This window comes from Bufo gargarizans, chromosome 2, assembly GCF_014858855.1.
Source record: "Bufo gargarizans isolate SCDJY-AF-19 chromosome 2, ASM1485885v1, whole genome shotgun sequence".
Taxonomy (NCBI): domain Eukaryota; kingdom Metazoa; phylum Chordata; class Amphibia; order Anura; family Bufonidae; genus Bufo; species Bufo gargarizans.
The window spans coordinates 109,599,197-109,671,285 of NC_058081.1; the positions used below are offsets into that span (position 1 = coordinate 109,599,197).

General features: G+C 44.3%; 1 protein-coding gene across 3 annotated transcripts; it reads right to left on the reverse strand.

Annotated features, from left to right (window-relative positions):
* Positions 1–3,393: 3,393 nt before the first annotated feature.
* RASL12 (RAS like family 12) lies at positions 3,394–48,003 on the reverse strand. 3 transcript variants are annotated; one of them, XM_044279395.1, is made up of 6 exons: positions 47,352–47,998; positions 45,697–45,823; positions 39,093–39,149; positions 30,066–30,148; positions 17,515–17,705; positions 3,394–4,338 (listed from the first exon to the last, which is right to left on the reverse strand). In XM_044279395.1, exons 2-6 carry the CDS (start codon positions 45,818–45,820, stop codon positions 3,951–3,953), a joined length of 843 nt encoding a protein of 280 aa, XP_044135330.1. In that variant the 5' UTR covers positions 45,821–45,823; positions 47,352–47,998; the 3' UTR covers positions 3,394–3,950. The 3 variants fall into 3 exon arrangements, with proteins under 3 accessions (XP_044135330.1, XP_044135331.1, XP_044135332.1); XM_044279396.1 differs by having other exon boundaries at positions 30,075–30,148; positions 47,352–47,994; XM_044279397.1 differs by lacking the exon at positions 45,697–45,823 and having other exon boundaries at positions 47,352–48,003.
* Positions 48,004–72,089: the final 24,086 nt, after the last annotated feature.

Below are 72,089 nucleotides of genomic sequence, written 5' to 3' on the forward strand. Positions count from 1 at the left end.
AGGGGAATATTTCCCCAATGAAAGAAAACCTGTAGATAAGGGTTAATTGTCAGTGGAAAATATTTCCAGCTTCTGATCCCATGAGTGGTAAGGAAGCCATGCATCGTTGCAGGGTTATAGGGCGAAGAGGGCATCAAATGGTGGTACCAATGCAGAAGCCTCTCTCAGAAGGATAACATGGAGGGAATGGATTGTGGCTGTTGTTTGGAGGCTTATATGGTGGAAGGGGAAGGTTGTTGGGTAGGAAAGAGTAAGAAACAGTAAGCAAGGCGTACAAACATCTGAAGTTCTGCCAGGTTGTATCTAGTATTGCTTGACAGCTATTGTATGGCATTATTATTAATTGTTTGAGCATTGTATGGCACTATTTTTGGGACCAACAAAATCTCTGAAAATAGAATGTTAAGGCCTTTGGTTCTTATCACCTTAGAAATTCTTGGAAAGGTGGTGTTGCATGCAGTTGACTAAAGGATTGAGGACACACAGAGAAATGCATGTACAATGCATTCGTAAAGTCTTCAGATCCTTTCACTTTTTTTTCATATTTTCACATTATATTGTGTTTTTGTGCTAAAAAAAATAATCAAGTTTTTCCCATCTTTCTGCACTCAATATCCCTTAAAGAGAACCTTTCACCGGTTCTGAGGTTACAATATTAATACCTGGCACCTGCTAATCAATAGCATCAATACAGGGAGGAGAAGATAGCCACATTTCTCAGGGGCGTCTCCTTCTTCCTAGCTGTGAGCTGTCCAATCACAGCAGTGACCACGTCACTCTAAGAAACGCAGCTGTCTCTTCCTCCCTGTATCGATGCTATTGATTAGCATACAGAGCAGGAAAGGAGAACGGAGAACAGGGGGCACAGCGCCACAATGGAGCAGCATATCTGAAAAAAATAGCAATATCACATCTCTAAACAGGCCCTACAGTGCCAGGTATTAATATTGTAATCTCAGAACCAGTTAAAGTCTTCTTTAATGACAAACTGAAAACAGAATTTCTGAAATGTTTGCTAATTTATTGAAAAGGAAAAACTAAAATATTGCATTGACATAAGTATTCAGACCCATTACTCTGAACTTAAGTACCTTTACAGCGATTACAGCCTTCAGTCTTCTTGGGTATGATGACACTTGGATTTGGCGATTTTCTGCCATTCTCCACAGATCCTCTGAAGCTCTGTCAGGTTGAAAAGGGACCTTTGGTGGACAGTTATTGTCAAGTCTCTCCAGATTTGTTCGATTGGTTTCAAGTCAGGGCTCTGGCTAAGCCACTCTAGGACATTCACAGACTTGTCCTCAAACCACTCTTGTGTTGTCTTGGCTGTGTGCTTAGGGTCATTGTCTTGTTGGAAGATGAACCTTAAACCCAATCTGAGGTCCAGGGTTCACTAAATGAGGTTTCCATTTTTTAATATATCTGTACTTTTCTCCATTCACCTTTTCCTCAACCCTGACCGGTCTCCCTGTCCCAGCCACTGAAAAACATACTCACAGCATGATGCTGCCACCACAATGCTTAACTGTGAGGGTTGTTTTGGGCAGTTTATGAGCAGTGCCTGGTTTCCCTCAGAAATGATGATGGTGGTGTGCTTCAGTGATGGTTGACCTTCTAGAAGTTTCCCCCATCTGCACACAGCATCTTCGGAGCTCAGCCAGAGTGACCATTGAGTTCTTGGTCACCAAGGTGCTTCTCCCACAATTACTTAGTTTGGTGAGGTGGCCATCTGTAGGAAGAGTCCTGATTGTTCCAAACTTCTTCTATTTAGAAATATAGAGGCCACTGTGATATTGGCAAATTTCAGTGCAGCAGACATTTTTGTACACTTCCCCAGGGTGCCTCCATGCATTCCTGTCTTTGAGCTGCTACGGGCAGTTATTTTCTTCCCACCACATGGCTTTGTTATTGCTCTGATATGCATTGTCAGCTGTGAGACCTTATCTACAACTTATGTCAAGGCATTTACCATGGGTGGACTCTAATTAAGAAGTAGAAACATCTCACAGATCATCAAGAGAAATGTTCAAGTGTCATGGCAAAGGGTCTATTTATGACTATGACTATGCAAAATTTTAGTTTTTCCATTTTAATAAATTGTTTACATTTCTGTTTTCACTTTCTCATTATGTGCTACTGAATGCAGATTGGGGCAACAACTTGAATATTTTTTATTTAACCACAGAGCTGCAACATAAAATGTGAAAAATGTGAAAGGGTCTTACTGTAAAGACTTTCCAGATGCATTGTAAATGGTCTTTCCTCAAACACTGATAATAAAAAGTATTAACAGATGGAGGATGCTCCACATTGGAAGTCTTCCCTTGATGGATGTTGCGTATAACAGAAGTTGGCAGCTGAGCAAGCCTCAGTTGTCAACAGCAGGCAGCAAGTGCATTCCATCTGCTCATCACAATTCAGAACCAAACACCACTCTCTGATAGCATAGTGTGAGATGAATGGTTGGCAAAAAGAGTCATCTGAACATCTGGACTTGAGTATTCGGTGTAGACTTACAAAGGCTTTGACATATAATTCCATTGGGTTTACACTATGTTCTTCCCAGATCTGGGAATATATAACACATATGAGCACATAGCATTCATGCTTCAGGATGACCTTCCTTCTCATCCTTCCGTGTTTCAAGTAAACATCTAAATTTCTGCCGATAAATAAAAGAAACTGTCCCTGGAGTATAAAGCTGCAGTGTAAAGCTGGTGTATCAAATGAAGATCTTCCAACTAAATTTCATTTTTCTAAAATTGGTTTTATGTAGCAGTAAGAGATACTCTCTGTTCACACTAGAGTCATGGCTTTTATTCATGAAAAAGCAAAGACATCTATGAAAGATCCATTAGCAAACAGATCCCAATAAATCTTGACTGATGCCATTGACTTATATTTGGGCCCATCAGGTTTCTGTCTGGTTTCCAGCAATTTTTTTTACAGCAGACTTTGTTGTTTCTGCTGTCAAAAATGTTGGAACTCCTGAAAATACACAATGCAGATGTGAACACAGCAATGGAGTAAGAGTATTTTCTACTTTCACATTGGCGTTTTGGCATTCCGTTTGTGAGATCCGTTCAGGGCTCTCACAAGCGGTCCAAAACGGATCAGTTTTTCCCTAATGCATTCTGAATGGAAAAGAATCTGCTCAGAATGCATCAGTTTGCCTCCGTTCCGTCTCCATTCCGCTTTGGAGGCGGACACCAAAATTCTGCTTGCAGTGTTTTGGTGTCCTGTCTGACGAAACTGAGCCAAGTGGATCCGTTCTGACACACAATGTAAGTCAATGGGGACGGATCTGTTTTCTATGACACAATCTGGCACAATAGAAAACGGATCCGTCCTCCACTGACTTTCAATGGTGTTCAAGATGGATCCATCTTGGCTATGTTACAGATAATACAAACGGATCCATTCTGAACGGATGCAGACGTTTGTATTATCTGAACGGATCCGTCTGTGCAGATCCATGACGGATCTGCACCAAACACGAGTGTGAAAGTAGTCTAGTACCCCAAGCTTCTCTCTTCACTGCCCTCCTCTCAGCGTTACCGTGGCCTTGAGCTGAAGACTTGGAGAGTACTGGTTGAAAGTGACACGTTAACCGGTTTAGACAGACAACCAGTCTGTCATAAATGAAGACTCAAGCCTAGACTGGCACTGTGACAGCTGAGAAGAGGTGAAGACCACAGGAAAGCCAGGCTATTTCCCATCACTGTCTCTGTAATTAGTCAGATTTTTACCAAATAAATTTTGGAGAAAAACAATTTTAGGCTTGACACCATATTTTTGCTCTTGACTGCATTGTCTAAATTTTAACTTAAAAGACTAATTGTTTGGGCCAATAGGCCATCTTATCATCATCCAAAGTAGTCTATAATCCATATTATAAATAGAGGACAAGTACGTATTTTGATCGATTCTTATATTTGATCTTTTTTGCATTAAAATATCTTGAAACCCTTAAGGAGGGTCAGCGTGGGTGCCTTGCGTTTGCTCATTGCTCTAGACGACTTCACGGTGACAAGTTTGGCTTGAGCCACAGAGGGAATCTCCTTGTAGCCCAGAGGGGACAAAGTGCTGAGTGTAGGCATTCCATGGCGACTGGAGGGAGAAGAAGAGGATATGGGAGGCAACCCAAGCAGTGCCCTCTCCTCAGTGATGTATAGTGGTGGTCTTAAAGATGCGCATCTTTCTGCTTCCCTCCTCACCTCCTGTATGGCATCATAAAACACCTGCTGCACCAACCGGAAATCCAAACAAGCAGACACCTCACGAAAGAGGCAGCCATGACGGGACGCCAGAGCAGAACCATCTGCTATACTGACCTGTCTGAGAAAGGACACAGAAATACCTCTTAGTTATCTATAATATGACAGTGAGTATTACATTAAAGAATGTGACCAGTAAATTCACCTTTCCCTATCTGCCAACACATATAATCCACCACTTCTCTTATGTTCTTCATTCTAGGGATATTTTAATGTTATTTTTGTTTGAAATCCAGGTACCTGACAGACTGTGGATATTATATGAATCATTATAAATATAGGGAAACATATTTCCTTCCTCCCACCATCAAAACTCCTTACTCTTACAATTAAAGAGCTCTGAGATCCATTGACAATTTTTCTTTTTTTGACATTGGTATTTGGAGTTGTGCAAAAAAAAAAATAATATAGTTCTACACCAGTCCACATGTTGCTGTGTGATATCACAGCTCAACCTCATTCACTTTAATAAAGCTTAGCTTCAATACCGGACAAAACTGATGGGACGGGTGTGGTGGTGTTTGTGAAAGAAAGCTATGTGTTCCTGATGTTGTACATCCCCTTTAAGGATGACATGACACTATCTTGGAAGTATAAATTAAATTTAGCATTTGTGCAGTGTCAAGATACTACTGATCTATTCCCAGGACAACAGCAGTCCTGGTCATTAAACCCCTATATGAGGCGGTCTGTGCTGATTGCAGCATCTATGTGGAGAGACACAGGGAGCGGGCTCCCGCTGCCACCTCTTCCTTCACAATAGTGAGATGCCAATGGCCTGTTATAGCAGCTGGGGTCTAACAATAGCATCCGTGTCTGCCATGTGCTGAAGCCTAAGAGGCATAACTGGAGATCAAAAAAAGAACAAACAAAAAAAAGTAGTATTCCACTAGTAAGAAGAAGAGCAATGGAGCGGGGTGTAGCCGTAGCGTAGTGCGGCTTGACTTTGGGGGAAGACAGAAGGCTAGGAAGGGTTGATGGTTTTAAATGTAGTGAGGAAGCTGATTGGCAGTAAAGGGGGTGGTGTTCAGTCAGGGTTTGGCGGGCTGTATATAAACTGGTGAGGGGGGTGTTTTGTCAGGGGCTGAGAGCTAACTGTGAGAGTTGTGTGAGTGGAATAAGGCTTCTTTGGACGAGATAATGGTGGCGGTTAGGGCTGAGCAGCATGGTACAGAGTGGTTGCAAAGGAATATTCAGATAGTGCTAGGCGGACCTGCAGTGCCCCTATTAACCCCCATAGGAAAGATGAAGGCAAGGTGGTCAGTGCCTCCTGAACGTTTGAGCCCGGAGGCCACCCCCCGGGTTCAGTGACTGCTTGAGGAGCCCCACCAGGAACCCTCCGCTGCGGTCGGCTGTGTCTGTTGCTCCTTTGGCATTCTGTCGCAGCGGGAGGAATCCAGCACCGCATTGCAAACCGGTGGGAGAAGGTAGGGCTAGTTCCCATCCTGTTTCCCATACTAGTCGGGGGGGAGTCACGCAGGGGAGTGGCGTTCTCCTCGCGGGATATTCGGCGCAAGGAGAGAGCCATCAGTGACTTACCAGTGGCAGCAGTTGGAGGAGGTCGGGATGGGGGTTCGTCTTCTGACGCAGCCCTGCTGACTGGCAGTGGGGGCCTTCCTGCAGGTGAGGCGGCGGAGAGTGAGCGGGTGGCACCTCACCCTGTATCGGAAGGCCGGCGGCTTTCTCTGCAGGCGCAGGATGGGAGACTTACAGCTGGGAATGCCGGGTCTGCGTCGCGGCCTATAGTAGGGGGCCGGCATCTGTCTGGCTGTGTGCCGGCTGTGGGAGCGGTCGATGCCCCGCCCACCGTGTGGCTTCATGTGTGGGACACCGAGTTCAGCAGGGATGCAGCTCATGGCTGTGGAGCAGGAGCGTGAGGTTAGAAGGTTGGGTATAGGAGATAGGAGACAGGGATGCATGTGGACGGCGGCCATCTTGTGGTGGTCATACCCCGGGCACGTCTTCAGGAATCCCCCCCCCCCAGGAGCTTGGGGGAGGGTCGCTGGCAGTACAGTCTCTGGAGGAAGGAGAATTGAGTAACGATTCGTGGTGCACGGTGGACAGGTTATGATGTTATGATTAAGAGCTCTTCCATGAGGCTTAAAACGTGTCAATAACCTGGGATGAACTTTACTTGATTTTAATTTATGAAAGTGTTTCCAATTACCAAGAGTGTCCGGTTCATGGTTGTGGACTTCCAGATGGTGTTTAAAGGTGTGGTACTCCCTCTCCTCATGCACAGCTCTAGGATCTACTATGATTGAGCTGCTTCTATGTGTGGGTGAGCTGGAAAAAAGTATTTTCTTGTGCTAATCCTTAATGGGTTAATGGATAATGTAACTCTACCCAGTCCTACACCCAGAGCCCTTCAATGAACAACTGACCAACTATGAAGGAAAGGTCACAGTAGTGGGGCCATGTTACCAGGCTAAAACATGCAATGCAAATTTACCGACAAGAATCAATGAACATGGGTCATCTTTGGAAAAGTTAAAGTGTAACTGTCATGTTTTCATTTAAATAAATCAATTCTATTGCTGGTGCAGAATTTTGCATAAAGCAGTCTTTAGTTTCTTCACATACCCCTGTTTCCTTGAGCTTTTCCCTCACTTATGGCGTTTTTAAACCCTACAATATGAGGATCTTCTCAAGATGACTCCTTTGTCAGTTCTGAGGCCAAATCTGCCTTCCCTCACTTCCCATACATGCTTGCTTTAGCCAGTAGCTTCCTGACAACCAATCAGATTGGAGTACCGAGAGACACGCCTCCTCACTCTGAAGCCTAATGCAGGCATGCGGTGTGGAGGACCGCCCCTTTGTCTTCTCTTTACACTAAAGGGAGAACATAAAAGCCATAGCAACAGTCTTTTAAGGGACTAGTGGAAAGAGACAGGCAACATTAATGAAAACTCTTATTAGGTGATTACAGATCTTTTGACAATTATTGACAGACTAACTCAGGTATACGTGCCTAGCTCTAATAAACTAGCAAATAAAATTAAAAAAATGACAGTTACACTTTAAATCTTTCTAAAACAGTAGTGAAAGAAGGTGTAAAACACATTTTGATACCTGCACTTGTTGAATATAAGCAATGATTCTCAATGGAGAGAGTAGAATAGCAAAGGACCTACTGTACATGGACAGGAAGAAGCAGAAGATAGAGAAAAAACATCATACAATCAGGTAATAAGAACCAAGCAGCAGAAGATCAGACAAGCAACTTACAGCAATGCAGGGGAAGATGTCGGAAAATGTCAGCAGGCATGTTGGTTTGTTGGTTATTGATATATACAGTGTTCAGTGCAGTACAATTATATGCAGTAAAGCATAACTCCACTGTGGTAACTGCATAGATACAGTATAATTACTACTGCTACCACTACTAGTCATTACTATTAGTTTAGCTTGTAGTTCAGCTTGTCTAGCAACCAACCACTCTAGTTTCTGTCTAGGTAGCCACTATTTGAAATCATGTAGCTTACAGAAGTTTTGAAGGGATGAAAAAACTTCTAAATGAGTCCTGCATGGTAAAATAAAAGGCTTGTAGATACAGAGTCATATAAAAATCTCATAGGGTCCTTAACAAAACTTAGTACTGGGCCTCCCACCACCCAGTTTCCCACGACCAACATGTTTCTGACACTCCTTGGCAAAGCAGAATATAAAGTGCAAATCCCCAGATTTCTAACAAATTTACACTTTTTTGTCAAAGTCAAAGAAATTTTTAATAAAAATAAACTGTAGTAAAAAAAATGTTGCCCTCCACCTCACCCACTTTTTCTGACTTATGTTTAGCTGCCATTGTTTGGAATTATATTTTTTTTTATTTTGCAAAAAGTTAAATAAAAGAATTTCTAAAAAAAAAAATATATATATATATATATATATATATATATATCTGCCTGCCGCCACTACTAGGGGTAGCTCAGTGCATAGAAATGTAAACAATTACCATTATGCATGCTGTAAACATCTCTCTGCTCTACACTCCCTCTACTGGAGGCTTCTAGAAAATGCAGTGCTTCCTCCTCTTGCCCTGGGACCACAACAGTCAGGTGGTCTGCATCCATGGAAAGTACACCACTAATCCTAAATGTTATGTTGTTGTTGTTGTTTTTTTAAAGGAAACTTTATAATGAACAATGTTTAAAACCAGTGAATTCATCTTTGTATTTCACTTAGAAGTAAAACTCAGCAAAAGGGCATTTTTTAATCCCTAAACGTTCTCAAAAGGCTAAGAAATTAAAGCTTTATTTTCAGTTATTTTACCATCTGTGCTGGTACCTACTACCTACAGTCCTGGCCAAAAGTTTTGAGAATGACACAAATATTAGTTTTCACAAAGTTTGCTGCTAAACTGCTTTTAGATCTTTATTTCAGTTGTTTCTGTGATGTAGTGAAATATAATTACACGCACTTCATACGTTTCAAAGGCTTTTATCGACAATTACATGACATTTATGCAAAGAGTCAGTATTTGCAGTGTTGGCCCTTCTTTTTCAGGACCTCTGCAATTCGACTGGGCATGCTCTCAATCAACTTCTGGGCCAATTCCTGACTGATAGCAACCCATTCTTTCATAATCACTTCTTGGAGTTTGTCAAAATGAGTGGGTTTTTGTTTGTCCACCCACCTCTTGAGGATTGACCACAAGTTCTCAATGGGATTAAGATCTGGGGAGTTTCCAGGCCATGGACCCAAAATGTCAACGTTTTGGTCCCCGAGCCACTTAGTTGTCACTTTTGCCTTATGGCACGGTGCTCCATCGTGCTGGAAAATGCATTGTTCTTCACCAAACTGTTGTTGGATTGTTGGAAAATGTTGCTGTTGGAGGGTGTTTTGGTTACATTCTTTATTCATGGCTGTGTTTTGGGGCAAAATTGTGAGTGAGCCCACTCCCCTGGATGAGAAGCAACCCCACACATGAATGGTCTCAGGATGCTTTACTGTTGGCATGACACAGGACTGATGGTAGCGCTCACCTTTTCTTCTCCGGACAAGCCTTTTTCCTGATGCCCCAAACAATCGGAAAGAGGCTTCATCGGAGAATATGACTTTGCCCCAGTCCTCAGCAGTCCATTCACCATATTTTCTGCAGAAGATCAATCTGTCCCTGGTTTTTTTTGGAGAGAAGTGGCCTCTTTGCTGCCCTTCTTGACACCGGGCCATCTTCCAAAAGTCTTCACCTCACTGTGCATGCAGATGCGCTCACACCTGCCTGCTGCCATTCCTGAGCAAGCTCTGCACTGGTGGCACTCCGATCCCGCAGCTGAATCCTCTTTAGGAGACTGATCCTGGCGCTTGCTGGACTTTCTTGGACGCCCTGAAGCCTTCTTAACAAGAATTGAACCTCTTTCCTTGAAGTTCTTGATGATCCTATAAATTGTTGATTGAGGTGCAATCTTAGTAGCCACAATATCCTTGCCTGTGAAGCCATTTTTATGCAGGTCATTTTTATGCGCGTTTCTTTGCAGGTCACCATGGTTAACAATGGAAGAACAATGATTTCAAGCATCACCCTCCTTTTAACAGGTCAAGTCTGCCATTTTAACCCAATCAGCCTGACATAATTATCTCCAGCCTTGTGCTCGTCAACATTCTCACCTGAGTTAACAAGACGATTACTGAAATGATCTCAGCAGGTCCTTTAATGACAGCAGTGGAAAGTTTTTTTGGGGATTAAGTTAATTTTCATGGCAAAGAAGGACTATGCAATTCATCTGATCACTCTTCATAACATTCTGGAGTATGAGCAAATTGCTATTATAAAAACTTAAGCAGCAACTTTTCCAATTTCCAATATTTATGTAATTCTCAAAACTGTTGGCCACGACTGTAGAGTATTATTTGAGTAATGTGTGTTTAAAACCTTTGAAGAGTACCCATCAGCAGGATCAACCTGGTTAAATGAGGCCTGGTAGGATAGATCCTGCTGTTTAATATGATACTTGTTTTGTGAAAATCGGTGGTGTCTTTCCAGAGGAAATAAGGCTTCTATTATTTATGCAAATTAGGGCTTTAGAGCCCCAGTGGGTGGGCTCTAGCCCCTTAGTGCACCTGACCTCCTACGTTTTCTAGTGGCTGCACCTCTCGGTGCACTGAAAGCCTTATTTGCATAAAGAATAAAAGTCTTTTTTCCCAACACAACCGATTTTTGCTTAACAGGTATCATTTTAATCATCAGGATAAATCCTACCAAACAGTATATGTGGTTTAAGGAGGGTTGCTCCTAAAGACAGATGCTCTTTAAAGGGGTTCTCCAGGAATAAAAAAAAAATGAAAATACTTAAATATTATTTTATAATAAATATATTCAAAAAAACCTTTTATTACTTAGAATGGCTTGTTTTGTCTAGGGAACAATAAAATGCCCGTCGTCTTATCAGTACACACAAAACCTGTCCTAATCACACAGGAGGACAAGTTACTTCACCACAATGAGCCATAGAGCTGCCTCATCCTCCTCTCTGCTCTGCTTGTCAGGAATCATGATCCTGAATACAGGTGAATCTCTGTGGGAATGGGGATGATGAGGAGACATGAGAGGAGGGTGAGGTGTGGCTAAAGAGCAGCAGCACTTGTTTACAGTCTCCGTTAAGTAAACCAACCCATACCTCGCGAAAATGATATAAACAATTACATCTGGGCCTAGTACTGAACTGAACCAATAGCCCAAAAATGAAGTACGACTAATAAATATAATATATCCAAAGTTTATTAATACAGAATATCAAAAATATTAATAAAAGTAATGGTGACGACATTAGTTGGAAGTCCCAACAAAAGAGAGACACGAACAGAGAAACCCCTGTGTATCAGAGAACAATCTAGTAAGTCACCGGATGACATGCCTAGCATGGAGTTACATAACCATGAATAACATATAAAGTGTCTATCCTCAGAACGCTGCCTCGACGCGCGTTGGCGAAATGCGCATCGAGGCAGCGTTCTGTGCCGGTAGCACCAGGTTACCAGCCTACCATGGGTAATTACTATTAGTCATCTTTCATCATTGCTTTTGTTGTTTTCCTGTATGGGCTTCTTTATCTGTGCTTTGGGCATTTTATTAGGCTTTGAACTTATGCCTTTCTATTAATAATGTGACCTGCACAGTTGATAGTATACTGCCATGAGGATAGACACTTATATATATATATTTATATGTTATTCATGGTTATGTAACTCCATGCTAGGCATGTCATCCGGTGACTTACTAGGTTGGTACTAGGTTGGTCTCTGATACACAGGGGTTTCTCTGTTGGTGTCTCTCTTTTGTTATGACTTCCAACTAATGTCTTCACCATTACTTTTATTATTACGTATGTTGGCTTGATAAAGCCTGTAACATCCTGTTCTTCTGTAACATCCTGTTCTTCTGTAACATCCTGTTCTTCTGTAACATACTGTTCTTCTGTAACATCCTGTTCTTCTGTAATATACTGTTCTTCTGTAACATACTGTTCTTCTGTAACATCCTGTTCTTCTGTAACATCCTGTTCTTCTGTAACATCCTGTTCTTCTGTAACATACTGTTCTTCTGTAACATCCTGTTCTTCTGTAATATACTGTTCTTCTGTAACATACTGTTTTTCGATTGTTTCAGCTTATTACTCCGTTTTATTATTCTTCTGCGCCCCCCCTTTTTCTATACGCTACTCCTCCGACAGTTTTGGGGTTGCTTCTTCGACCTATAGTGAAGTAAGTTGCTTGGGCTTTAATAAGCGATCCCACACTCCGGGCCCCTGCGACGGACCAACGAAGACCCCTTTTTAGCCATTGACTTTGACAGGGAAAATTTTCAAATCGCTCCCAGTCGCACAGTTTTGAAGCTACACTCCCCAAACTCGGACCACATATTGTTGGTGTCAACCCGAATAAAAGGGTAAATTTTGAGGGGACACCCTAAAGTGGGTGGAGCTAGCAATGGCCAATGAAAATGTATCTATTTTCAATACGCTACTTCTCCCATAGTTTTAGGAGTACAATTACCAAACTTTGCACACTTGTTCAGCACATACCCAAATAGGTTGCTTGTGCTTTGTTAATCGACCCCACCCTCCAGGCCCCTGGGTGGCCCCCCGAAGACCCCACTTTTTGTCAGAGACTTTCATTGGAAAATTGCAAACTTTTGCCACTCATGCAGCTTTGAAGTTAAACTCACCAAACTTGGGTCACTTAGTCATGGGGTCAACCTTAAAATTTCTGTCAAATTTTGGAAACTCTGAAAAGTGGGCGGAGCCACAAACAACCAATGAGATTTTCCCTATTGACTTCAATGAGAAAATTTTAATTGCTGTTATTGTCATAGTATTTAAGCCAGAATACCCAAACTTGGCACTGTGGGTCACTGGGTGACTCAGGTTAAAATTTATATAAAGTGGGTGGAGTCTACAACGGCCAATCAAATTTCAGCCATTTGTTTAAATGGGAAAATTTTAAACTGCCACTGCTCTTAGACTGTTAATGGCAGGGTCCTCAAACTTGGCACAGTTGATCACTAAAGGATTAGGATTAAAATTCTGAAAAGTGGGTGGGGCCAAAAACAACATATCAGATTTATTTGATTGATTTAAATGGGAAAAACTAAAAATGCTACCATTCTCACATTATTGATGTAATGGACCTCAAGTATCACAAATGTGGTCATTGGGTGTTTCCACTTCAAATTTAGAAAAAGTGGGAGGAGCCACTAACAACCAATCAAATTTCACTAATTGATTTTCAATAGGAAATAAAACTCAGATTTCAGCCTTTGCCCTTAATGAAAAGCAGATAAACTGCTGCTATTATCACAGTTTAAATGGCAAGTGTCCCAAACAGCACAATTACTTACTGAGTGACTGTGGTCAAAATTTAGGAAAAGTGGGTGGAGCCTAAAACAGCCGATCAGATTTCTACCTATTGACTTCAATGTAAAACTTTAAAATACTGCCATTCTCACAGTTTTAAAGCCAGAGTTCCCAATCTTGGCACAGACCATAACTGGGTGACTGGGCTTAAAATTTGGAAAACTGGGCGGAGCTTAAAACAGCCAATCAAATATTACCTAGTGCTATTCAATGTGAATATTTAAATTGCTGCCATTCTTACACTTTTGATGGCAGGGTCTTCAAACTTGGTACATTCGGTTACTGGATGATGGAAATTCAAATGTAAAAAGTGGGTGGAGCCTTAGTTTCTTCAGAAACAACACCATCTAGTTATTTTTGATATTCTGTATTAATAAACTTTGGATATTTTATTTTTATTAGTCATAGAAACATAGAATTTGTCGGCGGATAAGAACCATTTGGCCCATCTAGTCTGCCCAATATACTGAATACTATGAATAGCCCTTGGCCCTATCTTATATGAAGGATGACCTTATGCCTATCCCATGCATGCTTAAACTCCTTCACTGTATTTGCAGCTACCACTTCTGCAGGAAGGCTATTCCATGCATCCACTACTCTCTCAGTAAAGTAATACTTCCTGATATTACTTTTAAACCTTTGCCCCTCTAATTTAAAACTATGTCCTCTTGTAGCAGTTTTAAAAAAAATATATATATTCTCTCCTCTTTTACCTTGTTGATTCCCTTTATGTAATTAAAAGTTTCTATCATATCCCCTCTGTCTCGTCTTTCTTCCAAGCTATACATGTTAAGGTCCTTTAATCTTTCCTGGTAAGTTTTATCCTGCAATCCATGTACTAGTTTAGTAGCTCTTCTCTGAACTCTCTCCAAAGTATCAATATCCTTCTGGAGATATGGTCTCCAGTACTGCGCACAATACTCCAAATTAGGTCTCACTAGTGCTCTGTAGAGCGGCATGAGCACCTCCCTCTTTCTACTGGTAATGCCTCTCCCTATACACCCAAGCATTCTGCTAGCATTTCCTGCTGCTTTATGACATTGTCTGCCTACCTTTAAGTCTTCTGAAATAATAACCCCTAAATCCCTTTCCTCAGATACTGAGGTTAGGACTGTATCACTGATTTTATATTCTGCTCTTGAGTTTTTATGCCCCAGGTGCATTATCTTGCACTTATCAACATAAAATTTTAGTTGCCAGATTTTTTACCATTCCTCTAGTTTTCCTAAATCCTTTTCCATTTGGTGTATCCCTCCAGGAACATCAACCCTATTACAAATCTTTGTGTCATCAGCAAAAAGACACACCTTACCACTGAGGCCTTCTGCAATTTCGCTGATAAAGATATTAAACAATATGGGTCCCAGAACAGATCCCTAAGGTACCCCACTGGTAACAAGACCATTGTCTGAATATACTCCATTGACTACAACCCTCTGTTGTCTGTCCCTCAGCCACTGCCTAATCCCTTCAAAAATATGGAAGTCCACGCACAAAGACTGCAATTTATTTTATAAGCCTTCTACGTGGGACAGTATCAAAAGCCTTACTAAAGTCCAGATAAGCGATGTCTACTGAACCTCCGCCATCTATTATTTTAGTCACCCAATCAAAAAAATCTATAAGATTAGTTTGACATGATCTCCCTGAAGTAAATCCATGCTGTTTTTCATCTTTCAATCCATGGGATTTTAGATGTTTCACAATCCTCTCCTTAAGTATGGTTTCCATTAATTTCCCCACTATTGATGTCAGGCTTACTGGCCTATAGTTGCCCGATTCCTCCCTACTACCTTTCTTGTGAAAGGGCACAACATTTCGCAATTTCCAATCTTCTGGGACGACTCCTGTTGCCAGTGATTGGTTAAATAAATCTGTTAATGGTTTTGCTAGTTCGCCTCTGAGCTCTTTTAATACACCCATCAGGCCCCTGTGACTTATTTGTATTAATTTTAGACAGCTGACTTAGAACCTCTTCCTCTGTAAAGACACATGCATCAAAAGATTTATTTGTCTTCTTTCCTAACTGAGGTCCTTTTCCTTCATTTTCCTTTGTAAAAACTGAACAGAAGTATTTATTGAGGCAGTCAGCTAGTTTTTTATCTTCTTCCATATACCTTCCTTCTTTTGTTTTTAATTTGGTAATTCCTTGTTTTAGTATGTTGTTTTATTTATGTATCTGAAGAATGTCTTATCGCCTTTTTTCACTGACTGGGCTAATTTCTCTTCTGCCTGTGCTTTAGAAGTTCTTATAACTTGTTTGGCCTCTCTCTGCCTAATCTTATAAATTTGCCTGCCATTACTAAATGCTATCTTTTTGGACCACAGTGGTCTCTTCCTTTTTTTGTTTTTACTGACAAGCCTAATGCAATTTTCAGTTGCCTTCAATAGTGCCACTTTTAAGTAGTCCCATTTCTCCTGGACTCCATTAAAACTGTTCCAATCTGATAGGGACTCGTATACCACTAATCTAATTTTAGAAAAGTCAGTTTTTCTAAAATCTAAAACTTTAGTTTTTGTGTGGTGTGAGTCATGGTACTTATAGTAAACCACACTGACTGGTGATCACTAGATCCCAAGCTTTCCCCTACAGTAATATCAGATACCAAATTCCCATTTGTGAATACTAAATCTAAAATGGCCTCCTTCCGGGTTGGCTCCTCAACTACTTGCTGTAGAGATAATCCCAGTAGGGAATTTAGAATATCTGTACTCCTGGCAGAACTAGCTATTTTGGTTTTCCAGTTTACATCAGGAAGATTAAAGTCTCCCATAATGATAACTTCCCCCTTCAATGTCATTTTAGCTATTTTCTCAACTAGTAGATCATCTAATTCTTTGACTTGGCTAGGTGGTCTATCTATAACACCTACATGAGTTACCTTAGGATTATCAACCTGCAAGGTAACCCAAACTGACTCTAAATTGGTTTTGCTAACTTGTATCAAATTAGATTTCATGCTATCTTTCACATATAGGGCCACCCCTCCCCCTTCTTGCCTTCTCTGTCTTTCCTGTATAGAGAGAACCCTGGTATTGTTATATCCCAGTCATTACTCCCATTGAACCACGTCTCAGTAACAGCCACTAAATCTATATTCTCAGATGCCATTATAGCCTCAAGTTCATTGATCTTATTCCCTAAACTGTGAGCATTTGTAGACAAGAATCTGAGCTTGTCATTTCTTAACCTTTGTGCATTGTTCCGGGAGGCAGTCGGACTGCTGGATTATCACTCTTTTGCCCCCCTTTCCTAGTTTAAATGCTCCTTAGCAAATATTTGGAACTGTTCACTGAGGACATTCGTTCCCTTGAGAGAAAGATGCAAACCATTTTTCTTGTACAGTTCTTCATTTTTGTTTAGTTCAGTATAGGTGGTACAGTCTCCATTTCCACAGCAACACATTACCACAGTCTGTCCTGTCTGCCCTCTCTGTACTTCATGTCTCCTCATGAACTAAATTCCCCAGAGATTTAGCTAAAGTTCTTGTCATCTGTATTCAGGATCATAATCCCTGACAAGTTGAGAGGAGGAGGAGGAGGTAGTTCTTTACCTCAGTGTTGTAAAGTAAATTGTCCTCCCGTGTGATCAGGACAGGTTTTGTGTGAACTAATGGGACAGCGGACATTTTCTTTCCCCTGATGATTGCTCCCCAAACATAACAAGCAATTATAAATAATGAACGGTATTTGAGAATATATTTATACTAAAGTAATATTTAAGTATTTTCATTTTTTTAGTTCCGGAGAACCCCTTTAGGTAGCACCTGCCACATCTCCTGACATGCCTGTATTAATAAACATTTGAAATTCTTATAAAACATATTCTGGAGAATCTTTTCTTACAATTATACCTTGTGCTGGTACTCTATTATTCCTCCTGGAAATGTTTTATTAAATTGACAACTAAGGGCTCATGCACACAAACGTTGTTTGGCTCCGCACCTGAGTCACATTTTTTGTGGCTCAGAAGCGTACCCATTTACTTCAACGGGGCTGCAGAAGTTGCGGACAGCACTCTGTGTGCTGTCTGCATCCATTGCTCCATTCCCTGGCCCCGCAGAAAAACTGATGCTGCAACTAGCGCTCACACTGTCAGAGTATGTAGAGACACAGCCTATTGACAAGGGTAATGGTGAAACACAATTGTCAATTTAGTCAAACATTTCAAGGTGGAATAACAGAGGAACGGCATAGTAGATGGTTCTAACAACAGATTCTCCAGAATAGTTTTTTTCTTTAAGATTCTCATTAACTATTGGGTGAATGTAGGCCCTATGGTTTGTATTGCATCAGTGTGCACTACAGGTCCACTCAGTAACCCCCATGCAGACCTTGTTAAACATACACATATAGCAGTAGTATGGGAGTAGGGGCGATACCTATATCGTTCCATGTCCAGCTTGTTCCCTAGTAACAGGACTGGGCTCTCATGTACTGCTCCCTTGTTATGCTGAGAGATGATCTCTAAATATTGGCAGCACGCTTCAAAACTCTTCCTGTTATCAATGCTGTATACCACCAGGAAGGCGTTAGCCCAGTGGAGGTAGCGCTCAGGATTCACCGGCCCATCCTACGAAAAAAATTGTATGTTAATAAAAATGTAGCATTTATTAAAACAGATAAAAGGACGCAATCAGGCAACCACATTGCTGAAAAATATGATAGGTTGTATCCCATTGCATCCCATGCATATGTTATATCCCCTGCCGGAGGGCCTGTGTGTGGAGACATCCTGACTGAGAGAGAAACAAGGGTCAGACATTATGGTAATAATTAGGGATGAACGAATCAACTTTGGATGTCGATTTCCATAAAACTTCGTCTAATACTGTACGGAGCAGGAGCTCCGTACAGTATTAGAATGTATTGACTCCTATGAATTGAAGTTATTACTTTGCTAAGTCTAACTTCATAAATCAATTTCTACTAACTTGAAACCGAACTCGAGTTTGGGAAATGTTTTTTGCAATAGAAATAGATTTATGAAGTTTTTTGCAAAGTCTTGCGAGTCTTCACGAAGTAATAACTTCGGCTCATAGGAGCCAATACATTCTAATACTGTACGGAGCTCCGTACAGTATTAGAACAAAGTTTTATGCAAATCGACTTCGGATGTTTCATCCTAAGTCGATTCGCTCATCCCTAGTAATAATCATTTTATCCCTTACATCGTTTTTCCTTCTGAATATATAAATGGCATAGCGCTTGGCAGGGGCGCTACTAGAATAAGGCTACTTTCACATCTTCGTTTTGCTTCCCATCATAGGATCTTAAAACTGGAGGAAAACGTTTTGTCAATTTTGTTCATTGTCAATGGGGACAAAACTGAACTGAACGGAGTGCATTGTGTTCTGTTTGGTTGTGTTCCCATGCCGCATAGAAATGGGACGCGGAGCAAGACGTGAAAACAGATCGAGCACAATTGACTTAGGCTACATTCACAGCAGCGTTTTTGCTGGATCCGGCAGGGTTCAGCAAAAATGCTTCAGTTCAGATAATACAACCATCTGCAACCGTTATGAACGGATCCGGTTGTATTATCTTTAGCATAGCCAAGACGGATCCGTCATGAACACCATTAAAAGTCAATGGGGGACGAATCAGTTTTCTATTTTGTCAGAGAAAACGGATTCGTCCACATTGACTTGCATTGTGGGTCATGATGGATCCATTTTGCTCTGCATCCCATGACGGAAAGAAAATCGCAGCATGCTGCTGTTTGCTCTCCGGTATGAGAACGCAACCAAACGGAAAGGAATGCATTTTGGAGCAGTCCATTCTGTTCAGTTACGCTTTGTCCCCATTGACAATGAATGGGGACAAAACAGAAGCGTTTTTTCTGATATTGAGGCCCTATGATGGATCTCAATACCGGAAAATAGAAACGCTAGTGTGAAAGTAGCCTTACATTGTATTTCCCGCCGGATCCGTTTTTCTCGGACACAAAAGAAAATGGAACCAGCGCCTATTGACTTTCAATGGTTTTAGAGACGGATGTGTCATGGCCATTATAGAGATAATACAACCGGATCCGTTCATAACGGATGCAGGTGGTTGTATTATCATGGCGGAAGCGTTTTTGCTGATCCATGACGGATCCAGCAAAAACGCTAGTGTGAAAGTAGCCTCACATGCTCACTCAGCCAAACCAAACATAGCCACCTGTTTGTATGAGATCATAAAACAGCGCCACTCTCATGCATGGGCTGTGATTGGTATTGTTCTTAGCCCTATTCTCTTTGAACACTAGGTCCTATCTTAGGTGTGCTTTACATATGCGGTTGCACAGGGCACATCAACTGCCCATGCTGAAGGGGCTGACTCAGATCGCCTGGCGCTTAAAGGGGTATTATCAACACGCCGTTTCATACATACCTGCATCCGGGTTTCGGCACTCGGCAGGGGGCGGGCTCCATCTTGATTGAAAGTCTTCTCCCGGCCGGGCCGCGTGCCGGACTGAACGCGCACGCCGAGGCCGCGCATGCGCCCTGGTGACTTCTTCCTGGCAATTATACTATACTGGTCAGGAAGAAATTACCATAGCGCATGCGTGGCTTCGGCGTGCGCTTTCGGGACTGCGCGCGGCCGGCCGGGAGAAGAGAAGAAGTCGTCTTCGCAAGCGCGGCCACCGCGATTCCTGAGAAGAGCGGTGGCCGTAACCAGGGGAGACGGAAGACACCAGTCAGGTAAGTATATGTTTTTTTTTTCTTCTAAGGGGTGGGAATTAGTTAATTAAATATATTTAGAAAAATGATCCCTGTTAAATCATTAACAGATTTAACATTGATCATTAAGATGAGGGCTTCTGCCATCAGGAACATGGTTATTACACTGGCTGACTGTAGACATGTGCTAATGTCAGCTGAAGGTAACATTCTGTGTCCCTTCTTTTTATGTGTCTCTGTTTTTGTGAAAACTGAACTTTTATTTCATGCAAATGAGCTTCTAGGAGCAATGGGGGTGTTGCCCCTGCTCCTAGAGGCTCTGTTCTCCCCCCTCTGGCTACGCTCTCATCATGCTGATTGACAGGATGGTTCAGATAAAATGTCATTCATAGACTGTATGTGATCCCAATCCTAATTAAAAAATTGGGACCCAGAGCTTCAGCAATATGTCATAGGTGTAGGTGCATAATGGCAGATTTTGTCCATCTTCTTTGGTCCTGCCCAAAAGTGAGCCAATTTTGGCAATTAGTGTATAAGAAGATAGAAGATAATCTCAAGATACAAGTCCCCTTTACTATTCAGTGAGCCATTCTTGGAGATTTAAATAGTTTAAAAATCTTAAAGGCTAAAAAGGAGGTCCTCACAAGTGTTGTTCTTAGCGAGACTGGTTATTGCCAGAGGTTGGATGTCGACTGAACCACCATGTATATCAAAGTGGGAAAATGTAACATATACAGTATAGTAAAAGGATATGAGAAATGTATATACGCCAATAAGGGCAGGTTCACATCACCGTTATGGATTCCATTTTGTTTTCTGTTATAACATGGTTATAACGGAAAATAACGGAATCCATGAGACGGACGTCAAAACGGAAGCCTTTAAGAGGCATTAAGGCCTCATGCACACGATAGTATGTAATTTGCCGTCCGCAAATTGTGGATCTACAAAATACAGATACCATCCGTGTTGCATCCAATGACGATCAATGGGTCCGTGGTCCTCATTTTGCGGAAAGCACACAGATGATCCGTGTTTTGCAGATCCGCGATTTTCGAACCGCAAATCAGATACGTTTGTGTGTATGAGACCTGATACAGTAAATGCTGTCCTGTTCCAAAGTGAAACTCTGCTAGACGTGTACATCAGTGCATGTACCACTGTAATAGTCCTGGCAACACACACTGTGTCAAAGTTTTAATGCAAATTTAGGCAGACCGCCAGGACCAGAGCACTTGGCTTAGTTCTTTCCATCAGTGTATGAAAGCTAAGAACCACATCAGCTCAGCGTGGCATCTGCCCATTTTTACAGACCATAGACCAAAAGATTTATGCCTTGGATGCATGGGGGAAGCAGAAAGGGTTTAAAGCGGATATTTCATGAGACTACGCTATTCCGTGTAAGGAACCACACCCATAGACTTCTATTATGATGGAAAGAAAAACGGAATGCCTCTTAAAGGCTTCCCAGACCAGCATTTTCTTCCCTGCTGTCTCTCCCAGGAGTCAAAGCAGTACAGTGTCGGAGCGACAGAACCGTTCCTAACTTTGGGGGGGCAGCTCCCACTTCAAGGTTGATTCATTTCCCCCACCTTACATAACACCTGGTCGTTATTCTTCTTTGCTTTGGTTTGAATCTCTGAGTCATGCTCTGCCCCTCAGGCCCTGCACAGTGAATACGCTTTGTCCAGAGTGTTCCCTTTAAAGGGAACCTGTCACCGGGATTTTGTGTATAGAGCTGAGGACATGGGTTGCTAGATGGCCGTTAGCAGGGCCGTCTTTATCAAGGGGCAAAAGGGGCAACTGCCCCGGGCCCAGTTGCTCCTGGGGGGCCCAAGGCAGCTGCCTCTTGAGCCCTGCTCGCCACTGCCCCGGTGTCAGGCTGTCAGCTACACAGGGGGTGCTGCCATGCTATGCCTGCACTGAGTCCAGGCATCGTACTGTGTTAGAGCTGTGAATGTGATCTAGGACCTTAATGAGATCATCACCATGTGACCAGTAACCTAGCAATATTACTGGTCACATGGCTATGAGGTCATCACAGGTCCTAGCAGGAGTGTTGCAGAAGTTAACTGTGGAGCTTTTATGTGTGAAGATTGCATCAGAAAAAGGTGACAGGGGCTGTTATGTTAATATACTGTAAACTACTGTATAGTGGGGTGCTGTATACTGTGTGGGGGTCTGTATACTGTGTGGGACTGTATACTGTGGGGGGGCTGTATACTGTGTGGTAGGCTGTATACTGTGTGGTGGGCTGTATACTGTATGGGGGGCTGTATACTGTGTGGGGGGATGTATACTGTGTGGGGGCCTGTATACTGTGGGGGCCTGTATACTGTGGGGGGCCTGTATACTGTGGGGGGGGCTGTATACTGTGGGGGGCTGTATACTTTGGGGGGGCTGTATAGTGTGGGGGGCCTGTATACTGTGGGGGCTGTATACTGTGGGGGGGCTGTATACTGTGGGGGGGCTGTATACTGTGTGGGGGCTGTATACTGTGTGGGGGTCTGTATACTGTGGGGGCCTGTATAGTGTAGGGGGGCCTGTATAGTGTAGGGGGGCCTGTATAGTGTGGGGGGCCTGTATAGTGTGGGGGGCTATACTGCTGTACTGTATACTGTGGGGGTCTGTATACTGTGGGTGCTGTATAGTGTGGAGTGCTATACTGTTGTACTGTATAGTGTGGGGGGCTGTATCGTGTATAGTTTGGGGTGCTGTATACAGTGAGGTGTTGTATACTGTGAGGTGCTGTATACTGTGGGGTGCTGTATACTGTGGGCTGCTATACTGCTCTACTATATACTGTGGGGTACTGTATAGTGTGGGGTGCTATACTGCATACTGTGTGGTGCTGTATACTATAGGGTGCTTTACTGCATACTGTGGGGTGCTGGGGTGCACTGTAACACTAGGGTGAGCCGAGCCCTGGTCTCCTTCCTGCAGAGCGGTGCCCACTTCCAGCCCAGAGCACTGATCCTGAGCGGCTAGAGTCTTCAGAACTGGAAGTACTTACAGTTATTCACTGGACTCTACCAGATGTGTGGATTTTTTGTGTGTGTGTGGTGGTGGAGGGCGTGATTGCCTGCTAAGGTGTGGGAAGGCGCGATCCAGGGGGCCCAAGTAAATTTTTGTCCAGGGTCCAATCAATATTAAAGACGGCCCTGGCCGTTAGCACATCCGCAATACCCAGTCCCCATAGCTCTGTGTGCTTTTATTGTGTAAAAAAAAACGATTTGATACATATGCAAATTACCCTGAGATGAGTCCTGTACGTGAGATGAGTCGGGGACAGGACTCATCTCAGGTTAATTTGCATATGTATCAAATCAGTATTTTTACACAATGAAAGCACACAGAGCAATGGAGACTGGTTATTGGGGATGTGCTAGCGGCCATCTAGCAACCCATGTCTTCAGCTCTATACCCAAAATCCCGGTGACAGGTTCCCTTTATTGAAAATTGTGCGTTTTTTTTTTAACACAGAGGCTGTGTTCACATGTAGCAGATGTTAAACTGTAGTAAATCTGATTTTATCAAATTAGCCTATAGCTAATTTATTTCTCTTTGCGTTTTCTAACAATTATTAAAAGTCACAGTGAAGCAGAATGTCAGTGAACTCCAATCCCTTGACCTCATGGTGGATTTCTGTTCTCTGGGATTACATTGTATTCTGGTCAGCGAGTCCTCAGCCAAGGTCAGCAGGTTTGGATACAGATAATACAGTTCATAGCTTGCACATTTTCAGCTAATACCAAGAGATCTTCATCATTTCTGACTCACTTCAAAGGCCCCTTTGAATTTGCCCGAGACTCAGATCAAAAGATTCATTGTCCAATACAGGAGCACTCTGTCTGTCTAACAACCTGAGTCCGCAAGATCCCAAGCTATTTGTATCCAACAAAAGGCTCACTATCCTATGGGTCCAGCACAAAGCAAGCTTCAGAATTAACCCTTCATCGGTCATTGACAACACAACTTATATATGATCACTTAAATGCAAAAATAATTTATAATTTTTAAAAAAAAACTGTGCTACTACTGGTACTTCTGAATTTGAGGCTACAACCTTAATCGTGGGCTAACTATAGATTAATCATTTGGGAAATCTGTATATCCACAAGCACATTATCCTAGCAGAATACTGACTCAATTTGGGCGCTTCGCTGACATTTTTCAAGGAATTTGCTTTGTTCCAAATTAAATCAGCTATATCACAGCCTGCAGGGAGAGTGTATTTCGGTGTACATCACTGGCTATTGCAGCAACATGCATAGCTTGTCCTTTCTGGTAGTGAAACAGTTACTGTGAATTAGACAGCTTATTCACCCCAATTTGAGAATCAAGGCCTAATAGAATTATCTATTAAACAAGGTGGGCACTGTTGAATTAGATAGCTCTGTGCCCTACACAGGGATTGATGCAAACTGCGCTGTATCTATGGATCACTTCAGCTTCAGATTACTGTCCCTGCAGTCTCCCTATACTCTCCCTACAACAGTGTTTAACCCCTTAAGGACGCAGGGCGTACCGGTACGCCCTATTTCCAGAGTCCTTAAGGACTCAGGGCGTACCAGTACATCCTAACTTTAAATCGTGATTCCGGCGCCGCGGGGGTTAATCTGAACGGGATGCCGGCTGAAATCATTCAGCCGGCATCCTGTCACAACGCCGGGGGGGTCATATGACCCCCCCCCCCCCGTATCGGCGATAGCAGCAAACCGCAGGTCAATTCAGACCTGCGGATTGCTGCGCTTTTTGCTGATTCTGATCCCCCCGGTCCCTGGCCCGGGGATCAAACTTCAAAATGCCTCATATACATTTTTCCACCCCCCTTCCTGCACCCCTGAATGGTTTTATGGCGGTGGGAGGTGCGGGGGGTGTTGCGGGCGGTGTGGGAGGCGGGCGGTGCGGCAGGCGGGATCGCGATCCCCCGCCCGCCTCCCCTTGAATAATCGTTGGTGTACAGTGGTATACCAGGGTATAAACGGCTGATATACCTGGTATATACCTGGTATAAACGGCCGACATCGGTGATGCGATGTCAGCCGTTTAACCCTTTCCATACAGCAGTCCGTGCGGCTCCCTCCCTCTCCCATCGGGGGGCTGCTGTGCCTTTGCAGCCCCCCGACAGGATGGTGTGACAGAGGGAGTGAGCCCCCGTCCTTACCCTTCCCCGTCTGCGAAGTTGTGGCCACAACTGAGCAGACGGGGAAGGTTCCCATGGCAACAGGACGCCTTCTCAGGCATCCTGCTGTCCATGGTGCTGAACAGATCTGTGCTAAAGGCATAGATCTGTTCAGAAAAAGTGTAAGTAAAATACAGTACAGTACAATATATATTGTACTGTACTGTATTATACAGACATCAGACCCACTGGATCTTCAAGAACCAAGTGGGTCTGGGTCAAAAAAAAGTAAAAAAAAAGTGAAAAAAAGTAAAAATCCAAAAACACATTTATCACTGATTAAAAATGAAAAAAATAAAATTACCTACATATGTTTGGTATCACCGCGTCCGTAACAACCTGATATATAAAATGGTCATGTTACTTTACCCGAACGGTGAACTCCATAAAAATAAAAAATAAAAAATTATGATGAAATTGAAATTTTGCCCACCTTACTTCCCAAAAAAGGTAATAAAAGTGATCAAAAAAGTTGCATGTACGCCAAAATTGTAACAATCAAACCGTAATCTCATCCCTCAAAAACTGAAAAAACTATGGCTCTTAGGCTATGGAGACACAAAAACTTTTTTTGGTTTTAAAAATGAAATCATTGTGTAAAACTTACATAAATAAAAAAATGGGTTAAAATGGAAAATTCTCAAATTTCATCCCCATTTGCCAATAACACTTGTGCAACACCTAAAGGGTTAACGAAGTTTGTAAAATCAGTTTTGAATACCTTGAGGGGTGTAGTTTATAGAATTTGGGTGGTTTCTATTATGTAAGCCTCGCAAAGTGACTTCAGAGCTGTAGTGGTCCCTAAAAATTGGGTTTTTGAAAATTTCAGAAAAATTTCAAGATTTGCTTCTAAACTTCTAAGCCTTGTAACATCCCCAAAAAATAAAATACCATTCCCAAAATAATTCAAACATGAAGTAGACATATGGGAAATGTAAAGTCATTACAATTTTAGGGGGTATTACTATGTATTACAGAAGTCGAGAAACTGAAACTTAGAAATTTGCAAATTTTTAAAATCTTTTGGTAAATTAGGTATTTCATTGTGTAAAACTTACATAAATAAAAAAAATTATGCATATTAGGTATCGCCGCGTCCATGACAACCTGCTCTATAAAATTACCACATGATCTAACCTTTCAGATGAATGTTGTAAATAACAAAAAAAAAACGGTGCCAAAAAAGCTATTTCTTGCCGCACAAAAAGTATAATATAGAGCAACCAAAAATCATATGTAAACTAAACTAAACCTAAACTAGTACCAACAAAACTGCCACCCTATCCCGTAGTTTCTAAAATGGGGTCACTTTTTGGAGTTTCTACTCTAGGGGTGCATCAGGGGGCTTCAAATGGGACATGGTGTCAAAAAAAACAGTCCAGCAAAATCTGCCTTCCAAAAACCGTATGGCATTCCATTCCTTCTGCGCCCTGCCGTGTGCCCGTACAGCAGTTTTCAACCACATATGGGGTGTTTCTGTAAACTACAGAATCAGGGCCATAAATAATGAGTTTTGTTTGGCTGTTAACCCTTGCTTTGTAACTGGAAAAAAAATATTAAAATTGAAAATATGCCAAAAAAGTGAAATTTTGAAATTGTATCTCTATTTTCCATTAAATTTTGTGCAACACCTAAAGGGTTAACAAAGTTTGTAAAAATCAGTTTTGAATACCTTGAGGGGTGTAGTTTCTTAGATGGGGTCACTTTTATGGAGTTTCTACTCTAGGGGTGCATCAGGGGGCTTCAAATGGGACATGGTGTAAATAAACCAGTCCAGCAAAATCTGCCTTCTAAAAACCAAACGGCGCACCTTTCACTCTACGCCCCGCTGTGTGGCTGTACAGTAGTTTACGGCCACATATGGGGTGTTTCTGTAAACGGCAGAGTCAGGGCAATAAAGATACAGTCTTGTTTGGCTGTTAACCCTTGCTTTGTTAGTGGAAAAAATGGGTTAAAATGGAAAATTCTCAAATTTCATCCCCATTTGCCAATAACACTTGTGCAACACTTAAAGGGCTAACGAAGTTTGTAAAATCAGTTTTGAATACCTTGAGGGGTGTAGTTTATAGAATTTGGGTGGTTTCTATTATGTAAGCCTCGCAAAGTGACTTCAGAGCTGTAGTGGTCCCTAAAAATTGGGTTTTTGAAAATTTCTGAAAAATTTCAAGATTTGCTTCTAAACTTCTAAGCCTTGTAACATCCCCAAAAAATAAAATACCATTCCCAAAATAATTCAAACATGAAGTAGACATATGGGAAATGTAAAGTCATTACAATTTTAGGGGGTATTACTATGTATTACAGAAGTCGAGAAACTGAAACTTAGAAATTTGCAAATTTTTAAAATCTTTTGGTAAATTAGGTATTTCATTGTGTAAAACTTACATAAATAAAAAAAATTATGCATATTAGGTATCGCCGCGTCCATGACAACCTGCTCTATAAAATTACCACATGATCTAACCTTTCAGATGAATGTTGTAAATAACAAAAAAAAAACGGTGCCAAAAAAGCTATTTCTTGCCGCACAAAAAGTATAATATAGAGCAACCAAAAATCATATGTAAACTAAACTAGTACCAACAAAACTGCCACCCTATCCCGTAGTTTCTAAAATGGGGTCACTTTTTGGAGTTTCTACTCTAGGGGTGCATCAGGGGGCTTCAAATGGGACATGGTGTCAAAAAAAACAGTCCAGCAAAATCTGCCTTCCAAAAACCGTATGGCATTCCATTCCTTCTGCGCCCTGCCGTGTGCCCGTACAGCAGTTTTCAACCACATATGGGGTGTTTCTGTAAACTACAGAATCAGGGCCATAAATAATGAGTTTTGTTTGGCTGTTAACCCTTGCTTTGTAACTGGAAAAAAAATATTAAAATTGAAAATCTGCCAAAAAAGTGAAATTTTGAAATTGTATCTCTATTTTCCATTAAATTTTGTGCAACACCTAAAGGGTTAACAAAGTTTGCAAAAATCAGTTTTGAATACCTTGAGGGGTGTAGTTTCTTAGATGGGGTCACTTTTATGGAGTTTCTACTCTAGGGGTGCATCAGGGGGCTTCAAATGGGACATGGTGTAAATAAACCAGTCCAGCAAAATCTGCCTTCTAAAAACCAAACGGCGCACCTTTCACTCTACGCCCCGCTGTGTGGCTGTACAGTAGTTTACGGCCACATATGGGGTGTTTCTGTAAACGGCAGAGTCAGGGCAATAAAGATACAGTCTTGTTTGGCTGTTAACCCTTGCTTTGTTAGTGGAAAAAATGGGTTAAAATGGAAAATTCTCAAATTTCATCCCCATTTGCCAATAACACTTGTGCAACACCTAAAGGGTTAACGAAGTTTGTAAAATCAGTTTTGAATACCTTGAGGGGTGTAGTTTATAGAATTTGGGTGGTTTCTATTATGTAAGCCTCGCAAAGTGACTTCAGAGCTGTAGTGGTCCCTAAAAATTGGGTTTTTGAAAATTTCTGAAAAATTTCAAGATTTGCTTCTAAACTTCTAAGCCTTGTAACATCCCCAAAAAATAAAATACCATTCCCAAAATAATTCAAACATGAAGTAGACATATGGGAAATGTAAAGTCATTACAATTTTAGGGGGTATTACTATGTATTACAGAAGTCGAGAAACTGAAACTTAGAAATTTGCAAATTTTTAAAATCTTTTGGTAAATTAGGTATTTTTTTATGGAAAAAAAATATTTTTTTTTTACTTCATTTTACCAGTGTCATGAAGTACAATGTGTGACGAAAAAACTATCTCAGAATGGCCTGGGTAAGTCAAAGCGTTTTAAAGTTTTCACCACTTAAAGTGACACTGGTCAGATTTGCAAAAAATGGCCAAGTCCTTAAAGTGAAATAGGGCTGAGTCCTTAAGTGGTTAAAAACTCTCCCTACAATCTCCCTTCACAGTCCCTGTACTTTCCCTGCATTCTCCCTATCCAATATTACACAATTAAAACCTTTTAGCAACACTGTCCCTAGCGCTTGCCACATCTCTTCCTATGCTCAGTTCACAATGGATGGTGGAGACTGAGCAAGATAAGGCTTTTAATGAGCTGTGACATCACAAGGGCTGGTTAGCTGCTGATTGGCTGTCTGCATGGATTATGGGTGATCTTGAGTTCCCGGGCTTTTTACTTTCACTTTGTAACATATGTACAAGCCATTTTAGGGAAAAAAAAGATTCATTGGCATGAAGCGCAAGGAAATTCGGATTCATTGCAAATCAAATTTTTCCCAAACTTCTGATCGAATTCCAGATATTTCGATTCGCTGAAAACTAGTCACTGCACATAAGATCACATCATAAATCACAACTCAAGGTCATTGATTCACCAATATCTGGCCTACACACGCACTAAAGCCTCTTAACATGAGAATGAATCACAGACCCATGCCTTCTCACGGACAGCACTCATACCCATTGATTTTAAGGGGGTTATCCGAGACTTAAAAAGACCTCAAACAGTGGGGTTCATACTTACCTGGTCCCCGCCATTGCCGTGACTGCTGCAGCCAATCACTGGACGCAGCAGTGATCTGTCACTCGTGCAGCACGTGACCCAGTGGATAACCCCTTTTAATGTTCTTATTTACACATCAGTGATTTTCCATGGATCATGGGTCCATGGAAAAACAATGGAGACATGCACTGATTTGGTTTGTGATGTGGACCAAACACGCCTATTGAAGACCACTGACACAACATGGATGGCATCTATGTTCTATCAGTGATTTTTACGGACCATTGGTAGGAGATGGTCTGTCAGTGTTCATGGAATAGGAATGACACACGGAGGGCAAAAAACAAACACACGGACCAAACACAGATGTCATCATAGACGAGGACTTGTGAAAGAGTCCTAACTGACATCTATTTATCACCAAGAAACACCTGCTTTTGTAGAATCACCGACCTAAAGACAAGATCGGTTTTTGGAATATAGAAAAAATTACTTCATAAACATGACAAATAATAAAAAGACTGATAAAGGGTTCCCATTTTCTGTGGAGAACCCCTGGAAAAAGTCAGAAAATCTCCATGACTTGTTAGGACTTGAGAGGTCTTTCACATACCGTACTCACCGGATCGGCTGTGTCCATAACTCTTACAAGAACCGGCTCCTGGTCTACAATTTCTTCTTTAGTATATGTGTCCTCTGCAGACAAAAAGTCATTAACTGCATTAGCATAGGTCAGTAAGAAAATTACTATGGTGCTTTATGTCATACACCGGGCATGGGGCAATCTCTCATGGCGGCCAGAACAGGGTTTTCAGAAGGCCTGCTCGTCAACATTTGGTCCCTGATAACTGACAAATGGACATTTAATTCATTATCACTGCTTATATTACTACACCTTTACCTCTACCGTGTCCCCTCTACCCCAGTGCAGTTCTCAGGGCAGGGCAGGTCCTTTTGTCCCTCTACCAGTATTAAAGTTTCTACTAAACTTAATACATTTAAAGAAGATTCTCATCCTGTCCAAATGTAAATGGTTTTGTCCATGAAAAAATAGAAAAAAAACTTGTTTTTATAATATTTAATTATTGCTTGCATAGTGACCTCTATATACTTGTTTGTCTTTAGTGTTATCTTTTATATGAGGTAAAATATAGACTAAGCAGGAAGACTTTCTTGGAAAAATGTGACTAAGGGCTCGTTCACACGAGCGTGACGGATTGGGTCCAGGTGCGTTCAGTGAAACTCGCACCATTTTGCGAGCAAGTTCAGTCAGCTTTGTCTGCGATTGCATTCAGTTGTTCAGTTTTTTCCACGCAGGTGCAATGCGTTTTGATGCGTTTTTCACACGCCTTATAAGAAACTGAAGGTTTACAAACAACATCTCCTAGCAACCTTTAGTGAAAAACGCATTGCATCCGCACTTGCTTCCGGATGCAATGCGTTTTTCACTGAAGCCCCATTTACTTCAATGGGGCCAGGGCTGCGTGGAAAACGCTAAATATTGACCATGCTGCATTTTTCACACAACGCAGAACTGATGCGTGAAAAAAACGCTCTTATACACAGACCCATTGAAATGAATGGGTCAGGATACAGTGCGGGTGCTATACGTTCACATTATGCATTGCACCCGCGCGGAAAACTCGCTAGTGTGAAAGGGGCCTAAGGCCTCATGCACACGATGGATCCGCGATTTTCGGAAAGCAAATCAGATACGTTTGTGTGTATGAGACCTGATACAGTAAATGCTGTACTGTTCCAAAGTGAAACACTGCTAGACGTGTACATCAGTGCATGTACCACTGTAATAGTCCTGGCAACACACACTGTGTCAAAGTTTTAATGCAAATTTAGGCAGACCGCCAGGACCAGAGCACTTGGCTTAGTTCTTTCCATCAGTGTATGAAAGCTAAGAACCACATCAGCTCAGCGTGGCATCTGCCCATTTTTACAGACCATAGACCAAAAGATTTATGCCTTGGATGCATGGGGGAAGCAGAAAGGGTTTAAAGCGGATATTTCATGAGACTACGCTATTCCGTGTAAGGGCCAGGGAGTCAATTATTTTCCCCTAGGGTCTATTTTGTATGACCTGAACCATAAATAACCTATTAAATCTTATGAATATTACAAAGGTTATAATTAAATTACATGTGGATGTGCGCATGGCGCGGTATTTGCGGGGTACGGAGGAGGCCGAGGATGTCAATCACCTTTAGAAGGGCGTGCCAAACGGTGAGAGGACGGAGGTTCTGCAGCAATGCCCCCCTAGCACCTAGAGGCTCATTTGCATATTACAAAAGTCATTATTTAGCGCAAACAGCGGCAGGCACGGAGATACAGTTGCAAGAAAAAGTATGTGAACCCTTTGGTATGATATGGATTTCTGCACAAATTGGTCATAAAATGTGATCTCATCTTCATCTAAGTCACAACAAAAGACAATCACAGTCTGCTTAAACTAATAATACACAAAGAGTTAAATGTTACCATGTTTTTATTGAACACACCATGTAAACATTCACAGTGTAGGTGGAAAAAGTATGTGAACCCTTGGATTTGGTTGAACCTCCTTTGGCAGCAATAACTTCAACCAAATGTTTCCTGTAGTTGCAGATCAGACGTGCACAACGGTCAGGAGTAATTCTTCACCATTCCTCTTTACAGAACTGTTTCAGTTCAGCAATATTCTTGGGATGTCTGGTGTGAATCGCTTTCTTGAGGTCATGCCACAGCATCTTAATCGGGTTGAGGTCAGGACTCTGACTGGGCCACTCCAGAAGGCGTATTTTCTTCTGTTTAAGCCATTCTGTTGTTGATTTACTTCTATGCTTTGGGCCGTTGTCCTATTGCAACACCCATCTTCTGTTGAGCTTCAGCTGGTGGACAGATGGCCTTAAGTTCTCATGCAAAATGTCTTGATAAACTTGGGAATTATTGTTTCCTTTGATGACAGCAATCCGTCCAGGCCCTGATGCGGCAAAGCAGCCCCAAACCATGATGCCCCCACCACCATACTTCACAGTTGGGATGAGGTTTTGATGTTGATGTGCTGTGCCTCTTTTTCTCCATACATAGTGTTGTGTGTTTCTTCCAAACAACTCAACTTTGGTTTCATCTGTCCACAGAATATTTTGCCAGTACTGCTGTGGAACATCCAGGTGCTCTTGTGCAAACTGTAAACGTGCAACAATGTTTTTTTGGACAGTGGCTTCCTCTGTGGTATCCTCCCATGAAATCTATTCTTGTCTAGTGTTTTACGTATCGTAGATTCTCTAACAGGAATGTTAGCATATGCCAGAGACTTTTGTAAGTCTTTAGCTGACACTCTAGGATTCTTCTTCACCTTATTGAGCAGTCTGCGCTGTGCTCTTGCAGTCATCTTTACAGGACGGCCGCTCCTAGGGAGAGTAGCAGCAGTGCTGAATTTTCTCCATTTATAGACAATTTGTCTTACCGTGGACTGATGAACAGCAAGGCTTTTGGAGATACTTTTATACCCCTTTCCAGCTTTATGCAAGTCAACAATTCTTAATCGTAGGTCTTCTGAGAGCTCTTTTGTGCGAGGCATCATTTACATCAGGCAATGACTCTTGTGAAAAGCAAACCCAAAACTGGTGTGTGTTTTTTATAGGGCAGGGCCGCTGTAACCAACACCTCCAATCTCATCTCATTGATTGGACTCCAGTTGGCTGACACCTCACTCCAATTAGCTCTTGGAGATGTCATTTGTCTAGGGGTTCACATACTTTTTCCACCTGTACTGTGAATGTTTACATGGTGTGTTCAATAAAAACATGGTAACATTTAATTCTTTGTGTGTTATTAGGTTAAGCAGACTGTGATTGTCTATTGTTGTGACTTAGCTGAAGATCAGATCACATTTTATGACCAATTTGTGCAGAAATCCATATCATTCCAAAGGGTTCACATACTTTTTGTTGCAACTGTATAAGTCATACAGTTATGTTCTGGTAACATTAGCACATTGTTAATGTCAGCCAGCTACATAGCGATTTTTCTGATGACAGAAACCCTTTAAATACGGTTTCTAATTCTGTTGAGGTGGCTTTTTTTTTACATATTAGAGTTGTTATTGTGCTCTTTAACCACTAGAGGCCACTGTTCCTTCACACAGTTTTTTGCTAAGCATTTGAATATGCATAAGAGGTAGAGCTGATGGCTCATGTTGCTGCTACTGCTGAGAAGAAGCAGGAAATGGTGAGCTGAGCAGACATGTTTGGACAGAGGCTGGGAGACAGCATTGAGTGACATTCTCGCGTCAGTGGGACTTGCAGTGGCCAGGATCACTGTTGGAAGTGACTGATGACTGTCAGCGAACCAGATGTCGTCCAGGAGAGAGAGGATCGGTTCCCGGAAGGCTGGAAGAGCCGTGTAACATGGCTACAGACTCTGCAGGGCCTCATGGTGGATGGAAGGACTTGTAATTTGGTTTAAGTTGCCATCGGATAAAGACCAAACCCAGGCCGTCGATAAGCCAGATTGTGCACACACCGCAGTAAATTGTGGGAGCCTGGATATACGAGAGACTGTGATCCATGCCTGCATTTAGTCAGATAGATAGGGATTCGTGTGCAGCAGGTTGCAAGGATCGTGTCACAAGGATTGTGCTACAAGGACTGTGTTACAAATCTACTTCAGCATCTAGGCTGGGAGTATTAAGGACACGTGCAACAGTGTCGTTTGGGAACAAGGGAAGGGAAATTATAGTATATACCTATAAGATTGTGAGCTATTGTACTGCACCGCGGGTCGCCTGTATCTTGCATCCGACACAATTCTTACCATTCTCTAGGGTAATAATAGGTAAGCGAGGCAGTGATAGTTGTGCTCGCAATAGGTAAAGCATTGCAAGTGGTATCTCTCGGCCATCTTGGGGTGCCGTGCTATGCAACACAGGGGTCTCGGTGTTCAAGCCGAGCGTATGTAACTTCAGGACATTTTCACTACATTTGAGATTGTTTAATTCTACTGTTCAGTAAAATGTTTGTTTTTGCACAAATACTGGTGTCGGTGTCGCCTTTCTCGTCTGTGACTTCGCTGTATCCTGGGGAGCCCTCCCGGTTCACGGTCTCACATAGCCTTAATGTAGCAGAGCTGTTAGGCTGTGTAATGTTTCAATGTAAAATCAAAGATAATCCAACATAATGTTCCAAGAGGTAGTGTCATATGACAAACAACTTTTTTCAACACATGACATTTGCTACTCAATGGAAACTGATATTAATATCCATAAAACTGACATTTTATTATACACGTGGATAAAAAATGTAATGGTTTCCCCATCAGACGCTTTTTATTGCCGCACCGCATTATTGCAGTATATCAATGTGCCTATACTCTAGATCCTGGGGTGTGCTCCAGTGATGGATAAATGGCAGGACTAACATATGGAAGAAACTGTTCATCCACTTAATTAAATATGAATGCCCTGGACCGGAGTCAATAGATCTGACAGAAAATGAATTACATTCCTTTGGAGAAATGTTCTCAACAAATTGTGATTGAAAACATTTACTTCACAGCCTTTCTGGGCACTTGAGGCTTATTTAAGCATCAGATGAAAGATTCACATCTTTTTAATCTCTGCCATTAATCAGCCCGATTCCTGACCAATTTCTGTATCTTGTCACATTAATGAAGACAATTAATTCTCACAAGACAGAGTCCAGATAACTTTCCTCTTCTGTAAAAACTCTCTGGCATGGTTCTCCTCCCAAATATATCTCATTTTCCAGCTGACAACATCTCAAGATGTTCACATGTTGTAAATGTCAGGTCACCCATCATGCACAAGGTACTTAGTTTAGTTATTAAATGGGTTATCCAAGAATTTGGATATCCTCATCAATATCACCGATCCCGGTAGTCGGATCCCGCCATTCTGATATTAAGCAGTTGCTGGAAAAGGCCATTGTGCCCACCAGAGCTCTGGTGAGCGTTGTGGTATCTTCACAGCATATCATGCCCCTAACACCAGTTGTCCTCCTGACATGACATGTTTTTGTGCCAGGTATTAGGGCTCATCAGGGAAAATTTAGAAGGTCAGGCTTCAGTCCTCACAGGGCCAAAGGTATCACACAGTCTCATGGCTGATCTCACGCAGTCCAAACAGTCCACAGGAAATTTCAAATCTTGCTATGCCATACTGCTCTGGCACTTCTGAATCTCTGGCAGTGATGCCAACAGTCATGAATTTGTAGGGACTGTTCCCTAATTTACAGAGACAGTCCTGGCAAATTCACACAGTGCTGGACTGAAAATGGACATGGCTTAATCTAACCCAACCCATAAATGGGTGGTCACTATTTGGTTAGGTCATTCCTGGCATGGTGATTATATACCTCTAATTTACTAACTGCAATATTGGTAAGAATGCCCTTGGTGCCTGTCAAAACTTCAGACGACCTACCACTCAGCCTCCACATATTGCCACTTTGCTCAACCTCCAGCCTCCAGCTTCTATGGAAGACCAGTTCAGCCTACTCCCTCCCTCGGGACAACAGCAGGTCTCCTAGGCATCTCATGTGGTCACTGCACACAGTCTGCCTGTCTGGCACCAAAAAGGGCTCTTAGCTTCTGTTCTGCCCTCTCCTACCAAAGTTACAGCACAGAGCTCCAGTGCCACAACACATGCCTATGTTGTGATAGATCAATGATATGGAAATGTCCTTTAGTTTTAAAATCCCCCCTAACAAACATCTCATAGTCTTCAGTGCATTTCTGTGTAATTTTGCTGCACACTGCTGTGACCTGCTTCCTGTTTTTGATAGGTTTCTTCCTGTCAGCTTCAACAAGCAGAAGGCAGAGCAGTGTGAGGCTAGGTTCCAAACTGCATTGGCATTCTGCATTCATTTTCCAATAATATAATGGGCACCATGACAAACCCATTATAAGTCAATAAAATCCATCTGGTGCCGTTGGTGTCCATCATACGGCACTTCTATAATTTTCGTTTTTTTGTTCTTATGGCAAAACAAAAAAATGGAAATGCAAGTAGAGATGTGAACCAACATGAAGCTAGATCTCATATCATACACTGGAGAATCTACAAACAACAGATAGTACAGATAAGCAGTTTGAGTCAAGAGGATTGTATCTGCATCTAATCACTTTTGGGACACCTCTACTATATCACCCTTTGATAAGTCACTGGTCCCTTTGATAAGTCAGAAATTATAGCCCAGAATGAGCTGGAATTTAGATGCATATAATGAAGGTTTTTCTGAAACTTTTCCCACAAAACTATATATCAATCTGCTCCTATTGCTCTATAATATGCTCCCTGTATATTGCACTGCATTTTCGCGGTGACAGGTTTCAGTGACGTCACGTCTATGCTATGTGGCCAAGGCACAGCTTAGCCCCATTGAAGTGAATTACATAGTTGTGACATCACTGGCCTGCGGGAAGCTGTGAGAAGGCTGCGGTGCTACTCCGAGTGCCCATGCCTGCTCAAACAGCTGATTGGGGAGGCATCTCAGGTTTTGTACCGCCGCCGATCAGATGCTGATGACCTATCCAAAAGATAGATGATCAGTAAGAAAAAGGTAAAGAAGCCCTTTAAGGGGTAAATGATTAAGATAGAAAAATAAAGTCTACTTTAGGATGACGGTTTATTAATACCAGATAAAGTAAAGGTGTTTTTTTGGTACAACAGTATTAATTATCTATCCTAAGGATAGGTAATCAATATCTGATCGGTGGTGGTCCGACTCCTAACACCCCGCTGATTAGCTGTTTGAAGAGACTGCGGAGCGCTGGTGAGCGCTACAGGTGCAACGGGCTGCAGAGGGCGGTGGAGAGAATGGGAGTAGTCATACTCACAGTGGCAGTTCTGGCGCTCCCTGGGCTATGGAGTAATCGGAAGGGCGAAACCCTTCTTACCCTTGGTGCACCCTCTGGTTTTGGGGTACTCTGCCAGGTGGTAGTAGAGGTGCACTTGGTGTTAGTGAGTTTTGGGGATGTAAGCCAGAGGTTCCTAGATCGTGGGGACTGTACTTTACTGCAGCAATTAAGTAGATGGTTCACACAGATACTGAGTATATTAAGTGCAATCTTCACAGTTGTCATATACAGTTTCCACAGGCTGTGTATGGAGGGCAGTATGCACAATAGAAGTTCCCTTTAGGTCTCTTTCTCTATAGTCTGCACAATATTCCCTAATAAACCAATGTGTGCAACCCATCTCTCTCACTCTGATTAAACAGTTTTTTCCAGGGTATGCTCAGTGAAATACAGTTTCTCAACATATGGCTAGCCGGTTCCTTTAGTGTGAAGGGGAATTGAAGCTGATTACTTCCACCAACATACAGTGAAGTCCAGAAATTTCAGGTATGTGTTACCTTCACTGACTGACAGGTGCTCTGCACTTTCTACTCTATGGCACTCAACCTCATGTAGAATCCAGTAATGCTGTCAATCCGTATATGCTGTCACTTTGGTGCTTTTCAAATCTCAGAGCTGAATCCCCTCTAGGTGTTGCTCTGTTCTGCTCCTTCACTCACAGCTTTCACTAAACTGATCCAACTTCCTCTCCTAGAAGAAGGGGTGGTGCCAGCCCAACCTAGCAACAGTAACTGGGGACTTCTTGCTTTTTCCATACAACACTTATAGAACATACAATGTGCAAAGTACTGTCATGCCCTGCCCTGTGAATGTGCGGAGGTCTGTCAGACTGGCTGCACATGTCTGACTTCTCGGTTTGTTTTGGTTTGGGTTTGAGCTGGATCCACCATCCCTCAGGTGTACTGAGTTTGATTGTTAGTGAGGCTATTTATCCCTCCCTCCCCCAGTGGCCTGTGCGGGTTATAGTTCTTTCCTGTGAGCTCTGGATGTGTGGTGGATCGTCCAGCTCTGCTCAAGATAAGTCCTCTCTGTTATTTCCCATTGTGTCTTTTATCTAGGCCTCTAGGGAGACACTTTCTTCCTCCGGTTTTGAAGAAGCGGGTTGCCTCTTCCCTTTTCCCTACAGCTTAGGGTTTGCCCAGGGTTTATAGATTTAGGCACGAGGGAATGAGCATATCCACCATTAGGGTATGCACATGGGCACAGCAGTTTAGGGAAAACTTTTAGGGATCGCTAGGAGGTGACCCTTTTCTCCCTAGCTTTTTTGTTCTGTTTGTTTTCCTGTGTTTGGTTATTTCCCTGCTTACCTACCTATCCTGACAATTACAGTAAACAAAACCCTGCAGTGGGACACTGCACAGCCTCTACACAGCTTAACAAGCACAGCACCGTACCTTGTATACTGGTTGTGCTTGGTATTGCAGCGCAGGCCCATTCGCTTGAATGGGATTGAGCTGCGCCTAGGCCATGTGACTGATGAATGTGACATCACTGGCCTAGGAAGAGGCCATAACGCCTAACGAAGAGCTGTGGCTTCTTCAAACAGCTGATTGTACATAAGTGGCGGGAGTCAGACCACCACTGATCTGATACTAATGACCTATTGCGAAGATAGATCATCAGTCTTGTATCCACGGAAAACCCCTTTAAGTCTATAAGGCTAATAATTTGAAAACAGAAAAACGAAGAAAGTGATAATTATGTGTAGAAAAATTGTAATCCTTATATGGTCGCCTGTTCCATTTCTACATCCAGGATATAGGATACTCACCAAGGAATGGATCGTATTCACTTATAAACCTCCTGGTCAGGAACTTCACTGTCAGTGCTGGAAAGAAGAAGTAATTATTAACAATTTTATATCACAGGCTTCATATTCTGAACAGTGTTGAATCACCCAAATAGAAACAAATAGATCAGTCATATCATCTCATATCTACTAAAGCTAGCTATACATTAGAGATTAGAGAATCTGGAAATCTGTAATGGCCAAGTTAGAACATTTTCTTTCATCTTTGTGTGCTTTTCCATTGTAGGGATGACACGCAATGACCAAAAGCAGATATCTATCCCAAAGTTCAGTGTCAGACTGGGATTTCTTGGACCCACCAGAGGAAATAATTATTGGGGCCCAAGTCTTATATCATTAAAAGTTCCCCCTAGTGGCAAGTGATTAGCTCCAAATCTTTTCTCTTTTTTTTTGTGGACCTTAGGGTCCCACTATGACCTCAGAGACTGGGCCCTCCGGAGGATCCTCTGCTACTCAGGTAGGCCAGTTCGACCCTGGCAAAGTTGATTTGTCATGTAAGATTTATTTGGTAGTTTTCGAGTGCTATAGCTAAACAGTCTTTCGTGCCAAATGACAGATAAGAATCTCATCAATGGAAGCCTAGACCGGACCACAGATCAGGACAGAGATCAATCAGTGATGCATTGTCTTCCAAATAACCATCTTTACAGACCAACCATTCACAAAGTAGACCTATCAAATCACTAATATATGGTATGTTATCGACTAAAGAAGTCCATTCTGAATGCATATATTAATTAACTTTGAATACATTCTAAGGCCATCGGGGGGCGACATTTTCCATTACATATTGCACTCGTCAGTAATCATTAAGGGAGATTATCTTATCTTATACAACAGCATAGAAGCAGAACACAGCGTTTAGTCCTAAAGCTAAAAAACAAACAAACAACAACACATTTTAGTTATAGCAGTGTGAGGAAACAGTGGGGAACGATGTTTATGGCTTTTATTTATTTTATTCAGGAAAAAATATTTGAGATAATGCAAGAAACAGAGCAGCAAATCCATTTAGTATACTGTACAATGCATTCAGAAAGTCTTCAGACATTGTGTTAGGTTGCAGCCTTGCGCTAAAATTTTTAATATTTTAAATATAATGAAAAAGTGAAAACAGAATGTAAGAAATCTTTGGTAATTTATTCAAAAGGAAAAACTAAAATATTGCATTGAAATAAGTAGTCAGATCCTTTACTCACTTGTCTGCTTAGGATCATTGTCTTGTGTGAAGGTGAAGAATATCTCTGTACTTTGCTCTAGTCAGCTTTCCTTCAACCATGACCAGCAGGGGCGTAACTACCATAATGGCAGACCACGCGACTGGTCTGGAAGAGGGGGCCCAGTTTTAGTTGGGATCATCCCCTCTTTTACTGGGGGTGAAAACTTGGTCAGGACTCTAGCCTCTAAAGGAAAAACTTTTTACATATGAGGCAATGGAAAAAATTGCCCAAGGGTCATTAAAAGGGGTTTAGGCGGAAACCCTTCTGTCCTATGTGGGGGGTCTGGTTTGATCCTTACTTCTCTATGTACGCCAGTCTCCCTGTCCCAGCCACTGAAAAACACTCCCACAGCATGATGCTGTCACCACCGTTCTTCACTGTAGGGTTAGTACTGGACAAGTGATGAGCAGTACCTGGTTTCCTCCAGACATGACATTTAGGATTGAGGCCAAAACGTTCAATCTTAGTTTCATCAGAGCAGAGAATCTTGCTTCTCGCGGTCTGAGAGTCTTTTAGGTGCTTTTTTGTTGTTGTTGTAAACTCTGGGCAGCTTTCAGGTGTCTTTTACTGGGGGTAAAGGCTTATTTCTGGCCACACAGGATGTTTGGAGCTCAATTAGAGTGACCTTTGGGTTCTTAGTCACCTCTCTGAAAAAGGACCTTCTCCCCAGATTATTTACTTTGCTGAGGCAGCAAGCTCCAGGAAGAGTCCTGGTAGTTCCAAGCTCTTGGAAACTTTTGGTGCAGCAGAATTTTTTTGTACCCTTCTCCAGATCTCTGGAGCTCTACAGGCAGGTATTTTATCCTCATGGCTTGGTGTTTGTTCTGATATGGATGGATTGTCAGCTGTGAGACCTTACACTACGTGCAGAATTATTAGGCAAATGAGTATTTTGACCACATCATCCTCTTTATGCATGTTGTCTTACTCCAAGCTGTATAGGCTCGAAAGCCTACTACCAATTAAGCATATTAGGTGATGTGCATCTCTGTAATGAGAAGGGGTGTGGTCTAATGACATCAACACCCTATATCAGGTGTGCATAATTATTAGGCAACTTCCTTTCCTTTGGCAAAATGGGTCAAAAGAAGGACTTGACAGGCTCAGAAAAGTAAAAAATAGTGAGATATCTTGCAGAGGGATGCAGCACTCTTAAAATTGCAAAGCTTCTGAATCGTGATCATCAAACAATCAAGCGTTTCATTTAAAATAGTCAACAGGGTCGCAAGAAGCGTGTGGAAAAACCAAGGCGCAAAATAAATGCCCATGAACTGAGAAAAGTCAAGCGTGCAGCTGCCAAGATGCCACTTGCCACCAGTTTGGCCATATTTCAGAGCTGCAACATCACTGGAGTGCCCAAAAGCACAAGGTGTGCAATACTCAGAGACATGGCCAAGGTAAGAAAGGCTGAAAGACGACCACCACTGAACAAGACACACAAGCTGAAACGTCAAGACTGGGCCAAGAAATATCTCAAGACTGATTTTTCTAAGGTTTTATGGACTGATGAAATGAGAGTTAGTCTTGATGGGCCAGATGGCTGGATTGGTAAAGGGCAGAGAGCTCCAGTCCGACTCAGACGCCAGCAAGGTGGAGGTGGAGTACTGGTTTGGGCTGGTATCATCAAAGATGTGCTTGTGGGGCCTTTTTGGGTTGAGGATGGAGTCAAGCTCAACTCCCAGTCCTACTGCCAGTTTCTGGAAGACACCTTCTTCAAGCAGTGGTACAGGAAGAAGTCTGCAAGTTAAGAAAAACATGATTTTCATGCAGGACAATGCTCCATCACACGCGTCCAAGTACTCCACAACGTGGCTGGCAAGAAAGGGTATAAAAGAAGAAAATCTAATGACATGGCCTCCTTGTTCACCTGATCTGAACCCCATTGAGAACCTGTGGTCCATCATCAAATGTGAGATTTACAAGGAGGGAAAACAGTACACCTCTCTGAACCATGTCTGGGAGGCTGTGGTTGCTGCTGCACGCAATGTTGATGGTGAATAGATCAAAACACTGACAGAATCCATGGATGGCAGGCTTTTGAGTGTCCTTGCAAAGAAAGGTGGCTATATTGGTCACTGATTTGTTTTTGTTTTGTTTTTGAATGTCAGAAATGTATATTTGTGAATGTTGAGATGTTATATTGGTTTCACTGGTAAAAATAAATAATTGAAATAGGTATATATTTGTTTTTTGTTAAGTTGCCTAATAATTATGTACAGTAATAGTCGCCTGCACACACAGATATCCCCCTAAAATAGCTAAAACTAAATACAAACTAAAAACTACTTCCAAAAATATTCAGCTTTGATATTAATGAGTTTTTTGGGTTCATTGAGAACATGGTTGTTGTTCAATATTAAAATTAATCCTCAAAAATACAACTTGCCTAATAATTCTGCACTCCCTGTATATAGACAGGGTGTGTCTTTCCAAATCATGTCCAATCAACTGAATTTACCACAGGTGGACTCCAATCAAGGTGTAGAAACATCTCAAGAATCATCAAGAGAAATGGGAGGTCCTACAGTTAAACTTCAAATGTCATAGCAAAGGGTTTGAATACTTATGTCCATGCAACATTTTTGTTTATCCTTTTTAATAGATTTTCAAACAATTCTAAAAGTCTCTTTTCAGTTTGTCATTATGGGGTATTGAGCGCAGATTGATGGGGGAAAACTTTATTTATTTTAGCAGAAGGCAACAAAATGTGAGAACATGAAAGGGTCTGAAGACTTCATTTACATTGCTTGTAGAGGAGATTAGTGTACAATGGTTTATGGAGGCACCATAAGATATCAGATGCTTATAGCTTCCTATTAGAGAACTGTAGGGACTATAAAGGCTCCATCTACAGGTTAGATTAGAAGATCATGCAAATTAGAATATCGTGCAAAAGTCCATTTATTTCAGTAATGCAGCTTAAAATTAGAATTTTGTGAAAAGGTTCAATATTCTAGGCTCAAAGTGTCACACTCTAGTCAGCTAATTAGTCCATACCCCCTGAGCATAGGGAACCTCAAAATTGTGACTTTGGGGTTTCATAAGCTGTAAACCATAATCATCCAAATTATACCAAATAAAGGCTTAAAATATCTCGCTTTGCATGTAATAAGTCTATCTCATATGTTAGTTTCACCTTTTAAGTTGCATTACTGAAATAAATGAACTTTGCACGATATTCTAATTTTTCGAGTTTGCCTGTATATGCCATCTCCACTGATGTTAGTTCTGTTCAGCACCAGCTATCCAAACGATTGTACTCGCCACTATGTGGGTCTGGATATTACTAATGCCAACATAAATGGGTTATGGCAAACATCTCAATTTGTTCTGTGCAGCATCCATTATATTATAATATGTTATTATATGTGGCTGATGACACTTTCCTATAGCTGTCACCACATACTGTATCATCAAGCATCGTATTGCTGGCAACAGGGAAACAAATCATATTATTGTTGGCACTAGAGCTGGCACAATTTTCTCCAGATGACATGCAGATCAGCCTATTATTGTTGGCATTGTATAGATTACATATATAATTATTGGCACCAGATATGGCTTATGATTTGTACATTATATTTGGCACAGATTTTGCTTGAGGAATTTTATGTTACTGTGAGTCACTTTTGTACGTTAATTGCAGGTTTTCCATTTTTAACATTGTATTCTTCATAGAAAAGTGTGCTTGACCATTGAAGTCCTGTCATGCGTATGTCCATTTTCTAAATACAAGTAGAAACAACAGGCGGCATGAACGGGAGCACTGCTATAGAGTTGGGGCGCACAACCTTTGCTGGTCCTATTGCCAAATTTAATGAATCTGAAGGGCCACAATCAAACATAGAGGGATATTACCTTCTGGCACATTTATTGCAAATGAAAAGTTTAATGGATGCTGGTTCCACTTCCAGGGCCCCACTTATTTGGAGAATGGGGGTACCAGATAGCAAGAATTCATGCATGTACCGACTCTCTAAGTTGTAGTTTGTGTGTGTTTTATCACTCCCATAAAACTACAATGGAGATAGCCAGATGTATGCATAATTAGGAGACCCCTATTGTGCAGATATATGGGGATCCCAACGACAGCGACAGATTTTACCATCAGTACAACCAGTGTCGGACTGGGGTACCTAGGGCCCACCAGTAAAATTTATTTTGGGGGCCCACCGTATGCATACATTCAAATATAATAAATAATGTAACACATTTTTTATATGAACATAGGCTGGTTGAGGTGCTGTACATTGAATATATGTATGTAGCGCAGTAAGTCTACTGTGTTATGTTCCACTTGTCCTGGGGGTGGGAGACTAGGGGCCCACCTTGCTCAGGGGACCACCGGGGGATTCCCCTGTACCCCTGTGGGCCAGTCCAAGCCTGGGTACAACACATTACATGCTACTGCTCTCTGACATAGAAAATACATGGGAACAGCCAGCAGACTACACGTGACCAGATGGTTGCTGGCTAAACAAAATGTCATCTCAGGCTGCATGTGGCCCCCGGGCCCCAGTTTCTGTACCTATTCTATAAGGAGTTAAAAGGTAGCAGTTGCACCCATGTCCTGGGAGTAAACATTCCCATATACTCACTGGATTATAAATGGCAGGGCAATGGGCTCTGTTACTTTAAAGTGGGTATGTGGGGGGTGGGGGTGGGGGGATTAAACAAAGAGGAAAAAGAGCAATGCCCTGAGGTCTCTACTCTTCAGTGGTGGCCATCCTGCTCCCACATTTAGTTCAGCTTCAACATGACACAGAGGTCCAAAAGTGGCCAAGGTGACCGCGAAGCAGAAAGCTTCCCACTCTGCAGCCAATGACTGCCATGCTTGGCACACTTATCATGACAGTATTAATGCCAAACATTGAATAATATGTAAATCCCCAAAAAATTTACTGGATGAGTTCTGCCTCTTATTATTTCTTGAATAAAATGTTTCACGCTTGATGTTTGATATATATTCAGCATTTTGTTCTTTTTCTAAGAGTAAGCAATCATGCACACAGTGGTATTATGGCTCCATGCAACCTGTAATACAGTACTCATAGAAGTCCATGGGGCCTTATCTCCATATGCCTCCAGTTTCATACAAAGGGATTTTATAGATCTATTCTGTGTTAAAAGTGAATATAGAATATATACAAAGTGCAGCCTGGTACGTGGACTGCCTATGGCCCAGTAGTCCAGAACTGCAGTATACCTCTCTGTGGGTGTGGAGCTGGACTGAAGGAGTGATGCAAGCAGAGCACCACATTGCAAGCATTTCAAATCTCTGTTTTGCATATGAAAAGGCCATAGAGAGAATTCCAGTAGATTATCTAAATGTGCATTGGTCTTACCTGACTTGCCAGCTCCCCGGCACCCTAGCAGCACGAGGTTGCATTCTGAGTGCAGGCTGCGGTCATTGGAAGCAGAGAAATGGGAAGCACTGACTGCTCTGGTTTTGCCAAACATCATTGACATTATCTGTAGTTATAAAAGTGAAAAGTGAATGATTTATTGAGATAACAAGCTATTCCGTACATGAGCACAGGTGCCCCACTGTCAACTTTTGTTAAGGTTGTCTGGTGTTGGACCTAATGGGCTTTGGAGGGGCGAAGATCCATGAAAAGTCAGCTCATTCATTAGATACCGGCCTTATGAAGCCTAGGGTCTGTGCACAGATAGAGATAGAGTAAGGATGAAGTCTGAAACGCGTCAGCCAGTGATATCTCTCCTCCTCTGATGTTATGGTCGGTTTCCACACTTTTTAATTCAATTACATTTTAACAGTCCTAATTTGCTCCTGCATATTTTCATCTTTCTAATATGTAACTGGAGGTGACCATAACTGGATTTTTATTTCTGAAATGTATTGGATTATTGGGAGATTCCATATTACAGCAGCTATTAAGATTACATTTATGGAAGCTAAACCTGCTCCACCATCAGGCTAATAGAATTTACCATATGAGGACTCCAAAGGCAGAGGCGAGGTCCATCGGATATGAATAATGTCAGTGAAGCTTTTGTAATGGACCACCTCTTTGAGAAGACCACCCCTTATCCTGGGCAGATTTCCTGTGATAGATTTTCAGTTTTGCCATGCATAGTGGCCATCTTCTCTGAGAAGACCACCTCCCCTAGAAGAGCACTCTTCAATGTAGTTTGAGTGGTTGTCTCAAAGAGGTTTCACTGTATGATGCTTACCTTGTCACTGTAGAAGTAATAGAAAGGACATGGATAGTCTATTACGTAGCAGTACTGCATAGCTTATCACATATTTCCTTACTATGGGCACAGTATTTATGCGTGTAATGTGCCAGACTGCGCCAGTTTTTAGCCTTGTTGTGTTTTCTAAGAGATTTAGACCTAGTGAACTGATGTATAGCATATATACCTAGCTCAAACATTCTCTGTCTAGAGTACATTCTGCTTACTACACGGACATGCCTATGGCTAGAAATTGGCACACTGACCCAAAGATTAATTAATATCACAATGCACGTACAATGCTGCCCCAAAAAACGTTAAATTCCAGATATGAATAGGGGGAAATTACACTATCAAGTATGCATCATATTCATCACATAACTAATCTATATCTTCTAGATCCCCATAATTGCTTGGAGCTGTATGATAGCCCAGATAGGATATTCTATGCTACTTTATCCCCACCAGATCAATAAATGCAGATGTAGCAGTGCTGTATTTGTCATTTAACTCTTAAAGGTCACGTATGAGTTTGGATACTTACATCCTAATAAAAAAACATATATCACGGGTCCGCAACCTTGTGCACTCCAGCTGTTGCAAAACTACAACTCCCAGCTTGCTGCATTCATATCTGTGGAAGTTCCAAGAACATCCAAGAAAGTGTGCATGCTGGGAGTTGTAGTATCACAACAGCTGGACTGACTGCTAAAAGTTGCTGACCCCCGCCGTATATTATTACATCACAGTGAGTTTTACCAAATGTCAGCTCTGTTATCATTTAAAGGCAATGTTTGCTCACCTGGCATTGGGGTCTGAATAGTTAGAAACCCTTAGATTTTCCAAGCCTCAATGAGAGCTTTATAAATCCACATTGTGTATCAGGAGCTTCATACATCAGTCCTGGTCCCTATGGTGGAGATGAAAGGTGCAGTCAGAAGGAATCGCTCCTTAATCCTGTGTAATTCTGGGCTCTTGACTTAGTTCCTGTTGATTTGTGCTACCACAGCTCCAGCTGCCGCTTCCCAACAGCTGGAATACACAGCGCCCCCTCCTCGTGTCCCCCCCTCTCAGCTGATTTTGTGAGGTGTTTGTCAATTTAAGTTCCTAGCTTCCACTGTGGTGTCTCCGCAGATACTCAATGTCTACTACTCAAGTATCTCTAGTGAATCATATGGAGAAGAGGTTAGATTTTCTCCCTGGATTTTCCTTTCCTCCCTTCAAGGTGCAGCGACTCCTGTCTGCAGCTGAGATGTCTCATTGTCCTGCGTTCTCTTGCCAGATGTCTCGGTGCCCAGTTTCCCTCTCGCTGTCTTTAGTCAGTCTCCTGTTCCATCATTCTGCATACGGGGCAGTGCTGCTCTGCTTTTCTGGACAGTCTGGGCCTCTGCCAAACTCCTTGTATGGGAAGTTTTTTTTTTCAATGCCCCAGAGGAGAAGAATGAGAATCCTCTTCTGTGTGTCACAGATCATCCCCAGACCCAGAGAATTGTCCCTAAACCGAATACTGCAATCGTCTGATTGAGGTCGTCTCGGTTTACATGGCTTCACATTCCCAGCTGTTCCTAGCATGTGAGGAACAAACTTTTTTTAAGCGTCCCCCAAAAGACATCAAATTTTGGAAAAATGTTCATAATACAAGTCATAATGGTGCACAGTTTGTAGCGCATGTAGATATTATCTATGATAACACAGCACGGAAAAAAATTACATGGCATATTCAATAGTAACAAAAATCTGAACGAACCAGCAGAAAGACGTCTTCAGATCACTTTGTAGATTCTTATGTTTATTCTGAACATTAAAGGGGTATTTCGCTTACATCAAGTTATCCCCTTTCCACAGATTAAAGGAGAACTATTAGATTGGTGGCGTTCGACCGCTGGTATCCCCACCAGTCATGAGTACAGGGCTCCTGCGAGCGCAGCCTTCTCTTCATTGTTTACCTGTTCGGCATCGCAACCGCAGTGGTGAGCAGGTGTAATTACACTTGAATAGGAAGGAGCTGTCCCATAGAAGTGAATGTAATGGCTTAGGTGTAATTACACCTGTTCACCACTGCGGTTGTGTTGGCGAGCAGGAGCGCACCCTTCTCTTTAAACAGCTGATCGGCGGCGCTGCTGAGTATTGGCCTCCCAACGATCTGATATTGATGACCTATCCTGAGGATAGTAATGTAGAGAATGGAGCACCGCACACTAAAGCAGTTGGTTCCAGCAAGGACTAAGTAGTCGTAATCAGTAGTATGAAGTTGCTGCACTAAGACTATTCTTTTTCAATTCTGGATAAGTACAAAGTTCATGATCCAGTTACAAACTTGCAAATAATCAATAATGGCTAAAAACTCTTTGTATTGACGTTGACCGGACGTGTCGGTCCTCAGCGGATCATGATCCAGTCTCTTCATTTCCCACCACCAATGACAGATAATTAGACCGCTGAGGAAGGTCCGCAAGGACCGAAACATCCCGTCAAGGTCAATACAAAGAGTAGTTATCCATTATTGATTATTTTCAAGTTTGGAACTGGCTCATGAACTTTGTACTTTAATGTATCAATAAATTATTTAAAATTGCAAAAGAATAATCTGAGTGCTGCAACTTCATACTACTATACTGAGGATAGGTCATTAATATAAATAAAGCAGACAACCCCTTTAAGGCTAAGGCTACATCTTGGCCCAGATTTATTAATGCGTCTGCACCTAGAACAGGGGTCTAAAACACATCCCCTAAAATCCACATGCGGACCTTGATACAATTATCTGCACCTGGAAGTTCGAGTTCACTGGGTTCGGCCGAACTTCGGCTCAAAGTTCGGTCTTGGGACCCGAACTAAACCCCGAACCCCAACCCCATTGAAGTCAATGGGGACCCGAACTTTATGGCACTAAAATGCCTGTAAAATAGACACAGTAAGGGCTGCAAAAGGAAGAAAAATAGGGGTAAGAGCAGGACAATTGCCCTGCAAACAAATGTGGATAGGGAAATTACATAAAATAACATAGAATAGAAAAAAATAAAAATAATCTTGAACTAGGAGGTGGAGTAGGAAGTTGAGGAGGCGGTGGCGGTGTAGGTAGAAGCGGTGGTGGAGGAGGAGGAAGTAGCCAACACCTGTTTTTGTTGTATTATTATTGTATTTTTTTCCTTTATTTTTTATTTTATTTTTAAAAATTTTGGGAAGACCCCAAAACATTGGGAATAAGAAAAGAGAATGCAAAGAGAAAGTGCGCTGTAGTATAACAATGACTGGGTGCGGCCGGTATACTTGTCTATTCAGCACAAGGTACGGACAAGTCCTGTGGGATCCATGCCTGGTTCATTTTAATGAATGTGAGCTTGTCCACGTTGGCTGTGGACAGGTGGATGCACTTGTCTGTGATCAACCACCCTGCTGTGCTAAACACACGTTAGGACAATACATTGGCCGCAGGGCAGGCCAGCACCTCCAAGGCGTAAAGGGCAGGCTTAGGCCCAATTTGGAGACCCAGAAGTTGAATGTAGCAGACCCATCAGTCAGTCAGTACGTGTATGCCTGTCGACACATACTGTTCCACCATGTTTCTGAAATGCTGCCTCCTGCTAAGACATTCCGTATCAGCTGGTGGTGCTGGTTGTTGTGGAGTGTTGACAAAGCTTTTCCACATTTCAGCCATGCTAACCCTCCCTTCTGAGGTGCTGGCGGTGCCACAGCTGCATTGGCGACTTCTTTTTCCTCCTCTGCCTTCGCCTTGTGCTTCCACGGAGCAATCAGCACTGGTTAGAATGTGGGCAACTCAGAGTTCGTTGCGCAGGCACTGCAGCATGTAGTCGCTCATGTGTGCCAGGCTGCCCAGAGGCAATGACAAGCTGTCCTCTGTGGGAGGTGTATCGTCTGTGTCCTCTGTATCCCCCCAGCCACGCTCCAGTAATGCCCATGAGCTGCTTTGGGTGCCACCCTGCTGTGAACATGTTTTTTTCTCATCAACCTCCTCCTCATTATCCTCCAGAACTGTGCCCTGGCTGGACAGTTGTATACCTGGTGTCACGGGTGGGATACAAGATACAATAAACACACAGAAAACCTCAAAACAAGCGTCTAGGCCAGAAGCTGGGGATAAAGGTCACCTCCTGACAATTCCCTACCAGCTCTCCCTGGACTTCTGTGCCCACGTTCAGACCCAAAAGGTGGGAATCAATGTGCCTAAGACTGAAGATTCCCTAAAGTCCCTGAGATGGTGGAAAGGGGGAAAGAGGCAGCCTGCTTCCTCAGATCCTGGAGGAGGCAGGTGTCTCTCTAACAGCCTAGACAGAACACAAAAAGGAAACAAAAACCAACTGATCTTGTAGCAGAGCAGAAACAGCAAATCCACCTTTCCACAGAGCAAGATAGAAGCTCTAACCCGCACAGGACACTGTGGGCGTAATTTAAACGCATACAAACGACCCCACCCAGTGCACCTGACGGAAGGTGGATACAGCTCAACTCCAAACCCAAAACAAACAAAAAAGTACACACGTGCTGCTAACCTGGCAGACCTCTGCACATAACCTGAGCAGGGCATGACACCTGGCCTCTGTTGGTGCAGGAACCCACCCTCTGAGCCACTTGTGAATGATAACCATGGAAATTATTCCTCTTCCTCCTCCTTTTCCTCCTGTGCCACATCCTCTTCCATCATTGCCCGAACGCTGAGGACGGCATCATCGGCACTGGCCATGTTGGTGGAGTACACAAAACAGCGCAACACGGCACACACGTCCCGCACGGAGGCCCACTCATTGGTGGTGAAGTGGTGCTGTTCCGCAGAGCGACTCACCCGTGCGTTCTGCAGCTGAAACTCCACTATTGCCTGCTGCTGCTCGCACAGTCTGGCCAGCATGTGCAAGGTGGAGTTCCACCTTGTGGGTGCATCGCATATGAGGTGGTGAGCGGGAAGGCCAAAGTTATGCTGCAGCGCAGACAGGCAAGCAGCAGGGTGAGAGCGCCGATAGAGCGCACAGATGGCCCGCACTTTCTGCAGCAGCTCTGACATATCGGGGTAATTTTTCAGGAACCTCTGCACCACCAAATTCAGCACATGCGCCAGGCAAGGGATATGCGTCAAACTGGCTAGGCCCAGAGCTGCTACGAGATTTCACCTGTTATCACACACCACCAGGCCTGGCTTGAGGCTCAGTGGCACCAACCGCTCATCGGTCTGTTGTTCCATGCCCGTCCACAGCTCCTGCACGGTGTGGTGTTTTTCCCCCAAACAGATGAGTTTCAAAACAGCCTACTGTTGTTTCCCCCTGGCTGTGCTGAAGTTAGTGGTGAAGGTGCTACGCTGACCGGATGAGGAGGTAGTAGAGGAGGAAGCAGAGTAGGAGGAGGAGGCAACAGGAGGCAAAGAGAAACGTCCTGCAATCCTCGGTGGCAGAAGGACATGCACCAAACTGCTATCTGCCTCAGGCCCAGCCGCCACTGCTTTTACCCAGTGTGCAGTTAGGGAGATATAACTTCCCTGTCCGTGCTTACTGGTCCACGTATCGGTGGTTATGTGGACCTTGCCACAGATGGCGTTGCGCAGTGCACACTTAATTTTGTCCGCCACTTGGTTGTGCAGGGCAGGGATGGTTCGCCTGGAAAAGTAGTGGCGGCTGGGAACCACGTACTGTGGGACAGCCACCGCCATAAGACTTTTTAAGGTCTCCTTCTCCACCACACAGAATGAGAGCATTTCAAAAGCCAGGAATTTTAAAATGCTGGCATTCAGGGCCAGGTATCGCGGGTAGGTAGGGGGGTACTTCCTCTTTCTCTCCAGTGTTTGGGAGATGGACAGCTGAACGCTTCCATGGGACAGTGTGGAGATGCTTGTGGTGGCGTTGCTGCCACATCCTCTGTTTGCAGGGTGGCAGGTGCCACTGTTACTCCAGAGGGGGAGGAAGAGGCCGAGACTGCAGCAGAAGAGGGAGTAGGAGGAGACTGAGATCTTTCGTGGTTTTTGAGGTGTTTACTCCACTGCAGCTTCGGCTTTGCATTTAGATGCCTGGTCATGCAGGTGGTGCTCAAGTTTAGAACATTTATGCTACGCTTCAGGCTATGATTGCACAGCGTGCAAAAAAACTTGCGTCTTGTCATCGACACATTATCTGAAGAACTGCCATGCCAGGGAACTCCTTGGAGCTGGCTTTGGTGTGCTCAGTCCCTGGGTGCGGTGGGCGGTAGAAGGCGTACTGGCTAGAGGACGGCCACTCTCCTTTTGCACCCTGCTCCCTCTTTTGCTGTGCAGCTGGCGATGACCTTGATTCCATGTGGGGTCTAGGACCTCTTCATCCTCCACATCATCTTCCACCCACTCTTCACCCCTGCCCTCCTTGCCGGTCTGCACACTGCAGAAAGCCGCAGCAGGTGGCACCTGTGTTTCATCATCATCAGACACGTGTTGCGGTGGTCCTCCCATGTCCACATCCTGAAACATAAGTGGTTGGGCATCGGCGCACTCAAGCTCTTCCATTCTGGGGCAGGGCTATGTGGACTGCCCATGGAAACCCTGCCAGCAGAGTCATCAAAAACCATAAGAGACTGCTGCATGACTTGGGGCTTAGACTGCTTGGCTGATTTACAGGGTGGTGAGGTGAAAAACAGATGCCCATGGGCTGTAGGTGCCAACTTTGCGCTTTCAGCAGGGGACCGGGTGGGAGACAACGTGAAGGAACTGGAGACACTGTCAGCCACCCAATCTACTACCGCCTCTATTTGTTCTGGCCTCACCATTCATACACCAGTATTCGGGCCTACAAAATAACGCTGAACGTTCTGTCGCCTATGTGCACCTGAGGAAGGTGTTTCATTTGGGCGCGTACCTGGCACAGATTGACCACATCCTCTCCCTGCAACAGGAGCTCCACCAGCAGCACCACAACCAGGGCCACATCCCTTATTTGATGCTCTCCTCATTATTTGAGCTCACCCACCGAACTAACATATGGATTAACTATATTTATTTCCCTGTCAGGTATGCAGTGCAGGTGTACCCCACAACAAGAATAGGAATATCAACACCAATAGATACCAGCTCCCAATCAATAGCTGCTGTGTGTGAACAACTCACTTGCCACCCCAAAATAACCTAAAACACACAGCGACACAATATAAAAAAATACATGTTTTATTTAATTACAAAATTCAATAAAAAGCAATTAAAGCAGCATGCATACACTGGAACGATAAATAGTGCAATAAGGTAAACAACACATCACAAACTATTAACAGAGTATAATACCGACTACTGCAGTCCTGACTCCTGAGGAAGCGACGGCGAAACGCGCGTCAGGGTCAGGACTGCAGTGGTCGGTATTATACTATGTTAATAGTTTGTGATGTGTTGTTTACCTTATTGCACTAGGCACTTTAGTTTATTATTTAATGTGGTAACTTCCCTTGATCTGTACTCTTTTTGTAAGGAGGGAGCACTTGGTAGTTTGGGGTTAATGTTATGCCCCCCTTTTTCCTATTGTTTATAGGGTCTCTAGGGGTTATGTAGTTTGACTTATGACAATTCATGTGCAGCCCTATTTATGGTTCCACTGTATGCATGTTGCTAAAATAGTTTTTTATTGAATTTTGGAATTAAATAAAATATTTTTTATATTGTGTCGCTGTGTGTTTTCAGTTAATAATGGGAATATGTCACCCACCAATCTAACAGACGGATTAATTATATATTTTTTTCCCTGTCATGTATGCAGTGCAGGTGTACCTCACACCAAGAATGGGAATATGACACCCACCAATCTAACAGATGGATTAACTATATTTATTTCCCTGTCACGTATGCAATGAAGATGTACCTCACACCAAAATTGGCACTGCAGGATTTGAGTCCCTGGCGGTGTAGTGTGTTACTGATGGTAGCCTTTGTTACTTTGGTCCCAGCTCTCTGCAGGTCATTCACTAGGTCCCCGTGTGGTTCTGGGATTTTTGCTCACCGTTCATGTAACCATTTTGACCCTACGTGGTGAGATCTTGCGTGGAGCCCCAGATCGAGGGAGATTAGCAGTGGTCTTGTATGTCTTCAATTTTCTAATAATTGCTCCCACAGTTGATTTCTTCACACCGAGCTTCTTGCCTATTGCAGATTCAGTCTTCACAGCCTGGTGCAGGTCTCCAATTTTGTTTCTGGTGTCCTTCGACAGCTCTTTGGTCTTGGCCATAGTGGAGTTTGGACTGAGACTGAGGTTGTGGACAGGTGTCTTTTATACTGATAACTTCAAACAGGTGCCATTATTACAGGTAACAAGTGGACAGAGGAGCCTCTTAAAGAAGAAGTTACAGGTCTGTGAGAGATCTTGTTTGTAGGTGATGTTTAACTGCCTGAATACACGCTTAAAGGAAATTTTATTAATTATATATTAAAAATCGTGGCGAATCTGCCACATAATGAATTTGTCAGGCTAAGCCTGGACAGGTGGCTCACTCCACAATTGTATGGGTATAGCCACTCTATCCACGCTCTCAAAACGTGCAAGTCTGGATATATCAGGATTATCTACTTTATATATGTCTCCTGATGAATTCCCAGATGCACTGACAATACTCACTGAATGCGCTGGATATGCTTATAGTTTATCAAGAGCACCAGCTGTAACATTAGTAGCAATTTATAACAATAAGCCGCAACAATGTATGTCAAGTAGTGAGTATAGAACGATAGTGAATGGGTTAGATAAGTTGGGGGTGAGAGCTTTTTGTTTGAGCTCTACTTACAACCCTGCTATTCTTTATCTCTGGTATCCCATCACTAACTTGCAAAAAGACCGTCTCTACCTACTCATGCGTCTGCTTGACGCGTTTCTATGTCACTGTACAACTAGTGACATGTCCTCAGGAGCAGAGTAACAGTGGCATCGGTGCAGTTTATTTAATCTCAGAAGCTTGCACTATGTACATTGATGGAAAGAACGCTGCACGCTTCTGTTTGCGCGCGTGCAGCTCAGAGATATACAGCCTCCGGCACTTGTTTGCGGCCGTCTCGCGGCCGCTTAGCTGCCGATCTCATATCGAAGTTGCCACTCCCACTTGGCGGAGCTTCATCGGCAAGCGGTGACGTCACCAAAGGAGAGGTGAAGCGTCCTGTTGATCCGCTCTGTCTGATCTCCTATGCTAACCGCTGTTGTGGGTATGTTTAACGTGGGCAAAAATTGCCTCCCATCGTAAGGGACACTGAAGATTGGTACCATTTTATAGGTGATGGTTGGGCCTGTACTAGCCTTCCAGGCTTATTATTAGTATATCCCAGTTCAGGCCAGTAGGTGGCAGCACTGAACTGGGAGATAGCAATTTCTGTACAGAATAAGGCTACTTTCACACTTGCGTTCAGAGCAGATCTGTCTGAGACGGATCCGCTCATATAATGCAGACGGTGGCTCCGTTCAGAACGGATCCGTCTGCATTATATTGTAAAAAAAATTCTAAGTGTCAAAGTAGCCTCAGACGGATCCGTCCAGACTTTACATTGAAAGTCAATGGGGGATGGATCAGTTTGAAAATTGCACCATATTGTGTCATATTCAAACGGATCCGTCCCCATTGACTTACATTGTAAGTCTGGACGGATCCGTTTGCCTCCGCACGGCCAGGCGGACACCCGAACACTGCAAGCAGCGTTCAGGTGTCTGCCTGCTGAGCGGAGCGGAGGCCAAACGCTGCCAGACTGATGCATTCTGAGCGGATCCGCATCCACTCAGAATGCATTAGGGCTGGACGGATCCGTTCGGGGCCGCTTGTGAGAGCCTTTGAACGGAACTCACAAGTGGAGCCCTGAATGCTAGCGTGAAAGTAGCCTAATGATGCAGATTCCATTATTCTGTACAAGTTGCAGTCTAATGATTACAAGTTGTGGTCCACTTGGGGACCTAACAAAAAGTAAAAATAAATAAATAAATAAACAATATAAAAAAAACATCATGGGCATCGCCGAGTGTGAAAACGCCTGTACTATTAAAATATACAAAGCTTATCCTATACAGTAAATGCCATAACGGGAAAAAATTGGCCGATACACCGTTTTTTCATCACTTTATCTGCCAAGAAAATTGAATAAAAATTTATCAAAAAGTCATACACACCCCAAAATGGTATTATCAAAAACTACAGATCATCTTGCAAAAAATGAGCCTCCACACATCTCCATAGACATAACTACAAAAAAGTTATGGAGGTCAGAATATGGCAATGAAAAGAACCAAATAATAAAAATATTAAAACACAAGAAAAACTGTACATATGTGGTATCGTCAGATTCGTACTGACCTGGAGAATGATGAGCTTTACTGCATAGTCAACGCCATAAAAAAAAAGAAAAAAGAGAAACTGTGGTTGAATTGCATTTGTTTCCTATTCCACCCCATTTGGATTTATTTTTCCTGCTTCCCACTACATCCTATGCCATATTAAATGGTGGCATTAGAAAGTACAACTTGTTCTGAAAAAAATAAAGCTCTCATAATGCTATGTGAACGGAAAAATAAAAAAAATATCGCTCTGGGAAGGCAGGGAGCGAAAAATGAAATCGCAAAAAATGGAAAATTGCTGCGTCAGGAATTTTGTATTGTATCGGAATTTGAAATGAACAAGGTCCGTCAATGAGTTTGAGACCCCTGACCTAGAATCTGACTAAAAAGTGGCACAAATTGGCACAACTAGGGTTTGTACAACTTTTTACGACTTTCCTAAAAGCGGTATGGATTAGGCTACTTTCACACTAGCGTTCGGGGCTCCGCTTGTGAGCTCCGTTTGAAGGGGCTCACGAGCGGACCCGAACGCTTCCGTCCAGCCCTAATGCATTCTGAGTGGACGCGGATCCGCTCAGAATGCATCAGTCTGGCGGCGTTCAGCCTCCGCTCCGCTCAGCAGGCGGACACCTGAATGCTGCTTGCAGCGTTCGGGTGTCCGCCTGGCCGCGCGGAGGCAAGCGGATCCGTCCAGACTTACAATGTAAGTCAACGGGGATGGATCTGTTTGAAGATGACACAATATGGCTCAATCTTCAAACGGATCCGTCCCCCATTGACTTTCAATGTAAAAGTCTGGACGGATCCGCTCAGGCTACTTTCACACTTAGAAAATTTTATACAATATAATGCAGACGGATCCGTTCTGAACGCTAGTGTGAAAGTAGCCTTAGCGGTTGGGGGTTGGCTTCCTGCAAAAGATGTGTCGCTTAAGATGAAGGGCTTCATTTATTAGTTTCAAATACTCCTATATTAGGCGTATTTCAGGTGCAGAAAGCGGGGCAACAGCTAGTGCGATGTGCGACCTCTTCCCGCTCACGCCAGGTCTAAAAAAAGTGGGTCATAGGCGGGGAAGAGGAGGGGCAGGCAGCCTGTCTCATTTACCATTTTCAGGTGTAGAAAAAGGTCTAAATGTAAGACAGCTCAACAGCTTTCTTACATTTAGAACTGGCGCTGGATGCGCCGGAGTTATAAAGAGGCCGGCGATGTCACCCATGACAGTTTTTAGTTGAAATATGCAGCATGGACACATCTTAGAAGTATCGTGAATGGGCACCATTGTTTCAGCAAACTTTGCATAAATCAGTAGTACAAAGATAACATTACAGATGCAAGAAAAAGTAAGTGAACCCAGAAGGATTTCTGCACTGATTACTAATAAAATGTGATCTAATTGTTATCTAAATCCCAATTTTTGACAAACACATTTTAATTAAACGAATAATTCACAGACAATTGTATCATCTTTTGTTGTGCACACCGAGTGAACAATGTGTTAAGGTCCCTTACATGGACCACAGGCTGACTATTGGGGATGAGTACTTGTAGAAACACTCGTTCTTGATAATTGACCTGTGTAAAAGAGATAGATGATCACCCAACAAAGCCATATCTAAATACTAGCTTTTTATAAAGCATTACATAAAGCAATTTTTCCAATAGTTTATTTTATTAGAAAACATGTCCTTTTATGCACTTATTAAGCTCTTTTCCTTTCCCCTCCCACTTAAATTTACTATTCCTCTGAATTCTCTGCTAAATCTATTCTGAGAGACAAAGACCGGCTGTCAGCTTTGTCTATTTTCACACTGACGTTTATCTTGTTCTGTCAGAGGAACAGCCTGCCGGATCCGTACTGCAGTATACAACTGGGTGCTGATGGAAATGTCTGCAAAGCCGCATTCACTGTAATGGGGAGCAGCTGAGATTTGGCCGCAGCACGGCAAATATGGGGCACCACGTGCTCGGCTATTTTTGAGCACACAGCGTTTTTTGTCCAGCCTCCTCTCTGCATATTTGCCATGCTGCGGCCGGATCCAAGCCGCTCCCCATTGTAGTGAATGGGGCTGGGCGGACTTCTGGCAGCATACGGGTGTACATTGTAGAATGGATCCAGCAGGATCTTCCAGCAAGCAAACACCAGTGTTAAAACTGACCTTAGTGAGGGATCAGATTACAGCTGCTCATAGACATAGAAGTCCATGGAGAGGAGAGGAGTGAGTGAATTTTTAGAAAAGATTCAATTCGATCCGAATTTATTTACGGCAAATCGTGTTAAAAAACTGCTATTTCCTGGCTGCAGAGAGCCTGTATAGTAGGTGTAGATCACTGTGCCTTGCAGTAACACGCATAGGCAGTCTGCTGTGATAGTGAAACAATACTGTGAGTCAGTATGACACGCACATGACAGGCATCGCTCTTAGAATTACTGAACACTTCAGTTATTTGGGCAGTTACGGGGCCAAAACTGACCAAAACGCAAGTGTGAACTCAGCCTTACAGGTCGATGTTAGCGCCAGGTATAAATAACTGTGCAGAGGCCCGAGATCCTACTATAGCGTGAAAGAGCGCACTCCTTTTACACTGTCTACAGAACCTGTTCTATTAAACGCTTATAGAAGTAGAGCCCCCCTGATAGAGTGGAGAGGGTGTCAGCAGTAAGTTTGTGTTGACGTCACTGATTATTTTACCTTTCCTCTGATCCATCAGAACAATAATCCCCCAAAAAACGGATCCTGTCTGTTGAGCATTCACCTTCACTCGGTCAGCATTTGGTCAATTATCTATCAGTATTGCTAAAGCAAAAAAAAACTGAAGTGGATCCAAAACAGAGATGACAAGTGAATGGAATATTTGCATGTCTTCTGTGTTTTGTACCCACTCCTGCTTTTGGCTACCAAATCATAAGCCAATTCTGATGGGACCATACAGGCCTTACAGCTGCTACACAGACATGATCTGTTGTGCATCTCATCTTTCCTTCCTTCTGACAGATGAGAAGAAGTCTCAAATAAATGATGATGTCAACTAGGCCAAAAAGTCATGGAGTGGGGAGGGTGGCAGAACAGCTTGAGAAGTTCACAGAGTGGCACCAATGACGTAGTGTTGGGGTAGCAGCATGAGGAGACCACAAAGTGGCCCAGTGACATAGTGGGGAGATGGCAGCAGCAGCATGAGGAGACCACAGAGTGGCCCATTTACATAGTGTTGAGGTGGCAGCAGCATGAGGAAGCCACAGAGTGGCCCAGTGACATAGTGTTGATTTAGCAGCAGCATGAGGAGGCCAAAGACTGGCAAGGTGACATAGTGTGGAGGTAGCAGCAGCATAAGGAGGCCACAGAGTGGCCCAGTGACATAGTGTTGAGTTAGCATCAGCATGAGGAGGCCACAGAGTGGCAAGGTGGAGGCCAAAGAGTGGCACAATGACAGAGTGTGGAGGTGGAAGCTGCATGAGGAGACCACACAGTGGCCCAGAGACAGAGTTGTGAGTTGACAGCAGCATGAGGAGACCACAGAGTGACAAGGTGACATAGTGTGGAGGTGGCAGCAGCATGAGGAGGCCACAGACTGGCAAGGTGACAGTGTGGAGGTGGCAGCAGCAGCATGAGGAGGCCACAGAGTGGCAAGGTGATATAGTGTGGAGGTGGCAGCAGCAGCATGAGGAGTACACAGACTGGCAAGGTGACATAGTGGGGAGGTGGCAGCAGCAGCAGCATGAGGAGGCCACAGACTGGCAAGGTGACATAGTGTGGAGGGGCAGCAGCAGCATGAGGAGGCCACAGAGTGGCAAGGTGACATAGTGTGGAGGTGGCAGCAGCAGCAGCATGAGGCCACAGAGTGGAAATGTTATCTAGTGTGGAGGTGGCATCAGCAGCATGAGGAGGCCAGAGAGTGGCCAGGTGACATATTGTGGAGGTGGCAGCAGCATCAGCATGAGGAGGCCAAATAGTGGCACAATGACAGAGTGTGGGGGTGGAAGCTGCATGAGGAGACCACACAGTGGCAAGGTGACATAGTGTGAAGGTGGCAGCAGCATGAGGAGGCCACAGACTGGCAAGGTGACATAGTGTGGAGGTGGCAGCAGCAGCATGAGGAGACCTGAGTGGTGAGGTGGCTGTAAGCCGTGTACCGGGGTGGGCTCCCCAGGATACAGCGAAGTCACGAACGAGGAAAGCAACTCTGACACCAGCTTTTGAAAAAACTGAATTTTACTAACACGTGATAATAAACACAACCACAAATGCTGAGAACATAAAATAAGTTTACATACACCTAGCCCAAAGCACGGCGCCCCCTGATGGATGCCAGCAGAAATTTTGCAGTAATTTACCTACTGGCGGGCACCACTAAAACTGCCTCGCTGTACCTATTATTACCCACGAACAATTGGTTGGGTGCTTAGTACAGGCTGGCCTGCGGTACAACACAACCGTTCGCAATCTTACCCTGCTCTATATTATTTCCCCTCCCATAACTATTCCGGTAGCACGTGCCTGATTATTACTCCTGAGCACAACGCTGAACTGGATAGAGTTCGTGGGGGTGTTTATCAGATCCCAAATGTGCAATGTCCCTTTTAGTAATGGAGTCCTTGACACAAAGCAGAGACCCTAACTAGCTAACTACAGGTCTGGTCTAAGTCTCTAGGCGCCAAACTGCAGTAAGATGGTGCACGATCTTACCGACCCGGGTCTGCTCTTTATCCACTGATGTCTCTAAACCAAACAACAAGTCTCTCCAGCAAACATGCGGTCCCACAGGGTATGCAGCTTGTTCCTTAGCTCTTTTCAGCCTTCCTGAAAGCAATTCTCCTTTCCCTGGACAGGATCGGGGTCTTGTACAAAGATCAGCTTCACTCAGCTGCAGCTGTGGTCACTAAGGGGGTCCTCTTTCTCCTACATCCATTAGCTTCTCTGCTCAAACACAGCTCCTTAGTTCTCAGCTCTCTCCTAAGATGGCTGCAGCTTATTCTAGCAAGTTCTCAAATTCCACCTCCTTTGAATATTCAAATGTCTACAGTCTATTAGCTGTGTTAAAGAAACAGCGACCTCTTGTGGCCAAACAGCAAAAGGGCAGTCCAGAACATTTACTTTAATCCACACAAAAACTATGTTCAAACATTGGGAACTGTTTCTCGATCTCACATGGCAGCATCATCAGGAGACCACAGAGTGACCAGGTGACAGAGTGGGGAGGTGGGTGGCAATAACAGTACCCCCTGACGATGGTGGGTGTAAGGAGCACTTGGCATCAGATGTGTGGCATCAGGCAGGTGGCAGCATCAGAATAGTAGCAGAGGCGGTAGCCAGAAGAAACCGGTCTCTTTTGTCAAGGTTTGGATGAGGCAGCATGGATGATCTAATCTGATGCATCAGCCATTGGTGGGTGGAAATACTGGCTGATCCATGCCTGATTCATCTTGTCAAAAGTTAGTCTCTCCACATTTTGGGTGGACAGGTAAGTTCTCCTTGGGGTAACTATGGCCCCTGCCGCACTAAACATCAGCTCTGATGCCACACTACTGGCCGGGCAGGACAGCTTTTCCAGGGCAAACTCGGCCAATTGAGGCCACAAATCCAGTTTTCCTGCCCAGTAGTCCAGCGGATCTTCAATGTGGGGTGGCAGGGTGCTGTCCAAGTATGCCAGCACCTGCTGGTTCAGGTTCTGCTCCAGGTCTAGCTGCTGCTGCTGGTGAGTAGTTTCTTCACTAGGCGGGTTAAGAAAGCTGCTCATCATCGACTCTAGACTCAAGCTGCTGCTGATGGAGCTGGTACTGCTCCCCCCCCCCCCCGCCACAGCAGCCATGGCAGTGGAACGAGAGTGCAAAAGGGACCCTCTGGTCAGAGCTGATGGATGATGGCGCAGATAGGCAGCGGCCAACTGACTACATATGATGTCTGTATAGTAGTTCAGTTTGTCCTTCCTCTCAGTGGGTGTAAAAAAGGCCCCCATTTTGGACCAGTAGCGAGGGTCCAACAAGGTGGAGAGACAGAAGTAATCCCTCTGCCAAATGGTGACAATTCGGCTGTCACTACCCAAGCAAGTGAGCACGCAGCAGGCCATTTGCACAAGTGACTCAGAGGGACTCCCTGCCTCCTTCTCCACTGCATATTGCCACGGTGTGCCTGGGTCATCTGCCTTGTCTTTCTCGTCTCCCTCTTGCTCCTCCAGATGCTTCTGCTCCTCCTCTCCTGTCACCTGTGTAGAAAAACCAACAATTTCGCTACACATTGCTTGTGCTCCAATGTCCTCCTCCTCCAGTTCAGCCCCCACAGGGCTTTTGTGGCCATGAGATGTAGGCGCCATGTCTCCAGTCCCCTGACCAGTCAGATTTACCAGCATCTGTTTCAGGATATGGAGCAGTGGAATGATGTTGTTCATCCCATAGTGCTGGCGACTGACAAATAACGTGGCATTCTCAAAGGGCCTGAGCAAACGACAGGTGTCACGCATGAGCTGCCACTGGGTGACATCAAAGTTACACAGGGGAGTACTCCTGTCCGCTTGGATCATCAAGAAATCGTTTATGGCCTTTCTCTGTTCGTATAGTCGGTCCGACACCTAAGCACACCCTGCAGCTCAAGGAGGGTGTGCTTGGCGGTGTACGAGTGGCTGAAGTGCATCCAAAGTTTCCTGCCCATTTTTAGGATGTCTTGCAGATGGGTGGAAGACTTCAGGAACCGCTTGACAACCAGATTGAACACGTGTGCCATGCAGGGCGCATGGCTCAACCCTCCTTGACACAGCGCCAACATAATGTTCTTACCGTTGTTGGTCACCATGGTTCCGATTTTCAGTTGTCAGGGAGAAAGCCAGGATTTCACTACCTGAAATCGGGTGCGTACCACTGGGTGATACAGCGGTTGCTGCAGCAAGCTAGACTACCGCATTGGAGCCACCGTTATCCCAGGCCACTTCATGCTGACGCTGCATATGTTGATGCAGGGCCATGGTGCCAAGCTACCTACTTGCTGGCTCCGCCGCTGCCTTATGCACAAGTTGCCACCCTCTTCTCCTGATGATGATGACGAAGCCTCTTCCTCACCTGGCTCCCAATTGCGATCAGCTACATCATCATCAAGTACTGTGTGCACGTCACTGATGTCCTCCTCAACGGTCTCTGAGCCAGGAGCCTGACCGCTCGCAACACCAGCTCCCATGCCACTCTCCTCATCACTACTTTCCCGCCTACCGGAGGAAGTGGCGGATGTCTCCTCCAGATCTTGGCTGGGCAGTAGCTGCTGACTGTTCTATAGTAGCTCGTCCTCGCTGTATAGTGGAACTGAGCCCACAGCATATATTACTTCTCTGGCTGAGGGAACAGAAAAGGACAGAGGCAGGTTGAGGACAGGTGAGGGCACAGGGCCTGCTCCTGGGCCATTCCGACTAAGGGTTGTCTGATGAACCCACCGACTCTTGGCTGGGGGGTGTCTGATGTCACTTGGGATGAAGTGGATGACGGAGTCAACCATTCAAGAACCGCTGGGTTGCTAGTCAAGATACGACCGCTAGATTACACCGGGAGCTCAGGCCTCTCGAAGTGACCCCTGCTGCCACACCCCCTCACTCTGCTGTGACCTGTGCCTGCGCCAGAAATATTTAGGCCTCTGCCCCTCCCCTGTGAAGGGGCTGTCACTTCTCTGTCTGACATACTGTTAGATCAAATAAATAAATAAAAAGGAAATTAATACACCCCAAAAAAGGCTGCAATTTTCTCACTTCACCACACAACTAATAAGCCCTTTTCCCCCACTAATACACGCCAAAAAAGGCTTTAGAACATATAACTGCACTGCTGAACGGCAAATACTTTTTTTTCCCACTAATACACGCCAAAAAAGGCTTTAGAACATATAATGCACCACTGAATGGCAAATATATATATTTTTTGCCACTAATACATGCCAAAAGGGCTGTAATTTTCTCACTTCACCACACATCGGCTAATAAGCCCTTTTTCCCACTAATAGACGCAAAAAAAAGGCTTTAGAACATACCACTGAAAGGCAAATGTGCGCTTATTTTTTTCCCACTAATACACGACAAAAAGGGCTGTAATTTTCTCACTTCACCACACAACGGCAAATAATTCATTTTTTTGCCACTAATACACAACAAAAAAGGCTTTAGAACATATGACTACACTGCACAAGGTCTAATAAGACGTAGAAATATTTCCTAGTAATACACCCTGTTAATGGCTGTATCACACTTTCTAATCCCTTCCAACTTTTTATACACACGTATCTAAGATACATTGATGACGTGTTTATAGTGTGGACAGGCACAGAAGTTGATTTCACCCACTTTGTGCAACATCTAAATACATCAAACAATATGAATATGCTATTCACATATAAGTTCGGAGGTTTACACCTCAAATTTTAGATGTTGCCATCTCTGTGAGGCAAAGGGAGTTGGTGACTGAGGGATATCGTAAACCCACGGTCACCAACTCACTGCTGCACTACTTAAGCTACCATGCCCCCAGTGTTAAAAGAGCCGTACCTTACGGTCAGTTTGTCAGACTTAAACGTATCAATAAACTTGAGGAAGATTATGACAGACAAGCCCTGGACCTAAAAAACAGGCTCTTAGCAAGGGGTTACCCCTTAAAATTACTTAATGAAGCTATGAGAAAGGCTGCACTTACAAGACCCCTAAAATATCCCAAAGTGACCTTGACTGGTCAAGAAGAAAAAAAGGATAAACAAAACCTTAACCCATTTGTTTTCTCTTTCAAGTTTGGACCAATGGCCCCCCACATACACTGAAGGACAAATTGGTCCCAAGTAGATTCCAGGAAAAAAAAATAAACATGGCTCAAAAATTGGGGCCCCAAGGGCATTGCTCATGCTGTAAACTTATTCCGCAATGGGACACCGTGGTTTTCGGAGGGGTCCAGCATAGGGTTAACATCCTCATAACTTGAAAAAGCAAATATGTTGTGTACTTGTTGAAATGTAAATGTGGCAGGTTCTACATGGGGAAAACAATTAGATGCCTCCAAGAAAGGATCAGGGAACACATCAATTCACTCACCATTGGCAAGGGCTGCCCACGCCTGATCGAACACATAAGACAGGAACATGAAGGAAGCCATCAGACACTAAGCTTTGCAGGAATAGAGGTCATATGCTGTTTGCCACAAGGGGGATATAGGCATAAGGAACTACTCAGGAGAGAGAGCAAGTTGATTTTGCACGCAGGCGCAATGGGTCCGTTAGGTCTCAATGACTAGATCGATATGGGGATCTCTCTGTAAGTGCCTTTGCTCACATTATATTGTTTGCATGATTGATCTGTATTATTTTTAATGTAATGTATCTTTCATACAGTGACACGATTCTCTCTCTGTGACACACAGGTGAGCGCCAGGTGAGCGATGCGCCTGGGCGGCGCAGAGAGAAGCACGTCACAGCAGGGTTGTTTAAAAGCAGGTGAAATTCATCACTTGATTATAGGCCAGACGAAGCACTGAGGTGCGAAATGGCCGTCGCCTTATCCTGCTGATGCACGCATATATGTAGTCTGCTCCCTACCTTATACCGAAATGGAATAAAGAAACCACTTCTGCAAGTATTGGTGAGTGCCGCCCTTGTCTTCTTTTTGTACAAGTGTATCACACAGCACTTGCACCCCAATAAAGAGAACGGTTTGCTGGAATTACAGAGGTATCATCTATTGCAAACCTGAAAGCAGCAGTATAATTGCAATTTGGATCCGCAGTCAGTGCAGCAAGGTGTAATAGGATTGTTCCTATTACCCAGGCTGTAAACTCCCCTATTGAACCCTGTTCTGCTTCAATACTGTGGAATAATTCCTCCCTATCCTTTCCCTACACTTCTAATGCTCTTTCCCTGAACATCTATTAAGCAAAATAAAAGTTTTCAAGTCTTTCCTAGCACTTTCCCTACCGCCTGCTGACGTCTCTCCCTGCACGAAGTACACTGGAAAATGACTGAATCCAAGATGGCTGAGGGTATTTATAGGGCTGTGACAATACAGGGCTGGCTGCTGATTGGCTGCATGCATGGCATTGTGGGTGATCCTGTCATGGAACCATGAACCAGACGTACAACAAGAGATAAGTGGAAATAAGAAGGCTTTATTGAAAATCAAGCTGTAAGCAAAAGTCCAAACGGATGGCTAAACCGAAGCAGGGTCTTGCGTAGACAGAGGTCAGGAACCAGAAGGGTAGTCAGACGAAGCCTGGATCAGGAACCAGCAGGGTAGTCAGACGAAGCCAGGATCAGGAACCAACGGGGTAGTCAGACGAGGCCAGGATTAGGAACCAGAGGCAGCAGCAGTCTTAGAAGCATGTGAACACAGGAGGACCAAGCAAGGAACTGAAGCCACAGACCTCCTATATATATGAGCTAGGCATCCAGCTCCTCCCAGTGGGAAGGAGAAGCCACAGGGTGGGAGGCTACAAGAAACCCAGAAACCAAGATGGCCGCCAGCACATGTCAAACGAAGGAGAACAGTAAGAAGGTAAGACCATGACAGTACCTCCCCCTCAAGGGCCTCTCCTCCGCGGAGTAAGGAACGGTTTCTGAGGGAAGCGTGCGTGGAAGGCTTGGAGCAAAGCAGGAGCATGGACATCTGCGGAGGAAACCCAGGAACGCTCCTCTGGACCATAACCACACCAATGGACCAAAAACTGCAACCGACCGCGGACCAGGCGTGAGTCCAGGATATTGCTCACCTCATATTCCTCACGATTGCCCACTTGGACCGGACGGGGCCGAGGAACCGAGGAAGTGAAACGATTACACACCAATGGCTTCAACAGGGAGACATGAAACACGTTGGAGATCCGCATGCCAGGAGGAAGCGCAAGGGCATAGGCTACCGGGTTTACCCTGCGAAGCACTCGGAAGGGACCAACAAAGCGAGGCGCCAGCTTGGGAGTGGGCACTCGAAGGTTGAGGTTGCGGGTGGACAACCATACACGGTCTCCGACCTGGTAGGAAGGAGCGGGCGCTCGTCTGCGATCAGCCTGGAGTCTCTGGCGCTGCGCAGAGACCTCAAGGGACCTCTGGATCTGTACCCAAGAAGCACGTAGGACGGAAAGGTGATCCTCCACAGCCGGAATATCCTGGGGAGAGAATACCTCCGGTAACACGGCAGGTTGGAACCCATAATTGGCCATGAAGGGAGACGTCCCAGAGGAAGAGTTCACCGCCGTGTTCCTGGCAAACTCAGCCCAAGGCAGGAGGTCAACCCAATTGTCTTGGTGATCGGAGACATAGCAACGAAGGAATTGCTCCAAGGCCTGATTGGATCGTTCTGCGGCCCCATTGGACTGAGGGTGGTAGGCCGAGGAGAAAGAGAGATGAATCCCCAACTGGGAGCAAAAGGCGCGCCAGAACCTGGACACAAACTGACTCCCCCGATCCGACACAATCTCCTTGGGCAAACCGTGCAACCGGAAGACCTCCCTGGCGAAAATCGTGGCCAACTCTTGTGCAGAGGGTAACTTCTTGAGAGGAACACAGTGGCACATTTTGGAAAACCGATCCACAATCATGAGAATGACCGTATGGCCTCGGGATACAGGGAGGTCCACAATGAAATCCATCCCCAGGTGTGACCATGGGCGCTCCCCGGTGGCTATGGGTTGCAAAAGGCCCAACGGAAGGTGCCGAGGGGACTTACTCTGGGCACAAACGGAGCATGCCGCTACATATGCGGCGATGTCGGAACGTAGAGAAGGCCACCAGAACAGACGTGAAACAGCCCAGGACAGCTGATTCTTTCCAGGATGCCCCGCGGCCTTGGAGTTATGGTAGGTTCGCAACAACCGAGTGCGCAACTCCTCAGGCACAAAACACCTGCCGTTGGGTCTCCCAGAGGGAGCACCAGATTGAGCCGCCAAAATCTGCTCACCCAGGGGAGAGGTCAGGCTGGTGCGAATGGCGGCCAGGATCTGATTCGGAGGTATGACCGAAGTCGGAATCGACTCCTCCCCGGACAGCTCAGGAGTACTGCCGTGATAAGGCATCCGCTCTGATGTTCTTGGAACCGGGTAGGTAGGAGACCACGTAATTAAAACGTGACAAGAACAGAGCCCATCTGGCCTGACGTGGTGTCAATCTCTTGGCCTCAGAAAGGTAGGTCAGATTCTTGTGGTCCGTCAGGATGAGAACCGGAACCACCGAACCCTCGAGCAAGTGCCTCCATTCTTTAAGGGCCTGCACGATGGCCAATAACTCCCTGTCACCAATCTGATAGTTGCACTCCGCGGAAGACAGTTTCCGGGAGTAAAACCCACAAGGAAGCAGAGGACCCTCTGGTGTTCTACGCTGAGACAGAAGGGCGCCTACTCCCGTCTCAGACGCGTCCACCTCGAGGACAAAGGGCAACCCAGGGTTGGGATGCGACAGAATCGGAGCCGACACAAAGGCGGACTTTAGAGCCTCAAAAGCTCGGATGGCCTCGAGCGGCCAGACCTGGAAATTACTGCCCTTCCTGGTCAGATCCGTGAGAGGCTTGGCTAGCATAGGAAAAGTCCCTGATGAACTTCCGATAATAATTGGCGAAGCCCAAAAAGCGCTGCAGGGCACGGAGACCACTGGGCTGGGGCCACTGTAAGACAGCCGAAACCTTCTCAGGATCCATGGAGAACCCCTCAGCGGAAATGATGTAACCTAAGAAGGTTACCTGGGATCGGTGAAATTCGCATTTCTCAAGCTTACCGAACAGCCTGTTCTCTCGTAACCGTTGCAACACTCGTCTGACATCCATAATGTGGGCCTCCATGGATTCAGAATATACCAAGATGTCATCCAAATAGACCACCACACACTGCTGCAACAGGTCACGGAAAACATCGTTGATGAATTCCTGGAAGACTGCGGGCGCATTGCACAACCCAAAGGGCATAACCAAGGATTCATAATGACCGGTCCTGGTGTTAAACGCGGTCTTCCACTCATCGCCCGCCTTGATCCTTACCAGGTTATATGCCGCCCTCAGGTCGAGTTTGGTAAAGACCGTGGCCCCTTTGAGGCGATCGAACAGCTCGGAAATCAAGGGTATCGGGTAAGCGTTCTTGATCGTGATGCGATTGAGACCCCTGTAATCGATGCAAGGCCTCAACTCACCGCCCTTCTTTTTCACAAAGAAAAATCCAGCCCCTGCCGGGGACGAGGATTTGCGAATGTGTCCGCGTGAAAGCGCCTCCCTCACGTACTCCTCCATGGCCTCATTCTCCGCTACCGACAGTGGATAGACTTTGCCACGAGGAGGAACGGCACCAGATTGTAACTCTATGGCACAATCGTATGGGCGGTGCGGAGGTAGGGCAACCGCGCGCACCTTATCGAATACATCCCGGTACTCTTCGTATTCAGGAGGCAACAGAGAGTCCGAGGAAGTACACAGCAACTTGACAGGCCCATGGATGCAACTAGCCCCACACTGCGGTGACCACGAGAGGATCTCGGCCGATCTCCAATCGAAAGTCGGATTATGCTTCTGGAGCCAGGGGTACCCCAAGACCACCGAGTAGTGTGGAGACGAAATCACCTGGAGACAGACCGACTCTCTGTGAACGGCACCAATGGCTATCCCCACTGGAAGGGTCTCATGAGTCACGTGTGGCGGCAGAAGGGGTCTGCCGTCTATCGCCTCAAGAGCCAGTGGGGAACCTCGAGGCTGCAGAGGAATGGAATTGGCTGCAGCGAACACACTATCAATGAACAAACCACCAGCACCAGAGTCCACCAACGCCTGGGTCGTCACCGAGCCCCCGACCCAGGAGAGGACAACAGTGATCAGTGGTTTGTCAACACGGGAAACCGGGGACGAGGAGACTCCACCCAAGATCTGCCCCCGACAGGATCTCAGGTGCGAGCGTTTCCCGGACGGTTCGGACATGCCAACCGAAAATGCCCACCGAGACCACAGTACATGCATCGGCCCTCGCGTCTCCGGAGTACCCTCTCCCCCTCGGACAGGCGAGCAAACCCCAGCTGCATGGGTTCACCCCCAGACAAGTCATCCCCAGGAGGCGTGGGAGGAGAGGGAGGCACGGGTGGGACAGCAAACGTAGGCGCCAATCTGTTAGAAGACCTCCGCAGGCTCTCCTTAAAGGAAGGTCTCTCCCTGAGTCTGGTGTCAATCAAAATCAGGAAAGAAATAAGAGACTCGAGCTCCACTGGTAGGTCCTTAGCTGCAACCTCATCCTTCAAGGCATCCGAGAGACCATGAGAGAAAGCAGCGACCAGAGCCTCATTATTCCAGCCCACCTCTGCTGCCAGGGTACGAAACTCAATGGCGTATTCAGCTACGGATCGTGAACCCTGTCTGATGGACATAAGGAGCTTCGCAGCAGAGGCAGCACGAGCCGGCACATCGAATACCTTCCGAAGAGAAGCAACAAAACCGGAAAACTCGGAAACCACCGGATTGTTGTTCTCCCATAAAGGGCTGGCCCAGGCCAAGGCCTTGTCCGAGAGCAGCGAGATCAAGAAGCCCACCTTTGATCTCTCAGTAGGAAAGGCATGTGGCAGCAACTCGAAATAAATGCCCACCTGGTTAAGGAAACCTCGGCACTGAGTTGGCTCTCCCCCAAAGCGCTGTGGAAGGGGGGCAGAACCGGTCATACCCCGAGACACCGCAGGCGCAGCAACAGGTGTCGGGGTAGACTCTGGCGCAACAACCGGAGCGGCAGTAGGAGCGGGCCCAGGAGCGACAACCGACCCATCGGCAACGGAAGCGAAATGAGCCGTGCGTTCAAGCAGGGTTTGCAACGCCACAGCGAACCGACCCAACAGGTGATCCTGCTGATCAAGTCTGGCAACCAGCGTAGGTAGCGAGGATGGCCCTGTACCGTCAGAATTCATGGCTTGGTCCTAATGTCATGGAACCATGAACCAGACGTACAACAAGAGATAAGTGGAAATAAGAAGGCTTTATTGAAAATCAAGCTGTAAGCAAAAGTCCAAACGGATGGCTAAACCGAAGCAGGGTCTTGCGTAGACAGAGGTCAGGAACCAGAAGGGTAGTCAGACGAAGCCTGGATCAGGAACCAGCAGGGTAGTCAGACGAAGCCAGGATCAGGAACCAACGGGGTAGTCAGACGAGGCCAGGATCAGGAACCAGAGGCAGCAGCAGTCTTAGAAGCATGTGAACACAGGAGGACCAAGCAAGGAACTGAAGCCACAGACCTCCTATATATATGAGCTAGGCATCCAGCTCCTCCCAGTGGGAAGGAGAAGCCGCAGGGTGGGAGGCTACAAGAAACCCAGAAACCAAGATGGCCGCCAGCACATGTC

Coding starts and splice junctions, on each gene's coding strand:
- RASL12 (XM_044279395.1), bottom strand. CDS start 45,820: ATGTCAATGATGTTTGGCAAAACCAGAGCAGTCAGTGCTTCCCATTTC. Junction 39,150..45,696: donor CCGGGGAGCTGGCAAGTCAG/GTAAGACCAATG, acceptor TCTTCTTTCCAG/CACTGACAGTGAAGTTCCTG. Junction 17,706..30,065: donor CAGCCGATCCGGTGAGTACG/GTATGTGAAAGA, acceptor TTTTTTTCGTAG/GATGGGCCGGTGAATCCTGA.